The 66040-nt window shown below is 35.4% G+C and overlaps 16 protein-coding genes and 1 pseudogene across 16 annotated transcripts in view; 10 read left to right on the top strand and 7 right to left on the bottom strand.

The window, feature by feature from the left end:
* The window catches only part of LOC17885252 (receptor-like serine/threonine-protein kinase SD1-8), a 4321-nt gene extending 2647 nt beyond the window's left edge, over positions 1 to 1674 (top strand). Inside the window, exons 4-8 of the mRNA XM_023782294.1 lie at positions 163 to 373; positions 494 to 734; positions 825 to 975; positions 1091 to 1451; positions 1547 to 1674. Coding sequence (XP_023638062.1) covers positions 163 to 373; positions 494 to 734; positions 825 to 975; positions 1091 to 1435 — 948 coding nt within the window. The 3' untranslated portion in view covers positions 1436 to 1451; positions 1547 to 1674. The remainder of the gene's footprint in view (positions 1 to 162; positions 374 to 493; positions 735 to 824; positions 976 to 1090; positions 1452 to 1546) is intronic.
* A 139-nt stretch (positions 1675 to 1813) lies between these two features.
* Positions 1814 to 3325, bottom strand: LOC17885117 (prohibitin-4, mitochondrial). Its single transcript, XM_006291579.2, has 3 exons — positions 2947 to 3325; positions 2128 to 2666; positions 1814 to 1981 (listed from the first exon to the last, which is right to left on the bottom strand). The coding sequence occupies exons 1-2, from the start codon at positions 3256 to 3258 to the stop codon at positions 2139 to 2141; spliced, it is 840 nt and encodes a 279-aa protein (XP_006291641.1). The 5' UTR covers positions 3259 to 3325; the 3' UTR covers positions 1814 to 1981; positions 2128 to 2138.
* Positions 3326 to 6163: 2838 nt separating this feature from the next.
* LOC17886602 (lysine histidine transporter 1) lies at positions 6164 to 9401 on the top strand. Its single transcript, XM_006292412.2, has 8 exons — positions 6164 to 6244; positions 6458 to 6615; positions 7269 to 7652; positions 8090 to 8483; positions 8555 to 8660; positions 8745 to 8836; positions 8945 to 9013; positions 9142 to 9401. Exons 1-8 carry the CDS (start codon positions 6203 to 6205, stop codon positions 9238 to 9240), a joined length of 1344 nt encoding a protein of 447 aa, XP_006292474.2. The 5' UTR covers positions 6164 to 6202; the 3' UTR covers positions 9241 to 9401.
* A 1460-nt stretch (positions 9402 to 10861) lies between these two features.
* Positions 10862 to 11841, bottom strand: LOC17886357 (TLC domain-containing protein At5g14285). Its single transcript, XM_006291676.2, has one exon. The coding sequence runs from the start codon at positions 11729 to 11731 to the stop codon at positions 10982 to 10984; it is 750 nt and encodes a 249-aa protein (XP_006291738.1). The 5' UTR covers positions 11732 to 11841; the 3' UTR covers positions 10862 to 10981.
* A 752-nt stretch (positions 11842 to 12593) lies between these two features.
* LOC17886835 (transcription factor GTE8) lies at positions 12594 to 18011 on the bottom strand. Its single transcript, XM_006290539.2, has 11 exons — positions 17610 to 18011; positions 15976 to 17271; positions 15859 to 15901; positions 15687 to 15749; positions 15166 to 15236; positions 15022 to 15088; positions 14662 to 14742; positions 14463 to 14572; positions 14028 to 14097; positions 13763 to 13905; positions 12594 to 13563 (listed from the first exon to the last, which is right to left on the bottom strand). Exons 2-11 carry the CDS (start codon positions 17206 to 17208, stop codon positions 12967 to 12969), a joined length of 2478 nt encoding a protein of 825 aa, XP_006290601.1. The 5' UTR covers positions 17209 to 17271; positions 17610 to 18011; the 3' UTR covers positions 12594 to 12966.
* A 517-nt stretch (positions 18012 to 18528) lies between these two features.
* LOC111830447 lies at positions 18529 to 19265 on the top strand (annotated as a pseudogene).
* Positions 19266 to 22639: 3374 nt separating this feature from the next.
* LOC17886996 lies at positions 22640 to 24144 on the bottom strand. Its single transcript, XM_023783021.1, has 2 exons — positions 22917 to 24144; positions 22640 to 22844 (listed from the first exon to the last, which is right to left on the bottom strand). Exon 1 carries the CDS (start codon positions 23791 to 23793, stop codon positions 22942 to 22944), a length of 852 nt encoding a protein of 283 aa, XP_023638789.1. The 5' UTR covers positions 23794 to 24144; the 3' UTR covers positions 22640 to 22844; positions 22917 to 22941.
* Positions 24145 to 25579: 1435 nt separating this feature from the next.
* On the top strand, positions 25580 to 28200 carry LOC17886520 (cytochrome c1 1, heme protein, mitochondrial). The gene is made up of 8 exons (XM_023782098.1): positions 25580 to 25671; positions 25886 to 25974; positions 26371 to 26582; positions 26770 to 27049; positions 27140 to 27211; positions 27295 to 27411; positions 27503 to 27568; positions 27752 to 28200. Exons 2-8 carry the CDS (start codon positions 25915 to 25917, stop codon positions 27866 to 27868), a joined length of 924 nt encoding a protein of 307 aa, XP_023637866.1. The 5' UTR covers positions 25580 to 25671; positions 25886 to 25914; the 3' UTR covers positions 27869 to 28200.
* Positions 28201 to 28287: 87 nt separating this feature from the next.
* LOC17885469 lies at positions 28288 to 30151 on the bottom strand. The gene is made up of 2 exons (XM_006291160.2): positions 30063 to 30151; positions 28288 to 29874 (listed from the first exon to the last, which is right to left on the bottom strand). The coding sequence occupies exon 2, from the start codon at positions 29772 to 29774 to the stop codon at positions 28542 to 28544; it is 1233 nt and encodes a 410-aa protein (XP_006291222.1). The 5' UTR covers positions 29775 to 29874; positions 30063 to 30151; the 3' UTR covers positions 28288 to 28541.
* Positions 30152 to 31830: 1679 nt separating this feature from the next.
* LOC111830446 lies at positions 31831 to 32733 on the bottom strand. The gene has a single exon (XM_023782293.1). The coding sequence runs from the start codon at positions 32731 to 32733 to the stop codon at positions 31831 to 31833; it is 903 nt and encodes a 300-aa protein (XP_023638061.1).
* Positions 32734 to 33170: 437 nt separating this feature from the next.
* Positions 33171 to 35515, top strand: LOC17887241 (kelch repeat-containing protein At3g27220). Its single transcript, XM_006293003.2, has 7 exons — positions 33171 to 33490; positions 33733 to 33927; positions 34007 to 34236; positions 34320 to 34487; positions 34572 to 34677; positions 34849 to 35055; positions 35177 to 35515. Exons 1-7 carry the CDS (start codon positions 33284 to 33286, stop codon positions 35339 to 35341), a joined length of 1278 nt encoding a protein of 425 aa, XP_006293065.1. The 5' UTR covers positions 33171 to 33283; the 3' UTR covers positions 35342 to 35515.
* A 446-nt stretch (positions 35516 to 35961) lies between these two features.
* LOC17885131 (uncharacterized RNA methyltransferase pc1998) lies at positions 35962 to 39272 on the top strand. The gene is made up of 15 exons (XM_023783485.1): positions 35962 to 36283; positions 36364 to 36478; positions 36570 to 36681; positions 36767 to 36811; positions 36914 to 36981; positions 37068 to 37122; positions 37210 to 37289; positions 37378 to 37461; positions 37627 to 37740; positions 37877 to 37995; positions 38103 to 38220; positions 38321 to 38454; positions 38558 to 38711; positions 38807 to 38886; positions 38968 to 39272. The coding sequence occupies exons 1-15, from the start codon at positions 36123 to 36125 to the stop codon at positions 39068 to 39070; spliced, it is 1542 nt and encodes a 513-aa protein (XP_023639253.1). The 5' UTR covers positions 35962 to 36122; the 3' UTR covers positions 39071 to 39272.
* Positions 39273 to 43524: 4252 nt separating this feature from the next.
* On the top strand, positions 43525 to 45791 carry LOC17886394 (uncharacterized protein At3g27210). The gene is made up of 4 exons (XM_006291713.2): positions 43525 to 43753; positions 43902 to 44018; positions 44960 to 45040; positions 45134 to 45791. The coding sequence occupies exons 1-4, from the start codon at positions 43624 to 43626 to the stop codon at positions 45526 to 45528; spliced, it is 723 nt and encodes a 240-aa protein (XP_006291775.1). The 5' UTR covers positions 43525 to 43623; the 3' UTR covers positions 45529 to 45791.
* A 1382-nt stretch (positions 45792 to 47173) lies between these two features.
* LOC17886647 (mavicyanin) lies at positions 47174 to 48104 on the top strand. The gene is made up of 2 exons (XM_006291877.2): positions 47174 to 47452; positions 47556 to 48104. Exons 1-2 carry the CDS (start codon positions 47287 to 47289, stop codon positions 47903 to 47905), a joined length of 516 nt encoding a protein of 171 aa, XP_006291939.1. The 5' UTR covers positions 47174 to 47286; the 3' UTR covers positions 47906 to 48104.
* Positions 48105 to 48493: 389 nt separating this feature from the next.
* Positions 48494 to 52386, top strand: LOC17887391 (uridine kinase-like protein 2, chloroplastic). The gene is made up of 14 exons (XM_006290945.2): positions 48494 to 48850; positions 49118 to 49209; positions 49294 to 49363; positions 49455 to 49573; positions 49730 to 49826; positions 50125 to 50204; positions 50455 to 50649; positions 50736 to 50819; positions 50905 to 50965; positions 51204 to 51264; positions 51487 to 51580; positions 51666 to 51738; positions 51824 to 51906; positions 51991 to 52386. The coding sequence occupies exons 1-14, from the start codon at positions 48655 to 48657 to the stop codon at positions 52135 to 52137; spliced, it is 1452 nt and encodes a 483-aa protein (XP_006291007.1). The 5' UTR covers positions 48494 to 48654; the 3' UTR covers positions 52138 to 52386.
* Positions 52387 to 52900: 514 nt separating this feature from the next.
* Positions 52901 to 56005, top strand: LOC17886803 (receptor-like protein 12). The gene is made up of 2 exons (XM_023782292.1): positions 52901 to 53303; positions 53748 to 56005. Exons 1-2 carry the CDS (start codon positions 52964 to 52966, stop codon positions 56003 to 56005), a joined length of 2598 nt encoding a protein of 865 aa, XP_023638060.1. The 5' UTR covers positions 52901 to 52963.
* A 622-nt stretch (positions 56006 to 56627) lies between these two features.
* LOC17886332 (chloride channel protein CLC-b) lies at positions 56628 to 59625 on the bottom strand. Its single transcript, XM_006290559.2, has 6 exons — positions 59342 to 59625; positions 59045 to 59245; positions 58779 to 58956; positions 58156 to 58688; positions 56923 to 58072; positions 56628 to 56828 (listed from the first exon to the last, which is right to left on the bottom strand). The coding sequence occupies exons 1-6, from the start codon at positions 59512 to 59514 to the stop codon at positions 56724 to 56726; spliced, it is 2340 nt and encodes a 779-aa protein (XP_006290621.1). The 5' UTR covers positions 59515 to 59625; the 3' UTR covers positions 56628 to 56723.
* Positions 59626 to 66040: the final 6415 nt, after the last annotated feature.

Here is a 66040-nt window from a genome sequence, read left to right as displayed (position 1 = left end):
ACAATTAAAAAGGAAAAAAAGAGTGTGCCATTAATATTAACTATGTAAATTATACATCACTAATCCATATATCTTTTTTTTTGTTTTTGACATCCACTAATCCATATATCGAACTAGGCGATAGTCACAATGATAGTAACTTTATGAAATTTGTGATGGTAGGGGACACTACAAGATGGCACTTTAGTAGCAGTTAAACGACTTTCAGATATGTCAGTTCAAGGGACAACGGAGTTCAAGACCGAGGTGGAGTTGATTGCGAAGCTTCAACATATCAACTTAGTCCGCCTTCTCGGGTTTTGTGATGACAACGGCGAAAAGATTTTAATATATGAATATTTAGAAAATCAAAGCCTTGATGTCTACATATTCGGTTAGTACTGTCCACTAGCTTGTTTATTTCAAGTTTAGTTCTTACAGTTAATTTGCATTTTTTTTTTCAAATATATATTTGGGACAAGTAAGCTAAAAAAGCAATCTCAAATTTTTTTAGGCAATACTACTGAGAGCCGTAAGCTAAATTGGCAGCAACGATTTGCGATTGCTAAAGGGATTGCTCAAGGTATCCAATACATTCACCAAGAATCACGCTTTAGGATCATCCACAGAGACATCAAAGCGAGCAATGTTTTGCTTGACAGAGATATGATTCCGAAAATCTCCGATTTCGGGCTGGCTAGGATCACTCGAAATGAGACTGATCAAGATAACACACGGAGGGTAGTTGGAAGTTTGTAAGTACTTATACATGCATCAATGCTCATTAGCAAAAAAAATGTTTTAATTCCTAACTTTAAAGTTTGATTGTTGTGGTTACCTTCTAGTGGCTACATGGCCCCGGAATATCAAACAAACGGATCATTTTCAGTAAAGTCGGATGTGTTCAGTTTTGGTGTATTACTCCTTGAGATTATATGTGGCAAAAGGAATAGGGGGTTTAGTAACTTAGAAGGTGACACCAGTCTTCTCAGCTGCGTAAGTAAATTAATTACGTGAAAAAAAAAACTTTGATTTAATTAACGTGCTTATGATTTCATTTTCAAGCTTGCTTAATAATAACAAAACTTAAAATTCGTTTTTGTGTGAATAGGTATGGAGAAACTGGGAAGAAGAAGATTGGTTAAAAACGGTTGATCCGCTTGTTGTAGATCAATTATCATCATCATCATCACCATCAACGTCACAAGAAGTTCATAGATGCCTTCAAATAGGTCTCTTGTGCGTTCAAGAACATGCAGCGGACAGACCATTGATGTCATACGTCGTGATGATGCTCGGAAGCGAAGCACCGGTTCCTCAGCCTAAACCGTCCGGTTATTGTTTTCACTGCGTTGGCAAAAGGTCACTTGAGAGTGGTTCTTCGTCAAGTACACAGCCAACCCAAGATTCTTGGACAGTGAACCAGATTACCGCTTCGGTCATAGACCCTCGGTAATGCAAGTACCAAAGAAGTAAGTTAATCCGTAAATAAATGCCTTTCTGAAACTATTCCATAAAATTTGGATTACTGTTTCTATTCTAATCCATAACTTATACTGTAATGCAGCGGAGGTGATCGATCGTATGCGATGGCAGTACAATTGGAGATAGCCGAAACAAAGAGTTGCAAAAGACATACCAAACACTAAACGTTTAATTAAACTATTAGTTCGCGACCAAGTTGTGTGTTGGTTGCTACCTATAATTATGTCTGTTTTTAATCGTCATCATGCATGATAGATATAAACTTCCCTAGTTCGCGACGTGGCAGCTAAAACTGGAATTGTTTTGAATAAGATAAAGAGATTTACTCTTGTTGGTAGGAGTTTACTCATGTTGCAAAGCGATAAAATGTTTTCTAAGAAAATCTAACGGCTCAATAGAGCACAAAGTAACAATTATGTTTTCACATTGTTCATCAAAAACAAAAGAGCAACAATATTAATCAACTTCACATAACTCCATCGTTTTTGTCACTTAAGCTCCCCTTAGCCATTCCCACCTGCAAATACAACGAGGCCAAACAAGTAAAAGAGACGAAACCCTGGAATAACATTAATGACTCTTAGTCCACACCTCTTAAGTTCATGGGACTCCAAATCCATTTTTTTTCAGGTTTCAGAGAAGTAAAGAGCTGAAAGAGCATACCAAATGTTAGCTCAACGACCAGCATTAAGAGAGAAGAGCATGCTTTGTCCACCAGGTAAGTAAGCCACATTCGGAGACCTAGACAGTGTAGCTGCAACCTCCCTTGAAGCCTCAATCCTCCTAAGCTCGATTAGTCCCATTCCTGCTTTAGCTGTTGCATCTGAAATCAACTGAGCAGCTTCACTCTCACCTTCCGCTCTTATAACCGCAGCTCTCCTTTCTTGATCAGACTTCATCACCACAAACTTCGACCTCTCTGCTTCCTGTTGAGCCACTTGCTTCGCCTCAACTGCCCTCGAGAAGTCTGCACCGTACGATAAGTGTGTGATGGCAACGTCGTCGAGCTCAATGTTAAAATCCCTGGCACGCTTGACAAGAGCATCACGAACAAGTGCTGATACTTGAGGACGGTCAGTGAGAAGCTGATCAGCATTGAAAGTAGCGACCACAGCTTTCAAGATCTCATTTCCAATCGACGGAAGAACCTTCTCATCATATTCTAGACCCAATGTTTGGTAAATGGTCGGCAGACGTGAAACCTGAATTCAAAATGTCCATCACCAAAAGCTTCTATACATGAGTAACACCATCCAGGAAAACCAAATTATGCATACGGATTACCCCTATAACCCTATAACCCTAAATCTTGTATACAAGTTGAAATCATCCACAAGCAATCTCCACGGAATCAAACACAGTATCGAGAAACGATTACTAAATCGAATCCGATCATACCTTGATGATTAAACTAAACCCTAAATTTTGAAATCATCCAGAAATTGGACAAAGAATCGAGAGATTGAGTGCTCAAAAATGTACCTCAGGGCGAAAGAGAACACGAAGGGTGAGATTAACCATCTGAAGATCCTTGGTACCAGATTTGGAAGAGAAAGTGTGAGGTTTCGTGCGGATATCGTAGATGAAAGGCTTCTGAAGCCACGGGATCAAGAAATGAGTCCCTTCACCAACAGTCTGATCCAGCACTCCCCTGAACCTATCGAACAACACTGCTCTCTCGCCACCATCAACCGTGTAGAGCGACTCGTTCAGTGTCGTCGCCGCCGCACCTAAACCGAACGCCGCCTTCGCCAAGTTCGTCAGGAACGAAATTGCTTTTTGTTGACTTCCCATTTTTTTTCTTCACCCCAACAAAAAAAAAAGAAAGAAGAAAGCTTCGAATTGAGGAAGAAGAAGATCTTGGGGGTTTGTTAGGGTTTATGAAATTATTTGGAACTTGGGAGAGAGGATTATTTTCATTTTGAACCGACAATTATAGTACATGGGCCTTTTTAAAGCCCATTTTCATTAACTGCTGAGGCCCAAATATTAATATTTCAATAATAGAAAAGTAAAATAAATAATAATAGAAAACAATGGAAATTTTCAAACAAAAAAAAAAAAAACCTAAAAGGAATGAGCAAAGTAACAACTTATTTTAATTTTACTGTGAATGTGAAGATCAATTCTGCACATTCTAATTAAATTCTACACAAACATTATGATAAAAAATATTGATGAATAATTTTAGTCAATAGCATAACATGCCTAGGTTTGGTAAGAGATAACAAACTGTAAAATGATAAGCACGATAATTATTGAATTAGTGTCCACTGATTTTGCTAGTGAACATAGTCATAAAATGTGGCTATGATATTTTGTTATTTGGTTCTTTTTTCTATTGATGGTTTGTGTAATGATAAAACACAAACCTTTCTCACAGAAAATAATAATTGAAAGTTTTTGTTTATATTCTTATTATCACCACATTTTAGCATAACCTTAATAAAACACAAATTACTATATCAAAGGGAATTATTGTCTAAAGGGAATTATTGTTACCATATCAAAGGAATCATTTTGATAAATTCAGTGGAATCATTTTGATAAATTCAGTGGAATCATTTTGATAAATTGTTACCATATCAAAGGGAATTATTGTCTAAAGTGCCATTTTTGCCCAACCATTTTTTAAACTGCCATTTTCTCAATTTTCTTACATCTTTGCCATTTTCAACTTTTAAAAACTAAAAATGTGAGATAATTTTTCATAAAACACATATTTTATAAAAAAAATCTATACCCTACAAAAATTTGGAACCTAATCAACCCAAATATCATGTTATATTTGAGTTTTTGTATATAAGAAAATAGCAATTGTAAAAGTTTTTCTAGAAAAGTGACTAGATCCGCCCCTGGGTCTTGATTACACATCAATTTTTTGTCTTTGTTAGAGAAAACAATGATAACTTATTAATACTTTCTTGATTAATAAACACACACTAATATAGTGGACTTGGAATCTTGGATATATAGTTTGGTGTTGATGTGCTTGCTTAGAAAAAAAATTTCTCTTATTTTTTTCTAGAAAATCAGAAAACGTTATGCGCGCAAACGTATAGATGTAGAAGTCTTAGAAGATCAAACATATTTAATATTTGCTAGTAAAAAAAAATCACGTACGAGACGTTATAGACTTAGAATAAAAAATTGTTAAATTTGTAAACAATGTTCCATACGATTGGCTCATTTGAGTTGATCTTTTAGTATGAGGTTGACAAAAAAAAAAAAAGACTTAGAATAAAAATTATACAATTAATGATGTTTTGAAGTTTGAATGATGAATTAGTTTGACACTATTGTGAATTGAGATTTGAGGACTACGTACCATCTTTAACCGGATATATCCGACTAAAATTTGCAACTAATTATGGAGGAGTCTAGTAGTTTTGGGCACAATACTCATAAACACAAAAAACAAATCCGAAAAAAATGAAATAAACCAAAAACCGATAAAATAATCAAATAGATTTTAAACTCAGAACCGAAAGAACCGAACATGAACAGAAAAAAAAAAACCAAATGGGTATCGAAATACTCAACATATAGGTTATTTATTATATATTCAAATATATGAATTATTTTTAGATTTAGTGTAATTTGATTAGCAAAATTATGATTAAAAATCCGTAAATTTAAAATATGTATAGACTAAAATAACCAAAATATCTGCAAGTTCTAAAACATAGTAATCCAAACCTAACTAAATTTTATCTAATTTAGTTATAAAAATAAATTATATTATTTTAGGTATCCGGAATTGAATCCAATAGATTTTAAACATCTTTTCTCAAAATATCCAAAACTGAATGTATCTACCTGAAACAAATCGAATAACCAAACACCTAGAATCTACAGGCAAAAACATTGTTGCGACACTTAATTAAAAAATAATATTTGGTGATTACGATTTACCATTCATTTTGTAATAATTTTTACAATTTACAACATTAATTATCCTCAACAAATTTCCGTAAAAATTACCTAAATGAAGACTTTTAAATATTTTATACTCTATTATGTATATTGTATTCATATATGTACAAATATTGTAATGAAAATGTTGATTTCGCATTTCTAACAGTTGACTGGTCGTTCCCTGAAAAGTCTTCTTTCGTTTGTGCCATTTATACATTTTTATGAAACCTCCCAAACTCAAAACACTAAATTGTTTATTCACTCAAGTTTTGTTAAAGATCATCCGTATCAAAATAAACAATATATACAAAGCTTGAGTGATACAAATCTTGTTAAAATTGTTTTTTATTTTTTTTTAAATCATTTATCGGATACCATAATTAAAGAACTTTTCTTGGATATGATTGTGTTACTTGTTTAGCTAATCACGTTATCGTCTCTATCAATGATATTTTATTAATTTGATTCAAATACAATTACTTATGTAGTTAAATTTCTTTTTTTAAATCTTTTTTTTTAATGTATATACAATATGTGTGTGTAACGACAACTAAGAATGTTTATAATATGAAATCGTGGTGTGAACAAACACATTTTAAATTTCTAATCATTAATCATTTTTATTTTTTCTTCCTTTAAGGCGGGTGCATGTAAATTACTTTAACATCAATATAGTTTATTGGAACATAAAATTTTCATACAAGTATATATATAACTAAGGTTGCCTCAGTTTTGTGAAGACTCGTTAAGCTAATATATAAGCTCTTTTGTATATCTTCTCTCTTTCTTCATCTTTGAATCTTTCAAGTTCTGTGTCACCATGGGAATGCAAGCTCCTGATGAAGATTCATACACTAACAATGTTAGTTTTCTAGCTCTTACGTTTCTGTTTTTGGGACTATATAATAATAAAAATTACTCCTTCAAATATTTCATGAAACCCAAAATAATGAGCGTGTTAATAATTAGAAGTTTTGCTTGATATAACTTTTTATTTTATTTTTTCCAAATGATTAGACATAGAAAAATAATAACAAATATACAGATGTAATTGATGTTTTGTTCATATAAACAGATGGATGAGAAAACAGCAAGAGAAAAAGAAATCGACGCATGGCTTCCGATAACGTCATCAAGAAATGCAAAGTGGTGGTACTCTGCGTTCCACAATGTCACGGCCATGGTCGGAGCTGGTGTTCTCAGCCTCCCTTACGCCATGGCTCAGCTCGGCTGGTATTGTAATCTAAAAACTTTAACTCATGATGCATTGAATCAAAAGTTAACCTCACAACAAAATAAACTTTGACTGATGTATATATCATGATATGGTTTTCTAATTATGATGGACATTTGAACCAAATCGAATTTAATCCAAACTAAATCAAATTAAAATCACTTTGCTTAGACTAAAATGAAATATTTTTTTGTGAACAGAGAAAAATACAAAAAAAAAAGTAAGAAGAACCGACTTTTAACCAAAACGAACCGATATACACCAAACCAAACAAAATCCAAAACTTATGGTGTGAATGGTTACAACGGTAGGGATGGACAAATCTGTCAGCGGTTTACTCTACTCTATTTTTAGGATGGAAAACAAAGCACAACGGTCCAACTCTATTTGTACATAAAAATAGTCCGCAGTGGTTTTTTTTTTGTTTTCTTTGAAACTGCACCACTACAGACACAATTGGTGAATAGTAAATAAAAAGTTGTTTGGTACATAGATGGTTTTGTCCGCTCGAACCATTGTAGTTATTCACAATCTTAATGGTCCAACCCTTATATATTCTAACGATATAAACTTAAAAGTCTTAACCGATAAAAACCGACTAAGATAACATTGAGTATTCGGTTTGAAGCTAAATAAATTTACCGGTTTACAGGGGACCGGGTGTGGTGATCCTGGTATTGTCATGGATCATAACACTATACACACTATGGCAAATGGTGGAGATGCACGAGATGGTTCCAGGGAAGCGTTTTGACCGCTACCACGAACTTGGACAACATGCGTTTGGAGAAAAGCTTGGACTCTACATAGTCGTGCCGCAACAGCTGATCGTTGAAGTTGGCGTTTGCATCGTTTATATGGTCACAGGAGGCAAATCTCTCAAGAAATTTCATGAACTCGCGTGCGAAGATTGTAAACCAATCAAACTCACTTACTTCATTATGATTTTTGCATCCGTACACTTCGTCCTTTCTCATCTCCCTAACTTCAACTCCATATCCGGCGTTTCTCTCGCTGCCGCGGTTATGTCTCTCAGGTACTTAAACCGGTTTCCAATTGAAAATTTTAGTTGGTTTAAATTACTCTTCCAAAACCAAAACATTTCACGGAAAATAATTAGGAGATGGACACGGTTAACAGATTAAACCACGGTAACATTGGTTTAGTTCATATCGAGGGATTTGTGTATGGTTTATTTCGGTATTTCACTCAATTTTTGGATTGTACCGGGTTGAGAAATGGTATACGGTTCAACAAATTGGTTTCATTTTAACGAGATTGGTAAAAGGGTTTCAAAACCCGGTTTTATTAGGTTCGGTTTGTTTTTTTAAACAAAATCAGCATACAACTCTACCATAAAATTTGTTTGAGAACCGGTATTTTCAAACCGATATCATGAATTAACAACGAACCGAATCCAATTTGTGTTTTTTTTGTGTGTTTTGGTTACTATTTTCATATTGGTGTTTTTAGCTACTCCACGATTGCATGGTCAGCCTCAGTTGCAAAAGGCGTTCAAGAAAATGTTGAATACGGTTACAAGGCAAAATCAGCAGCAGGAACAGTGTTTAATTTCTTCAGTGCGTTAGGGGAAGTAGCGTTTGCTTATGCAGGCCATAACGTTGTCTTAGAAATCCAAGCCACGATACCTTCGACGACTGATAAGCCTTCGAAAGGACCAATGTGGAAAGGAGTCGTGGTTGCTTACATTGTCGTCGCACTCTGTTATTTCCCTGTCGCACTTGTCGGTTATTGGATGTTTGGTAATACCGTTGACGACAACATTCTTGTAACACTCAAGAAACCGGTTTGGTTAATCGCAACCGCAAACCTTTTTGTTGTGATTCATGTCATTGGTAGCTACCAGGTAATTAAAATTGGTTTGTGCTAAACCCTATGGGAACCAAAATTAAACCAAAATAAACCGCTAATTTTCAGATATATGCGATGCCGGTTTTCGATATGATGGAGACGTTATTGGTTAAGAAAATGAATTTCAGACCGAATTGGTTCCTCCGGTTCGTTGTCCGCAATTTCTACGTTGGTAAGAAGATATATATTATGGTGTGTCTTGTTGATACATAAGCTATATACATTTAATCAAAATGTTATTATTATGATTTTGCAGCCGCTACAATGTTCGTTGGTATGACGTTTCCGTTTTTTGGCGGCCTATTGGCGTTTTTTGGTGGGTTTGCGTTTGCTCCAACAACATACTTCGTAAGCCTGCCATTACTTAAGAAATATTTATCATTTTTTTAAGGTTTTCTATATGTTTGAATTTTTAAGAAATTCAAGACTAATTAGTCTTTTTCTTTTGACGAAAAGCTACCTTGCGTAATATGGCTTAAAATATACAAACCAAGAAGATACAGCTTGTCTTGGTGGACTAACTGGGTAAGTGTACCAAAAAACGAAGCAATTGATAACATTTTCTTGTATTTGTGTTTTGGCTAATTGAAGCTAGTAGTAGTTGAGTTTCTAAGGATATAACTATTGTTTTTTTTTTGTCTTTGTTGTTTTAGATATGCATTGTATTTGGCATTTTCTTGATGGTGCTATCGCCGATCGGTGGGTTGAGGACGATCATTATTCAAGCTAAGGACTACAAGTTTTACTCGTAGAGTACAACAACACAAAGAAAGATTTGGATCATTCCTTTTTAAAACTGATGTAAAAGTATTTGATATGATCTCTCAGATTTAAAGCTTAAGTTTGTTTTTACAAGTCAAATCTACACCTATAAATAAACGTTTGCTACAGTGTTTGATAATACTGAAGATTTTGAATATATATATATGAATATGATAGATATTGATTTTTGTGGTAGAGAATGAATATGATAGATATTGATTTGGATCTTTCTAGAGAGCAAGACGATGGTAATGTTCTTTCTCCACCTCCTCCTTCACCTTAGAAAATTCTTATGAGAAAAAAACCATTATATATGTCTTTACTTCTTTTAGGAATTTGTAAACCCAAATTATCACATCTTTCTATTTTAACTTGTTTGTAATGTTTTAGAAGAATTGAATAGTTACAAGATCAACTATATATGTATAATACTTTTTTGCCTCTGATCAAAATGTTACAATTATCGTCCGTTTTACAAAACATTTCACCAACAAATTGTCTAGTAGCTGTGGCCTTGTAACTAGCTAAGGGAGTCCTAATTACAGTTGGCCTTTGTATATTGCGGAAGCTATTTATAAAATAACCCAAAATTTTCATTTTTCTAATCATCAGTCTCTTGGTTCCTTCTTTGGATTTTGAGGATATATGAGCCCTTTAATGGAAGAACCTCTCTAAAAGTGCCTCACACAAAACTCGTGATTCGTGAAAATACAACACACCATTAACTTAATCCGATCTGATCCACTTGGTTTGGCTTCATTCAATTCTACAATCCTCTATCTCTTATCTTAGATGATCTTTGTATAATCTTTAAGCATGCTTCTCTTGTTGCTGTTCAAGTTTTATTTAGATTACTCTTAAACTAAACTTTGCTCAAACGTTATCTCTCAAAATAAGGAAAAGCAAAAGATAAATTAGTCTTAGTTGGTTTGAAAAACTTGTATAAACTTATAGAGGGAATGAATTCAACTCCTAATTATTTTATATAGCATTCATTATAATATTACAAAACCCGATAATGTGGACAATGCATTTGTACATATGTTGTGTATGCCATCGACACTTGTACTTTTCTGGAATTTATTGTCGTCCAAGGCAATGATCTCTCTATATATATATTTAATTTTTAATTTATATAGTGAATTAGTGCTTGATCCGGGGATTTGTAATTTGTAATTTCTACTAATATTTTATTTAGTTGCTGTATTAATATATATAAAAAACGAAATTGTATGATTATGTCTTGTCTTGAGCCACACACACTTTAAAACAAGTTGGATATCTTCTAAGTTTTTAATTTAACCACATAGATATGTGATAGAGTCACCCAAGAGTTTTTTATGCTTATTAGACTTTTAGTAGTTGTAAATTGTGACAAACTTTCTTATAACTTTCGTCTCAACTTTGGACCGACTCAATACATAATTAAAATGTATATTTTTCTATATTTAGTTGATAAAAAACCTTTGACTATCTTTAATAATTTTGTCTTTTTAATATAATACTTTGGACCTTGAGCTATTATTTTTCTTTTCTCGGATTTTCAAAATGCACAATTTAAATTAAGGGGCTGATTGGTATGCATGCACTTTTAAATTATAAGCTTTAGAATATTGCATTAAAAATAATTCTTGAATTAGTGTTGATCATATATCTCCAAATACATGAACATAATTGATTCAGAGATAATATTTTACGCTCAAATTAGATAACAAAATCTAAAATTCTATTTTATTTAACCTTTTTAGTAAATTTGGAATATCTTTCCTGAAAAAACAGTACCCATAGATTCCAAATCCAAAGGATACTAACGGTAACGGCAACGACAATAACGACGGTCCACGAGACCCAAACCCATCTTGGTATGACGTCATCGGCGCCTCCGCTGACGTAAAACCACGTCATCTTGACGATAAGCAACGGCGCAAGGACGCACCTGCATACGCTGTACGACGCGTAAAACGGCAGCGTCACGAAACGGCGCAAACCCACCGCGAAAGGCGCGTCTGAACCACGCGCAGCCGCGAGCGTCCACGTGTTCTGGCAAGCGCTAGTGGCCTCGGCGACAACGAGCAGCGCGAGGAGAGCGCAGGCGCCGTGGGAGACCATGTAACGGCAGGTGAGGAAAACGAAAAGCACGGCGGCGTGATGAGCGGCGAAGAGCGAGTCACCGCCGGCGGGGGAAGGGAAGACGGCGAGGTGGAGGAGATCGGCGAGGAAATAAGCGGAGCTGAAATCGAGAACGGAGTTTTGGGATTGGGTGTTGGCGGAGGAGAATCCGCGGTTAGGATCGGAGATTAAGGCGTTACCGGCGAGAAATACGGCGGAGACGCCGTGGAGGAGGGAGATTAAACAGCTGGAAGCTAGAGGACGAGACTCCGGAGTCCATTTATTGAAAATGAACAAGTAACCGAGAAGATAGACGAAGATGAAGATGGAGAAGAACAATGGAAGATCTCTGGTGTATGTGATTGGTTCCATTAATTAGTGGTAAAATAAATAAGTTGAAGCTTTTTAAAGTCGGCGATACATATATATATATATAGAGAGAATAGAGAAGATGATGATGAGGGAGATGGTTGAGGTTTGTTAAGATAAAACGAGAGGAGAAGGGTTTGGTGAGGGGAACACCCAAAGCGACGGCGTTTCCAAGGATTTTGTAAAAGGCTTGTGACTGTGCAGTGGTGTCATTTTTCTAATTTCAATTTTTTTTTTTTTTTAAGTTCCACACTAATTTTTAAAATTAGGGTGGTTTAGTTGCCATCCTAATTTATTATTTCTAATTTAAATTTTTTGAAGAAACAATATATGAGTTAATTTTATTGAACAATATGCTTAAGATCGGAATATATGAGTATAGATTCGAGTTTTTCAGATTTTTAAAATCGCCTCCAAATGGAATTGAATTTATTTTGGTTTGGTTTTATTCAATACTAAAATAGATTTTAGATTAATTAAACATATTTTGTTTAATAAATTCTGTTAAATGCTCAAATTATAGTGAATTTCTTTAATTCTGTTTGCTAAAAAAATTTATACAGTTCAGATAATTAGATGTATGAATGTTGCATACCTGCTTAGATTTTTTTTTTTGCCACCATGAAGAACAATACAATTTGGAAAAAAAAAATGCAATTCAAAATGCTTATAAGAAAACAATAAAAATGTGATGATTACTAATCATATTTGCATTATTCAACTTTTTTATTCTGACATCACAATTCACATTGTTCTATCAGTTGACTCAGTTCTGTTGTTGCACTAAATCTTTATTTTGTTGTAATTAAAGATAGAAACCTCACTAAGAACAAGTGTAAAAGGTGGCTGTCCAAATCGGGTAGAGTTGGAAAAAAGGCAGAATCAGTACTACTACAGAGAATCATTAAGAACAAATGTAAAGATAAGAAGATTCTTACACAAACAAACAATGGTCTTTGACTTTGTTCTTTTTGTTGTTGTTTTTTTTTTTTTTTTTTTAATGAAGTCTCGTGGCAAAAAGCTACTAAGCGTTTGCTTACTCTTTTACATATTAAACACCACACTGGCTTAAGAGAAAGATCCAGTCCATTACTCATTTAAACAATGAGCAAAAAGATTGGACCTTCTCTTAAGAAGGGCTAAATGGCTAATGCCTTTCTTCTTGTGTACCTGCCCCGCCCTGGCTATTGTTTTATATATAGTACATGTATATGTTATATACACTTCTTCGCTTTTTTTCAATCGATTTCACCTTCTTCCACGTCGTTGGCTATTTTTGGAACAGCGGGAGCCTGAGCCTCGGGTTCTTCTTCATCATCGTCTCGTTTCATGTACAGTCCAAGTTGCTCAAGGGCGTTATTTCCTTTCAGGTTGAAACCTCCAAGTGCGTCTAAAGGTCTCTCGGGGCTGGTTTCATCGGGATTTGGAACCGCAGGAGCCTCGGTTTCTTCTTCATCATCGTCTTGTTTCATGTACAGTCCGAGTTGCTCAAGAGGGTTACTTCCTCCTAGGTTGAAACTTCCAAGAGCGTCCAACGGTCTCTCCGGGCTGGTTTCATCAGGTTTTGGTATCGCACGAGCCTCGGGTTCTTCTTCATCATCATCTTGCTTCATGTACAGTCCGAGTTGCTCAAGTGGGTTACTCCCTCTGAGGCTGAAACTTCCAAGTGCATCTAAAGGTCTTCCTCTGAGGTTGAAACTTCCAAGTGCATCTAAAGGTCTCTCCGGACTGGTTTCATCAGCTGAGCTTGGTAATTGCTCAGGTGCACTTGAACTCAACATCTCTAGGTCCTCCAGAAACCGCGAGTTCTCATTGATTTCTACAGTTTTCTCCATCTGCAGGGAAGTCAACAACATATATGAAAATTATAAGAGATCTCCAACATGTGGATCCAAGAAACAAACAACACATAACTTACATTGGTGGAACATATTCATCTGCGAACGTTCTTCATATTCTAAACATGATCATATTTATCGAGTGTTTTTGTAGGGTTTGTGATCCTGTAAGGTAAGTCATGTGTTTGCTAATTACCTTTAATAAAGCTTGGCGAGCGGCTTCTCTTTCGAGTTCTCTCTTCCGCTTAGCCTCAGCAGCAGCTTCTGCAGCGGCCTCTGCTTCAGCTTGGCGACGAGCATCTTCAGCAGCCTTTGCTTCAGCTTGTAGCCGCGCTTTCTCTGACAACAGAAGTAGATGGTTTTTAATTAAAAGAACAAAGTTAAAAAAGATGTTCTTGTATAGGAAGGATCCAGAGAAACAACAACGAATTAACAAATTCGGTTGTTAATATATAAACAACCTTTCTTCTTTTGGAGTTCAAGTTCTTCTCTTTCTTTGCGCAGCCTTTCTGGATCACCTTTAATACCATTCTGCTCCATGAGAAATCAAATTGAAACCAAATTAATTCCCAAATGATCAAGAGGATACTGTAGAACATGTGATACACGCATTTAACTCAGGATCAAATAATGCAAATGCGATCGTCTATCGTGTGTGAAAACAAGTCCGCGAAATAGTATCTAGGTCTGTTCCACCACTATGCTGTTCGATTTTTAGAGGTTTAGAAAAAGCAAACCTCAGGTAAGTAAAACAACTCTAATACTTTTACTTTATAAACAAACTGAAATAAAAATTCTTATAAACCTACAATTACACCAAGAGTTCTGGCCAGAAGCATAATCTACTCACCACTTAAGAATAATAAAGATACGCTAAATTGAGGATAATTACAGACCTGTGGAAGTGGTTTCTCGCGTGCTTTTAGAATGATATCTGCAAACCGATTCTTCAACAGTGCAGCTCTATAGCGCTTCTCAGATGAAACTGGAGTCTCTAAAATATTTCCTGAAGCATTAAGAGTTGACAAAATGTAAGATTACTCACTTCATGGCTCAAATAGAGAAAAACGGAAACTCCTTTTCTCCACATCTCACCCTCATGTTGGCCATCTGATTCATCAGAACCAGGCTTTTGCTGAGAACAAATATCCATCTGCTCCAGCGCACCAGTAGACTCTGTAATGAAAACACCAGCGATACAAACTGTAAATACGTATGCACAGAAAATTCTTAGACAGTAATTTTGCATTCCAGCAACGATAACTACCTCTACTTAGATTTTCCTATTGTGACCAACTAACTACAGATATGGCAACAGAGTAGATATTTGGATAAAACTATCCAGGAAACTGAGAGTAGTACAGAGAAATATGGGTGGAGAAGTAAGCACAAATCCCCAAGCTTATGAATAATCGTACAACCATAATAATGAATTTAAAGGAGATAAGTACTCACGACTTCCTTCAAAATCAATTCTTGTAATTTCATCTCTTTGCGCTTCAGAATTTGCAGTTTCAGGAATCTGAGAAGTTACCAACTGCATGGTTTAGATTCATACCAAATTGCATACCTCGAAAAGCTGACATTATAGATTTATACCTTGGAAGAATCCTCTTGAACCATGGGTTTAGCGTCATTAGATAGATCTTCCGAGCTAGCAGACTCCGAATCTGAAAAGCAACACTCTATTCAGTAACACACAGAATCTGTTACAATGACATTACATAAATCTACTAAAACCCTCTATATCATGAAACCATTAGATTCCAGATTCTGCAAGATTTGTTAGCTACGCTGTAGATTGTTTGACCAAAAAAAAAAGCTAAGCTGTAGGCTTTTATCCCACTGTTTTTCATGATACCCGGAACAGGTTCCCCTCAAAGAACTCGCCAGAATCATATTTGAAAAACTTCCAACAATGATTACATAAATAAATGAAATTTCGAAGAACTCCACCACCACCATATAATTAGGTAAGATTTAACTAAATTATCAAATTCAACAGTGAAACATATAAGCTTCTGATATATACATGAGTCAGTGAAAATATTAACATCCATATAAGACCTACGACAAGAAAATGTTAAGGAGTTGACAAATATATATGGGTTGCAACTAACCACTGGAGCTCCTTGAGATAGGAGGTTCATTTCCACCGACATACTCATCAGCCAATTCGTTTCCTAGAAAAGGAACAACGAAGCAGAGCAAATGTAAGACAATTGGTGAACACAGAGACCACTGACCAGTATAATCCTGGAACACAATTTGCAAACAGAATTTGAGTTTCACCTCGTTGAAGCGACGAACTGCTCGGTCCTGATCCATTAATAAGCTGCAACAAAAGAAATCCGCTGTGTCTCCGTAAAAATTTCTACTAAAATATATTCCGGCAGGTCAGATGATTACCTCTATTTCACACGGTTCAACATTCGCCTGCTTTGCTTCTTTATTTTGTATATATTCATCAAGAAGGTTTCGAAGAGTCACCAGTACTTCATCACTGAGAACATCAATGTCTATCTCAATTTCATCTTCTGCAATTTCTCCTCCATTCGAACTGTGCTTCTTTAAAAAGTCAATTATATGTGCAGGAAGTTCGTCGAGTAGTGATTCGAGTTGTGTGCCCAATCTATGTCTCTCCTCTGCTGTCATAAGTGGCTTCACGGATTCGGGAACACTTTCTCTAACAGGTGAAGCCATCTTTCTCTTCTTCGCCGGAGGGACAGCTATAGCAGCTTTCCCTTCTTCCTTGGGCTCCAGTGATATTGCAGGCAACGTTTGCATGCTACACCCTGGTAGTTTTTTTTCTATAGTTTTCCACCGTGCTTCAAATAATTTACTAAGTATATCTCCCATGATGTGAACATCATGTCCTGGAGGATTATATGTCATTGCATTGGTAAATGTAAGCCTTACATCAGCAGCAAACTCATGTGGGCTTGAATATACACCAGAAGCTAAGTTCTTCTTCACTGTCCCTAAGTCCATGGGATGTTTGATGATGGTGAGATAGTCAGGTATGTTCAGTTTTACCACATCAACTGGCGCCTGAAAAATCCAAGAATGTGGATGGGACCACAATTTTTTCAGCAGCGTGTCACATTGCTTCATCAGTGTGATGTTAGGAATGCTAGTCATAGACTCTTTCGAAGACTCAAACTTCCCTGAGGTTCCACGATTCCATCCACGAGAAGTCCCAGTCTGATGCCGAACTTTCTTTCCTGATCCCATTGCAAAATCAGATGGCTTCTTTATATTGCTGACTCGGGATGATAGCTTTTGACCAGTGCTAAAACCCACCCTATCACTAGTAGATGACATAGCAGCTGGATTAATTCTCTGCAACTCAGCATTTCTAAGAACTATTTTTGTCTGCTCCAGCTCCAGTTTGAGCCGATATATCAAATCCCTCCTCTCAGACTGGGTCATATTATATAGGGAAATGACTTGCCTCTGGACACCATAAGGATCTTCATCATTAGAATTCAACATAATACACTTTCGTGCAGGAGTACTTGAATTCTCAGATGCAGTGACCTCAGTATCAATCTGTGCAGAGCTCCCAGAGCCCTCTGATTCATTAGGCGCTTCAAAAGTATTCCGATAATACCCTCCCGGGAACGCAGCACTTTCAACCATCGTTAAGCAAAGATATTCCACAGATATAATCTCACCAGCTTCTACAACTCATTTACAAAAGACCTGCATCATATATATATCTAGTCACTTAATCCATAGAAAACTAATATTTCCCCATTCTAAAAATTTGCAACATTTTCGCAAAACTTCCACAGGGGCAAGAAACTTGATAGGACACAACAAGCCAGATCTAATCAAAGTGAAATAAGAACCTTGGATTCTCAAAAAACTGGAATATAACCGTAAAAATTAAACATTTGCCAGCCCAATTCCAATTTCTTTAGCTTTTGGAGTCCAAAACTCAAACCCTAGCCTGATGCCAAATTCAATTGAAAACCCTGTACTCCTAAAACTAATCATTCGAATTGAGAAAACCCCACAATGAGAAAAGATCGAATTACCATTTGAAGCACCAACAGCTGAATCCTCACAGGTTGTTTCACAAACCAAATCTCAAACCTCCTCCACAGAAATTAACTTCAAATCAGATAACACGGAGCTTGAAAATCTCGACCTCAGAGGAACTCACCAGAGAAGAAGCGATCTACAGAAGAATTATCGCAGATAACATTTCACCGAAACCCTAGAATAAAAATCGCCCCCAATTTCGGAAGATCCGTGAACCATTCACAACACAACACGGCACAAAGTAGAAGATCAAACAACCAAAACCCTTGAATCTGGAAATTGACTACGAATCCAAATCCTGAAACTCTCGTGATCAAATCGAAGATAACCCTTAAAGATCAGAGCTTTCGCGTGAGAGAAAAAAAAAAAAGAAGAAGCTGGAGACAAAAACGAAGTCGAAGACTCAGAGAAAGGGAGAGAGAGGAAAAAATTCTAACACTAATTTTATTTATTTATTTTAAAAGAAAATACACCGACAAACAAAAGCCTACCTCCAATTTAATGATCGGACGGTCCATATTAATTGAAGAAGTAGCCGCCAGATCCATATCTAACGGTTAATTTGATCTTTGTCTGCGCGGATTTAACGACTTTAATTAACGTGCGTTTCCTACACGTGTCCTACGTGGCAATAATTAAACGGTGGAAACTTACGAGTGACGTTTATTTCGACAGTGATCGTTGACTATGTAATAGTAGTATTCATTATTTATCATGGAGCGAAACTACAGGCCCAAATAAATAAGAACGGCCCAAAGTTGAGTTATATTTATACGCAGGCGGATCTTGGTCGTTCTTCCTTCTCCGCTTCTTCACGAAGGTTATCACGGCGGGGCTGTTTTTTACCGGTGAAAAAAAGAAGTCAAGTTAAGCTATTGCCAAGACATTGGCACGTACTTTTGCCGAAAGGGGATGAAGTATGAGAAGAGGTATGCGAACTACAACTCTAATGATGCAAGAGTCAACTTCCTGAGGAGCTCAGAAGATCCCTTACACGGATATTACAACCAGAAGCTTAGTGACTATCTCTCTCAGATTCAAACAAATGGAGCTATTGATGATGATGATGATGATGATGAGGACGATGATGTAGTAACAACAGACACTAGTAGTCCCCAAGCCATTGAGCCACCTCCATGTCTCATCAGCAATGATATCGAGTAGGTTTGGTCTTTGAGAAGATCTGAAGCGGTCTCGCGTAAATGACCCAAGATACAGCTTTATGTGGAGGTTCGATCCCTTTTACCTGTTTTACCAGCAAAGGCTTACGGAATACAGTTCTCAGTCTCAGAATCAACAAGATGGAGCTAGTCTGCATGGTGATGTTGCTGGCCAGTAGATGCCTAATGATCAACAAGAGGGAGCTAATCATCATGTTGATGGTTCTACTTTTGCTGCTCTACGCCATCTTGCTCACCCTCAACCCATTCATCTACCATATGATCTAGAGTTTAGATGTCCCAAGAGGATGAATGGCAAGGATTTTAAAACTATGAAGCTCACATCGTAGTTTGACGCTTGGTATGGTAACGATTTTTGGCTTGGGTTCAAGAACATAGTTGGGTTTGAGTTCGAATCCAACTCATAGCAATTTCCCACGTTTCACTCGGTTTATTATCTCAAGTATTAACCTCCCCTCAAAGATTTGAAAGAAAAGGTGAGCACGCTTATTTGCCGTCTTCTTGAGTGTGATTCTTTTCAAGAGATGGAATGTCTCCTTTAGAACTAGAGCAAAAGTCACAAAAGATTGAAGAGCATGCAGGACTTGTTCCAAAAGACCAGTTGCTTGCTTAACACCCGGTAGTGTTTTCTTGGAGCAGGAGAGATCCTAACTTTATCCTTGTGTGCGTGTGGGAGACAGGGAGATATGAAAAATTGCTAGGCTTGTCGATGCATGGAAATGCTCGCCGAAGCGTTTATGTTGTCGGTGCAGAAATATGCGCTCCAAAACTATAAATGTCTTTTAATTCTAGTTTAAATTGATGCTTGCTTGGTTTGTTCGTTTTGTTTCTAAAAGACTTCGTTACTTAACTTAATTATGTGTGATAGTGATGGTCATTTATAGTTTGTCCTCTATGTAAGCTACTTTACTAAATTATCTTCACTTTGATTGGTTTCTTTTTTATATTCTATGGCTCTATGCAACAACTAGTGTACTGTCAAGTTTTAATAAATAAACAATTTAACAGGACTCGGCAAAGTTCAAAGTAGATGTCAACTAACTTACCAAATCATATAAATCTAGTTTAGTTCATGTAGTGAATTAGTGGTAAGTGGCGTCTTTGATCGTTATAACAGCAATTACATGCCACATTTCTAGAAGAACAAGCTGAATCATTAAATCAATTTCCCCCAAAAAATGCTATGTTAGCGTATCTCTATGGTGATAGGAACGTCGAGATTTTGGTCCAACCTTTCAGTGCTGTACCAATGAAAGGCCTCCATCTAAATATACCACTAACGAAAAGGACAGTACACGTGTAGCCTCTTAACGCCAATGGAACCCTACTTCAACCACACAAAACAGTCACTACAAGTTTTATTCAATGGTGATCAATATCTTAAATTATATAAATAAATATTTTATCCTATACCAAAAATCTTTGATTCGTCGTCTCTACTCTAATCTATGGAGATGCTATCATTCGTTTAATTAGTTTTGTTGGTTTATCTTTATATTTTAAATCTTCCGTACGCTGTAGTCTATAATTTTATCTCATAGAATTAAGCTCAAATACTAATAAAATTATGATGAAATGTGTAAATTAAGCCATAAAATGCCAAGTAGGTTGGAAATAAGAAGACAACACAACATGCTATGATAGTCTGTAACAAAAACATTGATTTTATCGTTTACGACAAACAAATTTAATCTTTTATGCCCGCACAGCTGTGGTCCAGTGGTAAGGGAGAATTGGGGAAATGTTGGAAGGAACTAACCCAGCTTCGATCCACCCTGTAAACAAAAATCATGTTTGTGTGTGAAGTCTGTCAATTGGGTCAAAACCTAGTTGATTTACCTGGTAGTCAGAAATGCAGGCGGCCTGACTACCCCCTGGCATTAGTCGGAAAGCATTCCAAACTCGGGATAGACAGTGTGGTGGCCTTTCGGGGAGAAGTACACTCTGAAACACTTCGGTGCGTTTCTACCGGGGCTGACCGGATCAGCCGATAGGGTTTATCAAAAAAAAAAAAAATTAATCTTTTATAACATGATATTTAACAACAAATATTTCATAGATGATTCTATAATGAATAATCTATCAACATTTTTTGGAACGAGTAATATTTTATCATAGAAATAGCAAAGACCATTTCAAAAAATTATGTCAATGTTTATGTCTATTTTAATTTTTTTTTTTTTGAAAGCAAAGTTAAGTTCAAATCTATATCCTACGTAAAAAACACTTCAGATTTGCTAGTTTTTTAATTTTATTTATGTGGTATTTAAAGCCAAAAGTTCTATTATGAAAAAAAAACATAGTTCAAAGTAAAAGACCGTGGCGGCATGAAGAGGAGGAGGACTAAAACTTGTTGAATTTATTGGTAAGGAAGGAAGAAAAATAAATAAATTGAGTGGTCTCAGATCACAGAACAACACAGACACGTGAAAGGCTCTCATTCGTTTCCTATGCTACCAAAAATTACATCGCACTCAAGAAAGGACTACTACTATTCTCACTACACGCGAGAGAGAAGAGAGCACAAAAGACTTGACATCGAACGTACGGCCAGATTTTAAGCTTACTAAGACACGTGAACGACCGAACCGAACTGAACCAATCAAACGGATCCTAGATAGTGATGACATCAGCTTGTCGGAAAAGGAGATCGAAGGTTTTAAAAAAAGAAATGTAGAGTACCTGATTGGTTTGCTGTTGTGTTCTCTTATCAGTTGCCACGTACATGATTAATCTGTGTGAGTGTTACAACTTTATTTTATTCTCTTCCCCTTCCTCATTAGAAAACTTTTGGCTTTTTCTTTCTTTATTTGTCAACCTTTTTGTCAACCAATGAGACTTCTCCAGATGCATAAATAAGCAGATCCCACGAAACACATTGCTTTATTCATCGGTTTATTGTATAACTTATGATTCCGTTCAACCAGGTCTTAAACATTGCGTAAATCTTGCTCATATATTTTGTATATATATAATCTGAACAATTCGACCATCTAATTTTAATCGTACGATCCAAATTCTTGTATAGTAATTGTATATAAATGAAGCTCAGGCTATAAACGAGATGATGTACTTAGTGTATATATAAAAATTGTAACGTGTTCAAATAGACTAGCACTTTTGTTAAGTACATCAATGATGGATATGTGTGAACGTATTATATATAAGTAGCTAGCTACAAGGTCATTATGATGCTAAATAGTAAACGTCATTAATAAACAGATGTTTAAGAGCATGATTAATGGTGGTATCTAAGAGTTTTTCTTAACAAAATCTTAGTGTAAGAGATCACCAAGCAAAACCGTGAATATATACTTATTGAAAGGTTTGTTCAAAAAAAAAAAACTTATCGAAAGAAAAAAATGGAGATATATGTGGCAAGTGTTCGATGTTCCAATAACGAAGAGACAAGTATACACATTATAAGGGCAAGAGATAGATAGACTATAGAGAGCATATGCTGTGCTTAAGTTGCTTACATCTAAAATGATATATGTTACATATGTATATATATACAAGTGTACATAAGGTGTGTTTGTACGTATGTATGTAATGTGGGGAATACAAAAGGCTTATTGTGAAGAAATTTAATACTTAGTATAAGACACTCAATAGGGTCCCCATGTAGTTCATGTGTTTTTGTCTCTCAATCAATTTGTTTTAGTGTTTATATATCAGATCTAAAATTATGACATATTCTATAGCTTAGGATACAATTAATTTTCTTACAATATGTCTTACGTTATATGATTTAAATGTATTTTTTTGATATATTCAACTGTTAGTCGAAATCTATGAAATTATAGGCGATCTCATAAAACACAGATTTCTGTTGTATGTTTAAACAGATTTATCGATCTAAACAATATAAAGAAGCCAAGATTGGTACGAAACCATACAATGGCATCTTTTTATTTAGTCTTTGCCAATAAATATATGACATTATTACGATATGTTCTATATATTTAAGCTTTTGGAGCTTCTCCACACTTTCTTCCAACAATAGCTAGCATCATTTGTTTCCTTCTTACTCATCTTATATTAAGCCTAATCAAAGTTACCGAAGTGATTATATTAGTCATCACACTCTCTAAAATCGCATAGCTTAAATAATCTTACCCTTTGTTTCAGGCAGCAATCACCATCAAAGCCAGAGAGTCAGAGCAGCTGTTGTGTCTAGCCTCCATGCAAAGCCACCAAACTCCATTTTCCACACTTCACACGGCACCGTTTTGGTATACTTTGTTCCCTTCCACGTGTATTGCATCCTCACCCTACACGTGAAAGCTCGGTAGTTACAATACATCGCTGCCGACGCCTCCTCCGCCTCCAACAACACCGCAACATCCAACGACGACGATGAATCCTCACCGGAAACATTCCTCCGGTAAGCCTCGTTGACCCACACGACACGGTTCGAACCATCCGAAACGAACGCTGGACACGTGTCCTTACCAAGATTATCAACGATCTCCACGTCCGTAAACCCCACCGCATGGGAACTCAAACTACCGTCGGAAACCCCCGTGACGGACTCCACCGTCACCCAAGTCTCCACCTCCGCCATGACACCGCCGTTAAACGTACCCCACGTGTTGGTTTCTTGTGTCTCATCTCCGACTATCGTTTTCACGGTCGGATCGAGACTATCCTGATCCAACGGCGAGTATTCACCGGAAAGATCTGATTTTTCCGGCAAGAGTTGCAACGTAACGACCCCGGTCTGTTCCCGATCATCAGACAAGTCAGATCTGCTCTTCCCTCGACACGTGGTTTTATTATTCTTGGAAACCCTAACGTACTTGCGTTTGGTTCGTTTGCTCATACCGTATGAGCCACTACTGTTGTTGTTGTTGATATCTCCCACGCCACATGGCTGACCACTCGTTGGCTTAGGAGCTATAGGACGGTACCGGAGCATCAGAGCGTCGACGGAAACTTTATCCTGCGCCTTACCGGCGTATCTTAGCGTTCCCAACCACTCATCTTGATCCATTATTTATCTTTCTCTCTCTTCTCACACTCTTTTCTTTATTTCCTCTTCTCTCTCTCTCTCTCTATAGTCTTTCTGAGTGTCTCTCTCCGGTGAGCCGAAAAGATTATCATTCGAGGCAAAATGAGAAGGAATTGTAATTCGCCACGTGGCTTTAGGGTTAGCGTAAGATACAGTTATATCATTGGATGGTCTCTGTGCATCTCCTATGTCATCATCTTTTGCACCATAATTTATGTTATTTTTTCTTTCTTTTTTTTCTTTTGCAAATTAAGATAAGAGTTAAGAAATTTTTTTTTTTTGTTCTGTATCATTTCTATTCAAAAACAACGCCTAAGTTTCACCTAATCAAAGTTCCATATACGTACTGTTTGTTACCTCTCTTGTAATCAATCAATCTATTATTGATTTTATACTTAGAAGATGATATATATACATACTGTATGCTAATCAATCGTACATATCGTACGATTTAACGCCACATATACACATCAATATATATATTTGTACATTAACTCTCTATATATGGCTATAAGAGTATAAGTGTAGGTGTGTATATATGCCATATATACATAAGTTACGGTTTGATCTGGATTTATAATACAATGGCCAAGTACTAGCTATTATTTTAGATAACCATTAAGAGTGTATAAAAATCTGGTCACTTAATTAACTTCTATAGTTCTATATATTCTTTGTTGTTGTTGATATAGCAAAACGTATGGACCAACACATAGTAGTATTAAATTATGACGGGCCACTACAGACGCAGAGAGACACACGTTGTTGAATAGAAGCAAGCAATCGATGTGAATAATATATATATGATCTCTTCTCTTTACCCACATAGATGCATACACATAGGTCCATATATGATAAAATTAAAATTGTATGGTGATCCAAGGCATCCAATAATTTTTGGTTATAAATATTCTTTCTTTTTATATGAGATCGATTTGTATACATGCGTGGGGTCCTATGTAAAACACAATATGCTGTTCTACCTTATTTGAAGGCTCTGATTGGTCCTCGTTATCTCCGACCAATCAAATTGCAGTATGTGTCTTCCATTCCTCACTTGAGAAAAGCTGTTAATGTCAATGACTCACCGCTCATTTGGAAATATATACATATTTATATGCTTTCTATGTACTACTTACATGTATATGTATATGCCTGTCTCGTTGAGGTAAATATAAAAGAAAAAGACACTCATGGCAACGACATCATATTGACATGGCATGGCATGCCTATGTGAGTAAACGAATATGAAAAGTTTGACTAAGGTCATCATTATTGGGGGATCTTACACCCCTTTTCCTTAAGAAAATCTTATGCAAGATCTTTTTTTAAGGAAAAGGAGGTGTAAGATCCCCCATATAATATTGCTCTAAGTAATACAATTCTAAATTACACCTTTTTGCGGTGAAATAATGTACGAAAAAACTTGAAATTGACATTTTTTAGTAACATTTTTGATATAGATTTTGGGATTAGTAATTATTAAATCTTTTTAATAACATTCTATACGAAGTTACCAATAAAAACCGAATATTAGTGATAACGATATTTGAAAACATGTAACAAGTTTGTAAAACATATTTAGCTTTTTTTTTTTTTTGGAATGAATTAGAAAGAAAAACAAAAGTTGATTGATGGAGACATGGAGTTATGGGGTTCTATCTATTTGGGAATGAATTGGGCACATAAAATTTAACGTTGGCCCATTAAGGCCCAAATTAGTAAAAACTGTCGTGTGTTTAGCAGCCGCTGTGTCATCGTGGAACTCCCATTTTCTCTCGTCTCTCTTTTACTTCTTCGTTCCAAAACTGTTCTCTCCATCGATCGTCTCCGTCGCCGATCTCGTTGCTTCATTTTCCGGTGAGATTCTATCTATCTTCGTATATCTCGTATTCGAAATCCTTCGATGTTATCTTCGGCATTTGATTGATTAGAGCTATCTATGTTTGTCGGATCTGTATACGGAATCAGATATCTAGGGCTTGTTCGCTTTTGTTTTATTCGTATATGTGTCGTGGAATCGCATTATCACTGATTCAGTATTCTGTGTGGATTTAATTTATTTGTTCTTCAGCGAGTTGATTGGTACAAAGCGTTGATCAAATGGTTGGAGGAGGAGTTATCCAGCAAATTCTTAGGAGAAAGCTTCACTCACAATCAGTTGTGAGTTTTTTATTTTGTTTCCCACTCTTAATATATTCTGCAATTATAATTTTGATTTACGTTTTCAGCTTTTGGATCTGTTTCAAGAGATTTCTTTGTTATTTTGTTTGGGTTCTTTGGTTAAGGATTTGTGTTTTGGGAGACTGATGCTTATTAGCTAATTAGTGATAGAGTATTAGCTCTTGAATTCTATGTGAAATATGTCATTTTCTGGAACATAAGACAGGAGACAGTGATTGTCTTCCTGTTAAAAAAAAATTGTAACTTTTAACCATGACAGGGTCTTTTAATTTATGTTTAGCTACTGATCCAATGTGAAACTTTAGTAGAATGCAGAAATCTTTTGACAGTTCATTAAAAGTTTTGTCTGAGGATTGGTTTTATGTTATTCTGCAGGCAACTCCAGTCTTGTCTTGGTTTTCTTTGAAGAAAGCTCATGAGGATGCTGGCTCTTCTGGTGTAAGAGCACTTGCCCTCTTGGGTGCTGGTGTTACAGGTCTGTTGAGTTTTTCTACAGTTGCATCTGCTGATGAAGCTGAGCATGGATTGGAGAGTCCAAATTACCCTTGGCCTCATGATGGCATTCTCAGCTCATATGACCATGCTTCGTGAGTGTTTATCTACATATTGTCACCACTCTCTTTTCGTCTTGTCTGTTTTTCATAGGTTTTTGTTTTTGTAACTTTTAAAAGTGAAAGAGTGTAACTCCTGTTAAGTTATAAAGATAGGCTGTGCAATATCAGCTAAAAGTTTGATATTGTATTAACTTATGAAGATTTGTTGTTGTGTGAGCAGGATCCGTCGTGGGCATCAAGTTTATCAGCAAGTCTGTGCGTCTTGCCATTCAATGTCTCTGGTCTCATACCGAGATTTGGTGGGTGTCGCCTACACAGAGGAAGAAGCAAAGGCTATGGCAGCTGAAATCGAGGTAGTAGATGGACCTAATGATGAGGGTGAGATGTTCACCCGTCCTGGTAAACTCAGTGACCGATTCCCTCAGCCATATGCGAATGAATCAGCTGCAAGGTTTGCTAATGGTGGAGCCTATCCTCCTGATCTAAGTCTTATAACTAAGGTCTGCTGCTGCTGCTACTTCACTTAAACTGAATATCTGTAGAACCTCGTGTTCTGTCTTCTAAAATAATTTTATTGTTCTGCCTGCCAGGCACGTCACAATGGTCCAAATTATGTCTTTGCTCTTTTGACTGGTTACCGTGATCCTCCTGCTGGCATTTCGGTAAGTTTCTCTCTCATTTTTCACATGAAACTTCTTCAAATTCAAACTGCTGGTTATTAAAATATCAAAGGATAATTGTACAGATAAGAGAGGGGTTACACTACAATCCTTACTTCCCTGGTGGAGCAATTGCTATGCCGAAAATGCTCAATGATGAAGCTGTTGAGTATGAGGATGGTGTCCCCGCCACAGAGGCACAGGTTAGTTTAAATACATGAATCTCTAGGCCTTATGGATCTGTCCTTTCTCAGTGTCATAATATTACTCTTTGCTCTTTCATTTATGGTGCAGATGGGTAAAGATATTGTATCATTCTTGGCCTGGGCAGCTGAACCAGAAATGGAAGAGAGGAAATTGGTAGGTTTATCTTTCTCTGTTCTCTGTTGAACATTGCATTTTCTTCCTTAGACTTTGCAGTTAATGAGACAAAGTTTCACTCTAAGTTACTAAATTTAGTTAATCACCGAAGTAGGCGAGTTAAGAGAACTAATTGTTGTACCAAGTGTACATGACGCATAATATTGGTTGCACTCTTTTCAGATGGGTTTCAAATGGATATTCCTACTCTCTCTCGCTTTGCTCCAAGCTGCGTACTACAGGCGACTGAAATGGTCGGTTCTCAAGTCCCGCAAGCTGGTTCTCGACGTGGTTAACTAAAAGAGCCGCTGAAAAACTTTTGCATTTGGCCACACACAGTCGTATTTTTCAACAATGGATGTTAAAATAGAGAAGAGCCTTTCTCTGGGTAATAACGTGTCTCCATTTTTATGTGTCATAAAAATCTTTGATGAGACCAGTTCTCACCTGATGGTGATAAGACCTCATCCTTTCTTCATTTCCTTCGATTATTACTAGAGAGTTCTATGAGGATAATCACGAAAATTAGTCTTTTTTCGCCTCATAATAATCACACATGATTTTGAGATTATATCATTTGTTATGTTTTTTTACATTTTCTTGTCTCAATAAAGAATAATTTTGTACTCTGATTTTTTTGTCTAATTTGGGCATTTTCTTTGCATTCTTTGAAGCCAAAAGTAGTAAACCAAAAATAAATGCCAAATGCAACAGTCTACTCTTCTTTATTTGTATGCTATATAATTTATATAGATAAAGTCGCATAAACGTAGTAATAATAAACAAAATTACAACACATAATACTGAAAAACTTATACAAATGATTTTCTCCAATTGCCCTTGTAAATATTGCTTATTCCATCTCTCGAATAAATATTACCTAATGAACTCCAATTTTATAACCTATGATCCAATGTAAACTATAATAAGAGTATTACTCTTACCATTACGATCTTCCTTTTTGCCTATCCGATCAAGCTCTCACTGGCTTTTGCAATACAGCTGAGAGATACACCTGTGCATCAGCTTTCTCTCCAATAACCCATTTTAGCTTCTTATACCCAAACCTCTCGATCAAACGTGTAAGATCTTTCTTCTTCTCGTCGTTAGCGCAGTAGAAGTTATCCAACCAGAACAATCCACCAGGTTTCAAAACCCGATCAAGATCGAACATCAAGAACTCAAACTTCTCGGGTTTACCCTCAACATCTAATCCGCTAGAAGCATGGATGAGATCGAACACATTGTCAAGGAAAGGGAATCTATGGTCTAAACTTAAGAACAGCGGAAAAAGCCCTCTCGCAGCTATGAATTCACTAAACGGAGCACCATTGTTCAACGAGTTAGTGATTATAGTCACGTTCTTCTCAGCCATTCTCGCTGCGAAAGTCCCTGATCCACCACTAATATCAAACCCGATCCTGATTTTCCCACTTCCTAAACCCAACACATCATCAATCAAGAAATCGTTCTTCCCCTTAACCTTCACAAACCTATCTTTCTCATTACCCAAATCAAAGCAACCAACGCATTCCCGGCTAAGTTTCTTACCTTTCAAGCAATCAAAACTCTTGCAACCAAGTCCACTCCAGTTAACACTCTTGTTACTAACAGATCTCCACAACGAATCAGGAGACCGACTCAGATCTTGCTTCTGCACCGTTTTCGCCAAGCACCGCCTCCTAGGCAACGGCTCACATGCGCGGAGAATCAACTTTTGGCCAAGGCTCCAATCATCAGGACATCTATCAAACACTTTGTATGACATATACTGAGAAAGCAAATCCGCAGATTTCTCGCAAGAATGTCCAACAGAGGACACCATCTCAGTGATCCCGGTGCGCGAATCTTTCCCCAAAGGAAGCTGATGACGCTGGAGGAACAATTTGAGCTCAGGAACAATGTTTGGTCGAGAGAGATCAATAGATTCGTAACCAAGCATCTGTTTCTCCATCTGAGCAAGCTTGCGCTGAGACGAATCGATCTCTCGGAGGATCAAAGAGAGATGCTGAGAAACGAGTGAGATATTGTTGGATTGGTGGACGAGTGGCGAATTAGCTTGGGAATGAGAGGAGAAAGCGTATAAGGCGAAGAGATTCGTGGTAACGACGGAGAAGAGCATGAGGAGGTTTACGGCGGAGGAACAAACCGACGTTCGTCGGAATCTAGCTGTTCCATCGCCGATCTTCAAAGACACAGATCCCATCTTAGCCTCTCTTCGTCGGTGAGAGGATGAGAGAGAGAGAGTTATATAGAGAAGAGCTCAACTTAAAGTCTCATTATAGCTTGAATCTTCATTGTTGAATCTGCAGAGAGAAAATTTCAAAAAAAATCACATTGCTGCTTCGGTTACTCCGATTTGAATCATTCAGATCTACCGGAAAATTCAACACAAGAAATTGCGAAGTACATGAACAAATCAAAGTTGGTGAATGAACGAACTGTGAGACATTGAAGAAGCTTAAAGAGAAGATTGAGAGAGAGAGAGCATTACCGTGATTTCAGCAGAAGAGACTTGGTGAAGAATACTGAAGAGTGAATGAAATCGCCGACATGACTCAAAAGAGAGTCAACACGTGAGTGACAACACGTAGCTGAATAATGATTCTCATTTCATGGGTTTTTATTAAACTTGGGCCTTATTGTATGGACTTTTATTAAAATTGGGCCTTAATGTATGGGCTTTTAGTGAATATAGTTATTAAACTTGGGCTTTATTGTATGGGCTTTTTTTTGAACAAAAGATATTTTCAAAATTTTTGGTTCAGTTATTTGGCTAGTTCTTTTTGTTATACATGTATTTTTAGTTACTAGGTATAAACATAGAAGATGCACCTCACTTGGTCAAGCGGGAAGAGGTACTAATATTTTGGGAATATAATTGTATTTTGGATATTCATTCGGTTCTGTTCATGCATCTTAATAATACTTATATATGATATAGTTTTAGATACTTAATAATTTCTGACAATTTGGTTTTTTTCAAGCAGTGCACTTTGGAAGGCTTTGGAGAGTAGAGTAATATGTACATGCATTATTTAGCTTATTAGTTTTTCAGATTTAACAAACTTTCATTATAATACGCTTCATTAAAGTGTAAATATGATACAAGATTAAGCTTAAATACCAAGGGGTACACAATATAGATAACCAGAACTAAACCAATTCTATATATACTAACTGAAACTAAACCAATTCTATATACACTCTAATAGAGTAGTGATGCTTTATTTTGTACCTTTTATTTTGTAGTGATGCTTTACAATTAGTATCGGAGTTGATAATTTATACTCTCTAAGTCTCTACCACCATATCTTTCAGAGGACATGCATCATGGAATGGCTTATGGAGCACCACAGTTCATGCCCAAACTGTCGGACCTATTTTCCAACGTAGTTCAAATTTTAAATGTGTGTATTAGGTTTTGTTTATTGCATTGTAAATTTGTAATAGGAGTAATAATATAATACAAGTAACAATGATTAAATAGATACAACAAAGGCATTCCCTAAAATTTCTCTTATACCGATTGTATTAAAAGACCAAACTACCTTATCTGTCTGTATCTCTAAACGTGTTAATTGGCGAAGAAGAAAACTCCATGTACTCTTCTTCACTCTTGCACCTTTTGTATTGAAATCTCTCTTCCTGACTCATGTTTGATTTTACGGCTCAATCGATTTAACACTCAATTAACGATTCATAGTTTCTCTGACAGATGCGATTTGGGGTTTTGATTTACTCTTATTGGGTTTTTTTGTACATTTTGATTTAGCTAGCATTCACTAAGCGAATCTTAGGTTTCTATTGTTCTCTCTTTCTCCAGCCTCAATGCCAAATTGTTTCGGACGAGTTAGCCGAAAGAACTTTTTTGGGTATGAGATGATATTTTCTTTTACTTTACTTCTCTTTCGATTAGTGATTTAGTGTTTAGAAATTTAGTACATCGATTGATAAGCGATTTAGGGTTTTGATTTACTTTTATTGGTTTATCTGTGTGTGTAAAGGCTTTTGCGTTTTGGGAGACTCGCATTAGTTAACGAGTGATTGAGAATATCTATCTCTTGACTTGTTTGTGAAAATTTTCATTTTTTTTTTGGGCATAAGGGTTGGAGACAGTGACTTTTTTTTTTTTTTCTTAAAATTTCTGTTGTTATATTAAGATAACGATACCGATTACATTGATATAGTAGAGGTGCCATAGCAACTATGAAATCCGGGATGAACAAACCCGGTACAAAAATAATACATAATTATAATAATTAGGAAGTAGAAAAAGGAGAAGAATTACGAAACCACAGCTGAAGCAGGCCTTGGAGCTTTGCGATGCTGTTCCTTGCCGAGCAAATGTTACGAATACGCTTATCAAGCTGGAGACACAGTCTTTCAACAGGGGTGCGGGTTCCGGTGTACAAATGTGCATTCCTCTCATGCCACAGAGAGTATATCAGAGTCTGAGCTGCTAAAAGCTTTAACGTCCCCAACTTCACTTCATTAGTAGGGGATTTCAGCCAAAGAAGGAAATTATCCCAAGTAGTGAAACCTGTGAAAGGCAGATGCAACTTTGCAAAGCACCATCGCCACAGGTCATAACTATATGGACATCTCAAGAAAAGATGATGCCTTGTTTTGAAATATATTTCACAAAGATAGCAAGAGTCATCCTCCACAATTCCCCAGTTTCTGAGCCTCGAGAGATTAGGTAGTCTGTCAAGGCAGCACATCCACATGGTGAATGAGTACTTGGGAATAGCGCCTGAAAACCATACCTGCTTATGCCAAGGTACCTCCTGACCCACAGGCTTGTAAAGCTGCCAAGTTCCAGAGAAACTGAACCGCTCTTGTGGCTCACCATTCGGTCTTGCCCAAAGAAAAACGTCTTTCTCGTCTTCATTAAATACAGTGCCTACGAGATGGCTGAGAAGGAGCTCTTCATTAAGATTACGGGCGCCTCTGAAATTCCATCCATCCCGGGAACGAGCTTTTGCCACAGTAGAGTCTAGAGGGAGTCCCATTCTCTGATGAGCTCCAGGCCCAAGGAATGTGATTAAATCCCCAAAGGGAGTCCAATTATCAAACCAAAAGGAGCAAGAGTTACCATCACCAATTTTGCAGGAGAGGAATGATTTTGCTATGGTTCTTAGATTGAGCATCTGTTTCCACATAGAGGAGCCTTTACTTTTTGATGGAAGTCTCCAAAAACATTTCCTACGCAGCTTGTATGATTTGTATGATTTGTTAAAAACAATAGCTTTATTAACCATAACAGGGCTTTTGATTTATGTTTAGATTCTATCTCAATGTGTAACCCCTACATTCTTTCGAGAGAGCATTTTTCCAGAATATATAACTGATTTGGTTTGTCCTGCATGCAAACTCTGCTCCTGTCGTGGTTTTCTTCGAAGAAAGCTAATGAAGTCGCTGCTTCTTCTGGTGGATATCACTTTATTCCGCAACCACTCTCTTCTTCCGTTATTATATACACGTTGCTCTTTATTGGGCTTCTTTTAAAATGGGCTTAGTTTTAGTCCAGCCCATATGATCAAAACAAACCTTCTTGTTCGTTAAGAGGTGTTAAAAAAACAGAAACACAAAACTGGAGAAGAAAACCACCGGCGCACATGTTTTACCGGTAATCAGAGATTCTTCACCGCCGTGAGAAAAACATCTCTATATGGACGACATGTCTCTCTCACGAGCTCTTCGTAAACAAGAATGGCGAGTAAACCTGATCATCTCCATCATCATCACCTATCTTCAAGGAGATTGATGCTTGTGTTGTATTTCACCAGTGTTCTTGGGATTGGATTCGTCGCAGCTTTTCTGTGTCTGTCTTCTTCGAATCTCTCGTTCTCCGCCGTTTCTTCAATCTGGGTTCCCTTAAACCGGCCGGAGATTCAGATCCCCAACATTGTTCAAAAGGTACCTTTACTTAAATCTTGTCAATTGATATGATTAGCTATATTCTTAGGATTGAGAAACCGTTAATTTATCATCTTTTAGATCTCACAGTTGCAGAGAAGAGGACTGATGAATTATGTTTTTAGGGTTTATCAGCTATTCGGAGTTTGAATTGATTGCGTTTTTAGGGTTTTAGCTATTCTGAGTATGGGTGGAAGAAAAGATGAACTTTATTCTTAGATTTCAACATTCTTCACTTGCAGAGAAGCAAGCAATCGAATCATTCTAATGATACAAAAGATCATGTCCGGTTTTTATCGGCAACATTCGCAGATATACCGGCGCCGGAGTTACATTGGGAGCAAATGCAATCAGCTCCAGTTGCACGGCTTGACGGATACTCAGTTCAAATCAAAAACCTTTTGTATGTCTTCTCGGGTTATGGCAGTCTTGACTATGTAAGAACCTGTTTATTGTAAGCTCAATTGTAAAGTTCTCTGAAACTGTGTTGAATGATCACTTGATTATTTTCCTCAGGTTCATTCTCATGTGGATGTGTTCAATTTCACAGACAATACGTGGTGCGATAAATTCGACACTCCTAAAGAGATGGCGAATTCGCACCTCGGTATTGTTACGGATGGACGGTATGTGTATGTTATATCAGGGCAGTATGGTCCACAATGTAGAGGACCTACTTCTCGTTCCTTTGTTTTAGACTCAGTTACAAAGACATGGCTCGAGTTTCCTTCACTACCAGCTCCAAGGTAAATACTTAGATCAGAAGATTTACTATGTTGTTTCTGCATAGTCATATAAGATTATCGAGCTCTGTTTTTCTTGGATTTAGGTATGCTCCTGCAACTCAGATATGGAGAGGGAGGCTTCATGTGATAGGTGGAAGCAAAGAGAATCGTAATGCAGTTGCTTTTGACAATTGGAGCATCGCTGTAAAAGATGGCAAAGCACTCGACGAATGGCGAGAAGAGGTTCCAATCCCTCGAGGTGGACCACACAGGTTTTGTTTTGTCTTTAGTCACTGCCTGTTTTGCCTTTTTCGTTTGAGTCCCTTAGGTTGCTAATGTTGTGGTTTACGGTGTAGGGCTTGTGTAGTTGCTAACGATAAACTACTTGTGATTGGTGGCCAAGAAGGTGACTTCATGGCCAAACCTAACTCGCCCATCTTCAAGTGCTCACGGAGACGCGAGGTTTACCTTCCTCTTTAATCTGTAGTTCCTGATTTCCAATGATTCATTTTCGACGTTTACTGATAAGATTGGCTGTTGAGCCTATCAACCAAACCAAATTTTCTGGCTTTAGTCAAAACTGTAAAAAACTAAGGGCACACTTCTAGTTTCTAATGTTTAGTCGCACTTCAGATCTTTAATGGTGAGGTGTACATGATGGACGAGGAGATGAAGTGGAAAATGCTGCCACCAATACCAAAGAACAATTCCCACATCGAATCTGCATGGATCATTGTCAATAACTCAATAGTCATCGTTGGTGGTACCACTGATTGGCATCCAGTGACAAAAAGACTTGTTCTTGTTGGAGAGATTTTCCGGTTCCAGTTAGATACTTTGGTCAGTGATACTATCCTCAGCATCTCAATCTTATCTCGGTGGTCTTTTTCTTTCATCAAACTCCGGTCAATCTTGTCTCTTTTCTTTTCTTTTCTAAAACTGAATATGAAATATTTTGCAGACTTGGTCTGTGATTGGAAGGTTACCATTCCGTGTTAAAACAGCGATGGCCGGATTCTGGAACGGTTACTTGTACTTCACGTCGGGGCAGCGCGATAGAGGACCGGATAATCCGCAGCCTGGAAAAGTTATTGGAGAAATGTGGAGAACCAAGTTGAAGTTCTGATTCTTACATATGCCACTTTTTAATAGAAAAAACCATTGTTTTGTTCTAGACACAGAACAAACTTTTTGTTAGTCATGAAAAATTGATATGAAGAAGACAAAGGTAAAATTGATAACTGTAAAAACTGGTCAGACAATGAAAAGGTATAATACTCCAATGCTGAGAAAGACATTACTTAAAAGAGTTTGAAACTTGTAATAAACACAACGTGAGAAATAAAAAAAAGATAAAATAGTAAACAAGTCCCACATCGATACTTATAAAAATTTTAAGCTAATATATATAAGGTAGAAATCGTTCATTGTATTGTCGATTGATAATGAGATAAAAGCTCTCAGTTCTTGAAATGACAATGGGTCTTGGGAGTTCTTCCTCGGATTGAAGAACCATTCAGAAGAACCATTCCTCGGATTGAAGAACCATTGAAGAACCATTCCTCGGATTGAAGAACCATTTCATTAATAGATACATGAGAATCTCTCTACTTGTTATCAATTGACATTTTTATGATACTCACCAAAACGACACCGTTTCGAATACGAAATCCTGAGTGGGCACTGTGTACGTGTGCGACCACACTTATCTTCTTCTCCGACGTTACACAAAACAAAAAAGAAAACAAGTATAGTCTCTCTCTCTCGATACGGGCGGTGTCTCCGACGACGAATAATAATAATAATAATAATCAAACTCCGGTCAAATCTCGGTGGTCTTTTTCTTTCATCTAAGAAAAAGCTTTGGTAATATTTTCGCTGGCGACACTGAAGCAGTAGCAGCGACGATGCATTCGTCGAGCCTTTTCTCGTTCGGCGGTCGTTATCCAATCATAACCTGCCGCGTGTCGTCTCCTCCTTCGCCTCCCGTCGTAGCTTCTCTTCCTCTCCCGCCGTCAAGCTCCTCCGACTCACTAGCCTGCTCCCTCCAATGTCCTCATTTCCAATCGTACGCTCCTCTTCGCCCATGAATCTCCATCTCTTAGTTTCCGTGGTAATTGATTCGATTTCGTCTCTGGATTGTTTCAGGTGCTCTGGTTGTACGCAGGAGTTCAATCTCCACCGTCCAGATGTAGTGGACGAAGCTTCAGGCTTCTTCAAGCGTTACGGCGTCGAAGATTTCACTTTCGATAGTTGTCGACTGGTTAATTTCATCTCTTCTTCTTCTTCTTCCTATTTTTGATTTCTCGTGGGTTTTGGTTTCTGGTGATAAATTTTTGGATCTTTGTGGTCAGTGGGGATGGAGATGCCGAGCAAAATTGGCCGTTCGTGGTTCATCAGATAATGCATTGATTGGATTGTACCAAGAGGGAACTCATACCGTTGTTGATATTCCTGAATGCAAATGTAATTTTGATTAAGCTGGTCCGCCTAAGTTCTTCACATAGATTTTGTGGTTGTGATTGAGGTTGAATTGTAAATTTTGTTGCAGCTCATCATCCTAATATTAATGCTGCCATTGAGTTATTAAGAGAAGGTAGTAGTAGTAGTAAGAGTTATTATGTGTTTTGTGATTGAAAGATAGAGATTTTGATTGTGTTTATACTCAGTTGATGGATTTTTTTCTTTCTATAATAAGGTATTAAGGTATTCGATGTCGTGCCATTTGACGAGGATCAGGGGACCGGGGACTTACGATATGTTCAGGTGATTAGTATTTGAGTATTTATGGCTATTTTGAATCCAATCTAGTGCAGTGTGGTGATGAGTTTTTGTTTTATTTTTATCAATAGATGGCTGTTACAACGCACAGTACAAATCTTCGTGCTCCAGAGCGATACAAAAATGGTTGAAATTTTTTTCTTTGGTTTTGTATTTTTGCACAGTGATATGCTGCAGTAAGTGTAGTTTCTGATTTCATAATATTGGTTTCAGGAAAAGTGCAGGTGTCCTTGGTTTGGAACTCGAGAAATGAGAGATCTCATAATGCAGATAAGTTGCAAGCATTGTCCAGCGTGAGTTTTTTGGAAGTCGTGGTTCCTTTTGCATGTTTCACACGGTGTTTTTTCCTGCATTTATCACTTGTGTATCTTTCATTTGCAGTACTTGTGGAGAAAGGGTGGACCCAACAGCAAGTTTCACTTGATCCATTCTGTGTGGGCTAACTTTCAGACATCAACCAACAATGTGAGTCAGAGAACAAGAACTTTCATATGCTATGGCTTAATATTCAGGGAATATCAGACTTTGTTCTGGCAACATTTTGTGTACTAATATTTTTCTGCCTGAAAGTGTTCCTTTCTCTATTGTTCAGTTGCTTAACATCAGACGTAATTATTCCCTTTGTCTTAGATAATCTTTGGAAACAGATGGAGGCATCTTTTAGGTGAGAGAGATTTCTGGGAACATGTAGGAGGAATTGACATATCCTTGGATCCTTCCAGTTTTGGCCAGGCAAATACACGGGTGAGCATGCAGATAATGAATTAAAGTTTATGAGGCTGGAGTCAATCAGCACCATTGATTTACTGGTTTGAGTGAATTTTCTTATTGGCTGTAGTCATGCTCTATGATTCCTAATTTATCAAATGTTTTGTGTCAGGCTTTTGATAGCTTGCTTTGGAAACTGCATAAGTATGTTCCTGGTGGATCATCTGTTGCTGATCTGTATGCAGGAGCCGGAGTGATAGGATTATCGTTAGCTACATCGAGAAAATGCAGGCAAGAACATGGATTGTTCACATCTGTCCTTTATCTAAGAAGATTATGTACTAATTCATTTTGATGGAAAATTCTGACCCCAACTTTATACTTCAACCTGATTTCAGTTCTGTCAAATGCATTGAGGTTAACAAAGAAGCAAGGCTATCTTTTGAGAAAACAATCCAGCGGTTACCTAACTCATTGAATTGCAGTATCAGTTGGCACCATGCAGATGCTTCAGTTGTAAGTTGTTTTTGCATTTAGCAAACAAATTTTCAATTCTCTAGAATTTTACTAAACGTTTTCTTGATGTGTTTTACTGTGTGTATTTGAAATTCTACAGAACCCCCTTTCATGGATTATAGGGTCAGATGTAGTCGTGGTGGATCCTCCTAGGAGAGGTTTGGATGCTTCTCTTCGTCAGATGTTGGAGTCTGTCCCCTCCATTGAGAAAAGAATGAGGTCGAAATCACCGAGGTTGATAAAATTTCTTACGAATGAAGTTTTCTACCCTGTCATCAAAACTCCAGAGTACAAATGTAGATCTTTATGAGACTGTAAAGTTTTTCTCTTGTTTCAGTTCAAGCTCTAATGAAAAAGAGGAGAAGAGGCCGTGGATTTTAAGAGCAAAGGAACTTTCAATTCAAGCTGGCAACAAGCTGACCCCTGAGGAGAATAATACACTACCGCAAAGACTCATATATATAAGCTGTGGTTGGGAAAGCTTCAAGGAGGTACCAGAGACACAGTGATATCACCTCTATACTAACGGCAAATAAGTAACAAATTGTGCTGGTTAAATTATTCTAACTTCTAAACAAATGATTAGGACTGCAAGTCGTTATTATCTAGCAGAGCGTGGGAGTTGGAAAAAGCTCATGGTTTCAACTTCTTTCCCGGAACCGATAGGTATCAGTTCATAGAAACATTTACTTGCATTTTATACTGCAAAAATATTATCCACGCTTATTTTACAATTGGGGTTTTCAGCATTGAAGTTTTGGCTGTGTTCAAAAGAAGGGTTCCTATGAAGAAAAAGAAGAAATCGGGAATAAGAAAAGTGGGAATAAAGAAAGTGCGTGCTCCTAAGTAGAATCACAGGACTCTTTATTAGTTAATATCTGTAACTTTAGAACTTCAAAAGTTTAGAAGACCATCTAATGGATGAGAAAACAGTTTTGCTCTGTTCCTATTGATAAAGAGATATGGTTCTCTCGTTCTTTATGTCATTGCAAGTAGAAAAAGAGATGTGTGTAATATTTATCTTATCAACTTGTGTTGGATATGAAGAAAAAGTGCAAAACTGGACAGATACATCTTCAAGAATGGGAACAAAAAAACACAAGGCTGCAAGTCATTTTTTACAACACAAGTAAACAAAGTTCTTTTGTCTTAGATTCAGTTACAAAGACTTGGCTCGAGTTCCCTTCACTACCAGCTACAAGGTAAAGACTTAGATCAGAAGATGTACTATGTGGTTTCTGTACAGTCAAGTAAGATTACCTAGCTCTGTTTTGTTGGATTTAGATATGCTCCTGCACGATAGAGGACCGGATAATCCGCAGCCTGGAAAAGTTATGTTGGAGAAATGTGGAGAACCAAGTTGAAGTTCTGATTCTTACATATGCTACTTTTTAATAGAAAAAGTGAAAAACCATTGTTTTGTTCTAGACACAGAACAAGCTTTTCTTAGTCTATAACATCATAGCACAACATGAAAAATTGCTATGAAGAAGACAAAGGTAAATTGATAACTGTAAAAACTGGTCAGACTGTGAAAAAAGTAAAATATTCCGATGCTGACAAAGCTGAGAAAGACAAAGTAAATTAGATTTACTGAAGAGTTTGTAACTTGTAATAAACACAACGTGGGAAATAGAAAAGATGAAATAGTAAACAAGTCCCACATCGATAGTTATAAAACTTGTAAGCTAATATATATAAGTTAGAAATCGTTCTTTCTATCGTCAGTTGATAATGAGATAGACGTACTCGGTTCTTAAAATGATTATGGGGCTAGGGAGATCTTATGATTGAAGAAAGATTGCATTCATAGATACATGAGAAACTCTCTACTTGTTATCAATTGACTTTTTGGTTAATGCTCATAAGAACTATTCAATTTTACAGGACTTCCCGGTCAATTTCCACCGTTGGAGCCATTTTCCGGTTTGATATTAAATTAGAATAGTAAACCAGCAACTCAAAATCGGTTTATGGTTTACTCGCTATCAATTTATTTGGACTTTAGAAAACAATTTTCGGTTTGATGTTTCTTATACGTACCAGCTTTAATTTTCATTTAAAATTGATAATTCGGTTTTGGTTTAGCTTAAATCAGCTAAATCCGGTCTAGGTTCAACTTCCGGTTTAGTTTAGTTTGATTAGTCTACGAGTCAAAATCAATAAATAAAGCCTAATCAAATGGTAAGTTTACCAAACACAGCCAAATCTCTCCGCTAAGTCCCAATCAGACTCTATAATCTTTTACCAAAAGAAAATATTAATTATGTATATATCGTTAGACTTAAGTGTTCATTTTTGTCCGCGCATATATATGATGTAACCATTTTTAAGAACAAAGACAAAATCTAAGAAAGAGACTTCAAATTGTTATCGTGGTCGGTCCAACGAGAATAGGCATGTCATATATATGTTCTTCTTAGTACAATGTGTATGTTTGTATATATGAGAGATTAATTGGTAACTTCCACCATAACCATATAATTTGGTTTAGCCAAACCAAATTAGATACCTTGATAATAATACAATTATAATAAAGTGGGCATTACACATCAGACATGACACAACTTCCACTGTTACTCTTTCTTTGTTTGTTTTGAGTCCATTTCTTTGGATCTTTGTGTATTGTCTTGAGACTCTTGAACCAAAAAAACAAACATAACCCATGCCATCATTGTTTTTTCTCTAAAGATTCCATTTGTTATTTGTTATTAGATTTGATATTTGATATAATATGGTTACAACTTATATTGTATGTATATATAATGGAAAGTTGAGAATTCCATAAAGATGACTACTCCTGAAAAGATTATTATATATATTGCGTTACTCATTACTCACTTCATTTTGTTTTAGTGCTGACGGAAAGAGAAATTTCGATGGCAATATATATTATTGGATTCATAAACATCATAAAAGCTTTTTTAATCAATATAATTACAAAGTTTTGCTTAACGCAAGAGTCGGCAAAACAAAACAAAAACTAATATTTTGGCGTATCTATGCATCAATCAATCTTAATATGTATTGTCAATCGTCCAAAATCATTTTTTTATGTGCTAAACATTTTGAATTATTAAATAAGACTTAACAAAATTTGGCATTCAGTAATCATACAAATTAAAACTCCAATGATAAATCCCAATACCATCATCAAATATGGTGAACCGAATAGATATTTAATCAATTGGAAAAATCAGTGAAAATACTTTTGACTGTTAACCAGATTTAGTTCCTTGCAAGTTCCAACGTAGAACTTTACAAGTTTTTGCATATTGTTTAGTATATTCACAACTATCAAATGTAATTCACAACTTTCTCTGATACAAATGAAATATATACAAGGTAAAATAACCAAGCTATATACATTTATGGCTATCCAATAGATATCCTAAAGAGACATATGTCCTTTTGGAGATTAAAATGATTAAATTAGCCAGTAGTCGTGATTAACGTTTTAAAACGGTGAATAGTCAAAAAGTAGTTTTGTTTTTGGTCACCTAATCATGCCAATCTTAATTTCATTGAAACAAATAGAGAAAAAGAAGAAGTATTGTTTATACATATCTAGTAAGAAATTATATATTCATGTCACTATATCTTAATCATTTTTACAATAACTTTTTACAATAATTACATGATTAAATTTTTAAGCAAGCAATAATATTCCATAGATAAAAAAAAACCTACACACAACAGTAAAAGTGTAGAAGTATAGAACTATAAGGTATGCTGATATGTGGTGTTAAAATCAAAAGTGTAGAACTATAAGATATACTGATCGGTGGTGTTAAAATCAAATGATTTGAAATGATTTTCACTTTTCTTTGAAAAATCTCCCAACTATACAAACATTTGATATTTTGTGGTAACAAAAATTTATAATATATCTTAATTTGATGATTTCGATATCCTCTTCCTTCACATCACATTCATTGATTAGTGAGGATCGTTTAATATTCTTCAATGATATTTAATTAGTGAAGGATATTTAATTAGTGAAGAGTTGTAACCACCTCAAAATATATGACGTTTAATAATTTTGTACAAAAATATTACATTCAAAGTTAGAGTACGAATTACATCAAATAAACACGTATCATTAACCATTGAATACTGATATTAACAGATTAATTACATAAGCCTTTCCATATCAGGTTGACCTTTAATCACCGATAAAAAAAAAACTCTTATCATATACTATATCTACATTCATAACAATTTTTTTTTCTCTAGATTTACTATTTATGAGGTCATAAAAATTTGGATTCCATATATATATTTTTTTGTATTTTTCTTAATATATAAATACAATTAGGAATTTATAAATATGGTAGCGGTTGTTGTATTCTTTCAGATTCCATTATTTTCAGTGAAATATGATTATTTACCGTATAATATATTTATACTATTTTTTAGAGCTTGGTAAATACAACAAAATAATCATATTTTATGAAATTCCATCATGTTGTCGACCTTGGTTTGGAAATGATATACAAGACTTTCTATAAAAAATTTTAGAAAAGAGATTCAACCCCCTCGAAAGTAAGAAGAAACCACGAAAGTAAAAGATTAATATATAATGATTTCAAAACTCTATCTTAAGAAAGAAAATGATGATACAATGTAAATAAATTCAATTATTTTAGTTCTAAATTATTTTTTTAGAAGTTATAATTAATCATTCTTACGCATAATTTTATGATGAAAATAAAAGTAAATAAATAATAGGTTTTAGAAGAAAGAAAAAACAATTATAATTATCTTTAATTTATAGTAAGACAACTATCAGTAACTATCCAAAATGATTCTAAAATCTGATTTGTGTACAAAGATAGTAAAATAAAATGTATACGGGATGTTGTTGTATCCTTGAATTTCATCTAATCCAAAAATCGATTTCATTATACCGGATAACATCTAAATATCCGGTTTAACCAACAAAAACGGTCCACGAATATATATATACACTATATATTTTTCTATTCTCACAAGAACTTTAATACTAATCACACACTAATCAAAGATATTTACAATAGTGTGCCACGTGGCGACTCCTAACAAACAAATAAAAAAAGTCACTCATTTGTCCCCACCATGATCTATAGCACGATAACTACGTGGCGAGATTATTTTACTCATTCTAAAACGACACCGTTCGAACACGAAAACCTGAGTGGGCACCGTGTACGCGTAGGACCCATTTCCCTTCTTCTCCGACGAAAGACACAAAACAAAACAAAACAAAAATAAGTATTCTCTCTATGTATACCTTCTCTCTTTGTCTTTTGATCATAGCAATAATAATTTCTCAATCAAAAACTCTCTCTCTCTCTTTCTCTGTGTATCTGTAATTATTTATTTGAATTAATATAATATAGTAAAAAGTATATATGCTTATGAATGGGTTCGTCTCCTTCATCGCTTAACAAGTCTCCGATTAGAGCTGACTGTATGGTTACCCCTGCATCTCCTATTACCAACAACGACACCGTTTCAATGATCGTCTCTCCTTCTCCCATGAAAACTTTTGGTATTTTTTTTCATATTTTCAAACTTTACTTTTATTTTTATTTTTTGGGTAATCGTTAACGATTAGTTCGTCTGAGAATTGAGAATTGTGGGGTTATTTTTTTTTCACTTTATGATTTTTAAAAAAAAAAACTAAATTCAACTCTCAGAATCGCCGAGGAAGAGTGGTTCGATACCGGCGGTTTCTCCGACGATGAAGACGGCGAATAACAATCAAACTCCGGTCAAATCTCGGTGGTCTTTCTCTTCATCTAAGAAAAGCTTTGGTAATTTTATTTTCTTTTATTCCATAAAGTTTATCACTTTTCCTTTTTAATTTCCTTCCTCATTTGGGTTTTTTTTTTTAAAAAAAAATCTTTTTGGATGGATGATTGGTTCCTTTTCTCTGTTATTTTAATTTAAGTTATTGGGTTTTGATCTTATTTGCATAAATAAATGTTTCTTCAATATACTTTGCTCTGTTTTTTTGGTTTGAATAAATAATTTGGCATGTGAAGATTCGGTGACTTTAAAAAAAAAATATGTTATTCCCATTATTGGTTTCTTTCTTCTAAAAATCAATTTTGATTTGCTTCCTTGTCAACATAGTTAGATGAGACTTTTAGGTTCGTTTCTTATCTGATAAGATCAGATAATAAAACTTGATTTTCTTCCATTTATAGATTTTATTCAGTGAGTTGACATAAACAACCCATCAAAAAAGATTTTATGCTAACACTGTAAACTTTTCCGTGATCATATAGATATTTTTTTTTGTATTCCATTTCACAACAGGAAAAAAGGTAATTTGTAAAAGTGAAAGAGAGCTGTTTTGGTGAATTGTGAATTTATATAAAAAGCTGTCTACTTTAACAGTGACCCAGATCTGAAAAAGTGTTCTGCTAATCAGTAGTCTTCTTGATTTGAGCGGTTTTTATTGTTTTTCTCGCTTTAATTTGAAGGCGTTTTTCGAAATTATCAAAAAAATTTACCCGGGAACTCTGGAGTAGCCAAATTTTAAACTTTCAAGTTACTCTCTTTTTAGGCATTGCTTGCTTTGTAAAGTTTCCTCATATTACATCTCCTCCTCTTTTGAGTACCCTTCATCAGTTTTGGTCTTATTGTAGTACTATCTTATGATGATTGAATCAAAAGGTTTTGAAATACACTTGCTGAGCAATTTACATACCATTCTTGTTCTGAACGTATGCTTTGATTTGTTCCACAGGAAGTAAAGATGAAACCTTTTTCGATTCGCAGCCATGGCTACAATCTGACTCAGACGATGATTTCCACAGCGTTAATGCCGGTAAACTAATCTATCTATCTTTCTTAGTTACTTGTATGAATAGATTCAAAATCTTGATTTTCTTGTTTTTGGTATATACTTTGAACTACTCAGATTTCACTCCATCCCGTGGAAACACTCCTAAAGGCAGCTTCTCGGATAGGCCACCACGTTTCCACAACCTTATATTCCACGAGAGGAAGTCTTCTCTAGGCTCATCTTCTCCAGCGCCACTTCCGAGGAGGAAGAAGCTTGGTGAGCTTTTCAGAGACAGTATTAGAGAAGAAAGAGAGGAAAGCTCTGAAGGAGGCGGTTCATCGTCAGCTATAAGCACTCCTTATCTCTCAGGTGCTAACTCTGGCGAATTCAACAACGATACAAAGGAAGAGAAGAAGAAGTCTAACTGGCAGCATCATCGTTGCCTTCCTGGTTTCTCTTCTTGTGGTGGAAGTTTCATGGAGAGGAGGAAGAAGATGAGCTCTGAAACTCCAGCTGTTGCTGTTGAATGAGAGATGTAGAGGATCTTGAAAATTTGGATTATGTTTTTGTATATGAAAGAATGATAAAAAGAGAGAGAGATACAGAAGAACTCTCAGAGTATAAACAGAAGCTCTGGTGAAGTTTAAAGAGTACTCTACAACTTTGCTATGATGATGATGATGATAAGAGAATGAATCAATAGGTTGAAGAGATAATGTAAAAAAAAAAGATGAAAATGAGGTGCTTATGTGTTGATGAATTTTTTATGTTGGCTTTTGAAAATTTTGTCATTCTTGAATAGTGTTCCACCACTAAACATGTATTTAGTTGTTTAATCATGCATTAAAATAGCTCATAATTGTTTATTTTTTCTCATTACGTGTATAGACGAGAAATTTTATTCATGTACTACTAAAAAGCATGTTTAAGTCTCAAACCCTCAAGAGTCACACAATACTTAATACAATTTATTATTCCTTTTTATCATATTAAATGATGTATTAGGAGATACACTTCTATGTGCAATGAAGAGCTTGGTTGCATTGGATATGGTAGAGTTCTAATAGTGACGAATTGTTTGGATATTCTAGCAATGATTGTAAACAAAGAAGACATATTTGCTTCAGATGAGAGATTTTACCTTTTTAGATATCGTTTAGAGGGGTTAAAGCATCTCAAACGCCAAAAGTCTCTCATAAATAGATTTCTAATTTTTTCACCTGATTTTCCATTATTTTTAACTATTTTAATACTAAGAAACCTATTTACAATATCTAGTTGGAGAAAGTCTTAGTATTAGACATATCTCTAGAGAGATTAATAAATGTTTCGATAAACTTGCGCAATGTGTAATGGCACGAAATTTTGTTTTTTTTCATATAAGTCTGTTGATAATTAATTGAAAACATAAAGAAAATTTTGGTTATTTTGTATAGTTATGGAGTATATTCTAAGATTATAGTTTAAAAATATAACATGAATATTATTTATAGAGATGAGGTTTAGGAGAAAAATTCATTTTTACAAAAAAAAAGGTAAAAACATATTTCAACATATATAATTATATATATAAGATATTTTATATATATATATATATATATATATAGTGATTATTAATTTATGATATTATTGGAACTATATTTTACATAGAGATGTCAAAAAATTATTATCTTATTATTTTATCGAATTTAGTTAATTTTTTATAAAAATTGTTATGTGAGTATAAAAAATACGTTAAAATTAAGATAGTACAAAATAATACAAAATTTATCCAACCACCAAAAAGAAGTTTATATCCACTAAACAATTGTATAATTCCGCAGTTACCCATTCAAATCCCCAATCAAAGCCCGGGCCCCAATCAAATTGACGAATAAAGAAAACAAGAGAAGAAGTAGAAGTTTTAGGTGAGAGTTGAGAAAGCTGGTTCAAATAAAAATGCTTTCTTACCCAAACCATATGGTCTTTAATCCTTGCTTGTTGTAGGCTGCTTGTCTTCTTAACTTATTCGGCAATTCTGATGCAAACATGTTACTTGAACACACACACACACACACAACAATACAACATTAACAAAAACAGAACATATTGCTTATTTAAAGATTTGACAACCACCAAAGATCTTTAGCTTCGATTCAACTCCAAGCTTGTTTTCCTTTGTCTCTTTTGTTCCTAACTTTGATCTCTTTACGCAACTAAAGTCCATGCATTCCCCTATATATACACGACTTAGCAGCAAAGCTTAATTCAAGTATATCTAAACCAAGTTTAAAATCCACTAAAAACCAATGAAAATGCAAGCAGTTCTTGTGATCTTGGTTTTCTCCGGTTTAATCTCGGTTAAGACAACGTTAGCAGCACAACATGTGATCGGTGGTAGCCAAGGCTGGGAACAATCCGTTGATTTTGATTCTTGGTCTTCCGATCAATCTTTCAAAGTCGGCGACCAACTAGGTACATACATACGTTTCTGTCTAGTAATCTCAATTTCTAAATCAAACCGAACCGGTTTAATGCTAACTGAACCGTTCTTTTTTTTTTTGGGTGTATCTTGTAGTTTTTAAGTATTCAGGACTACACAGCGTTGTTGAGCTGGGAAGTGAAACGGCATACAAGAGTTGTGACCTGGGAACACCTGTCAATTCGTTGAGCTCTGGAAACGACGTCGTGAAGCTATCCAAAACCGGTACTCGTTATTTCGCCTGTGGAACCGTTGGACACTGTGAACAAGGCATGAAGATCAAAGTCAACGTTGTCTCTTCTGACTCCAAATCCGCTTCCTCTCCGGGTTCCGGTTCGGATTCAGGTTCGGGTTCGGAATCTAGTTCGGGTCATGGGTTACGGGCTTCTATTGGATACATTTTCGTTGTTGGATCATTGGTTATTGGTCTCATTTGGGCTTACTGAGAATTTTAGGCTTTTGTAATGTACCGAGGATTTATATATTCGTTGGGGAGAGAATAAAATATTTTGGGAATGATTGATTCATTCGTATTTGTTGTTGTTGTTGTTGTTTGTTGAATATACTGTATTTGTTATTTTGTGAATCGTTATGTAGTTCGGTATTATTGCGTTTCTGATCTTATTCTATATACCTTGTTTATCATGTTCTCTCTCCCTCTTGATTGGTCCGGTTGGAATATTCATTAATATGCCTTCTCTTATATCACACAATCATTTTTTAAAATGTCATTATCCACATTATTAATTTCAATTAATTCGCATATATTTTTTCTTAATTTTTTTTACTTATATTAATTTAAACATTTTAGCTTAGCAATAAAAAAAAAGCACACATGCAATAACTGAATAACATGTCAGCTAACGTCAAATAAATTTAATAACTGCAACTAAAATTTTATTTTTAAATAATTTTTGCAACAGTAATACGACTTTGCAAGTCTTTGTTAAACCCTATTTTAAAAATCGAAAACATATTTTAAATTTAGTATTTAATCGAGTTTCTTCCAAAAACAAATATTTTAAAAAGACGGAGGGAGCGAGAGAGAGGACAAGTGGGATTGCTGCTGAATTGTGCAGAGATCGTCGTCGTCACTGATCACTTACGAATCCTTCTTCTTATATTTTCCCTAAATCGTCTTCTTCTTCTCCGGAGACCAAATCGGGATTTTTATTCGCCGTGGAATTAAAAAAAAATGCCGGAAGATTCAACGTCGATTGACTATGTCATGGAGAAGGCATCGGGGCCTCACTTCTCCGGTCTTCGCCTCGACGGTCTTCTCTCTTCTCCGTCGAAATCATCCGTCTCTTCTCCTTCTCACTTCCGTTTGAGTAATTCATCTTTTTCGGCTACCGACGATCCCGCCGCTCCTAATCAGCCCTTCGTTATCGGTGATTTCTCGATTCTCCTCCCGCGCTTTGATTCTTCCTTGTTGAACTGTTGAAGTTTCTCAAATTCCGATCATCGTGTATTATATCTCAGTTTCTTGAAATTTGGCGGGTTTTAATCTTAGGGTTTTAGCTGTACGAACATTTGTGCTTACAAGATTAGAGATGTCTGGATCAGAGCCAGTTTCTAGGGATTAGTCTTATTTTCCTTTGATTCAATTGAATAATCAGTTCCTAGGGCTTAATCTTGGTATCGTTTGACCTCTGTAGGAGTTACTGGTGGTACTGCTTCTGGTAAGACGACGGTATGTGACATGATTATACAGCAACTTCATGATCATCGCATTGTTCTAGTTAACCAGGTTAGATTTTGTAGCTAGTCCCTTGTTCTCAGTTCTTCTGAGATTGCCTCTTTGGTTGCTCGCTGATGCTGTTTGGTTGATTAGGATTCCTTTTACCGTGGTCTGACATCTGAAGAACAGGAGCATGCACAAGAATACAATTTCGATCATCCTGGTAATTTGTTCTTTTGATTTGGGTACATTGATGCTTAGCTGAGGAAATTTTGGTGACATTTTTTAAGTTTGTTGTTTTTCGTTTTCTCTAGATGCCTTTGATACTGAGCAGCTTTTGCATTGCATTAACACACTCAAGAGTGGGCAACCTTATCAAATTCCAATTTACGACTTCAAGACCCATCAACGTAAATTAGATGCGTTCCGTCAGGTGCATAATCTTCTGTGCTATTTGCTAATATGTGTCTTTATTTGTTTGACCTCCTTATTTGGTTCCTTTCTGCAGTTTTTGTGGGTTTAGTTTCTTACTTCATGTGGCTGAGTCTTATTGTCGTTTGTTAAATCAGTCAGTTGGGACCTATTTCAGGTCAATGCTTGTGATGTCATTATTTTGGAAGGGATTCTGGTTTTCCATGACTCACGAGTTCGGGACCTGATGAATATGAAGATCTTCGTTGACACAGGTTAACTAGCGGCAGTATACTTTTATCTTGATTTGACCTTTTTGTTCTGCACAATTATAAATGATATAATGACAATCTTATATTGTGATGGAAGTTGTCCACCTCTTGCTCTGCAGATAATGGTGCCCTTGATTGATTGACTCACTTTCGCCGTTTTATTACTTGTTGACCATTAAATACTGAATAAATGCCTTTGAAGCTATATAGTTGGGAAACTTTGAATCTATTTGTAAATTGTAATGTTAACAATCCTATTTTAAGTTAAACACTCCTCATCCTAACTACTTATTGATTCCAGATGCTGATGTGAGGCTTGCTCGCAGAATCAGGCGTGACACAGTTGAGAGGGGTAGGGATGTTGATTCTGTGCTTGAACAGGTTAGTCTTCGTTTCAAGTTTTCGTGTAAAAAAATTCATTAAGGTTCACCTATCTAAGTTAGTGCCCTAATGTCTGAATACAACACCAGAGATTAGGAACCTATGGTTTTCGTGCAAAACTGAACAGCTCAATGTCCCTCCTATTATTTGGGTGACTCTGGCTTAATTCCGCTCTTTAAACAGTGTTGTTTTTTGAGCTTCCTTTATTTTTCAACTTTTCTTGATTTGAGGGCTTTATGTTCATTTGCAGTATGCAAAGTTTGTGAAGCCTGCGTTTGATGATTTTGTGCTCCCCTCAAAGAAATATGCTGATGTGATCATTCCCAGAGGAGGTGACAATCACGTTGCAGTTGATTTGATTGTGCAACATATTCACACAAAACTTGGGCAACATGATCTCTGCAAAATCTACCCAAATGTTTTTGTTATCGAATCAACATTTCAGGTAATTTCCACCTTTTCGAGCGGTTTGATGCTTGATTCAGACGGTAAGGCTTAAAACCATCTTCGCACCCTTGATCATAATTGCAGATAAGAGGCATGCATACACTTATTCGAGAGAAGGACATATCAAAACATGACTTTGTTTTTTACTCTGATCGCCTCATTCGTTTGGTACTCCTTTTAACTTGAGTCATCCTTTTCAACATGAATCAGCTTCCAGGCCTTGTCATTTCAGTTGTTGATGGCTTTATTTCAGGTTGTGGAGCATGGTCTTGGCCATTTGCCATTTACTGAGAAACAAGTAGTTACTCCAACAGGTATAAGCGGAGAATCGCTTGAGCTGTAATGATACTTTATAATTTTTATTTATGGCTAAAATCTGGACGAACTAGTTCTCTAGATGCTTTACAACTACAATCTGAACAACACAAAAACCTTATCGATCTAGAAATGTTGTTTGTGCCCTGTGGACAATCAAAGTGTAAACCTTCTGCTATGGCATTTACTGATTGATTGCATCCTCACAATTATAATTTCTAATCTTTTACAAATCAGGATCTGTGTATAGCGGTGTTGATTTCTGCAAGAAACTCTGTGGGGTCTCAGTCATTCGAAGGTGAGCGTTAAAAGGTATTACGTATTTTAGAGTTCTTAATAGATAAGATGGAGACTTGAGCTGTTTGAGTTTGACCATCCAATTTGTTTTCATGTTGGAAAAACGGAGCTTGTGTAACATTGGAAACACACATTCTTTGTTTGCTCATGTATTGAGTGAGTGCCTTTTCTTAATTATGTTCTCTCTTGCCTAAGATCGTGTATGTTTTGTACGCTTTTTTAGTGGTGAAAGCATGGAAAACGCATTACGCGCATGTTGCAAAGGTATTAAGATAGGGAAGATTCTCATCCATCGTGACGGCGACAATGGAATGCAGGTTTGTTTTTTTTACTCATTACAAAGATGATGTCTCACTTTCAAAACTCGGAAACTTAAAAAAAGTTTTCTTGTATACGAATCAGCTTATATATGAGAAGCTTCCAAGTGATATTTCTGAGCGTCATGTCCTGCTTCTAGATCCCGTTTTAGGCACAGGTAACTTCAAACTCTTCTTTTTCATTCTCTTCTGCTTTGAATTGTATTCACTCTGAAACTTTTTTATTGGGATGATATCTTGAAGGTAACTCTGCAAATCAGGCTATAGAACTACTCATACAGAAAGGAGTACCTGAAGCCCACATTATATTCCTCAACCTCATCTCGGTGAGTCATAAAACCGACCATAACTTGTTCCCTCTCTCTGTTTCTCTGAGTCCCAACTCACATTTAGATTCTGGCACCGTGCAGGCGCCAGAAGGAATCCATTGCGTTTGCAAACGGTTTCCAAAGTTGAAGATAGTGACGTCAGAAATAGATCAGTGTCTGAACGAAGAGTTCCGGGTTATACCAGGCTTGGGTGAGTTTGGTGATCGCTACTTTGGTACTGACGAGTAGAAGAAGTACCAAAGTGTGTTTGTCAAATGGTTATTGTGTGTGTGAATGGGAAGTGTTGATCTTTGTCCAAAGATTCTTCACGGACTTCGTTTTCTATTTTTTTTTTGTTTCCTCTGCTGGGAAGCTTCTCGGTTACTTAGTTCATATCCGACGCTATTTCACTAACAACATTAGCATAGCTTTTGTTAAGAACCATTTGTGTTTCCACAAGAAACCTTCGAAATTTCATAAAATGTTCATTTTTACACTTGCTCAAACGATTCAGTAACATTCCTAATTCTCTAGCAATATGGGATGAGTAACAAAGGAAACTTCAGTAGGACGAAATATTATAAAACATCATCAAATAATTCCTAGACTGAACATTATATCAAACATGTACTACAATGCATTTGTTATATAGAAACGACAAGAAGTTGATTTATCACTACAGGATTCAAATAAAACTCATGGAAAACGTGTTTGATGAACAAACGACAAGAAGTTGATTAATCACTACAGGATTCATACCTTAATAATAGACACATTTGACATTTCACATTTCCAGTTTTGATTATTTTGTAGTGTGTTCAAAATGAGATAGACCCTGTGCATATGGAAATCTCATATAGAGCCACTACTAGATAAATGGAAACACACCATCAATGGAAACAAAATCAATTATTTCGGTGAAACAGTCAAACAAAGGACTTTTCATATGGTGTCGATGTGGAGCTCATGTCATGGAAAACGTTTAGGTTTGTATATATATACACATACGCAAATATTAAAGATCCACAACACTGAATTATACATCAGTAGATTTTGTTCTCAAACATTCAGAAAAATGAGCTTTCTTCTTCGTTCAATCAGTTTCCTTTTCTTCCTTTCAAACTTTCTAATTACGTTCGCTTCTCCTACACGGCACTTATGCCGCCCTGACCAAAGGGATGCCCTTCTTGAATTCGAGAGCGAGTTTACTATTCGGAATCTTTATACTGATTACTTTTCGAGTATTTCTTATCCGAAAACAAAATCATGGGCAAACGAAAGTGATTGTTGTTCATGGGACGGTATCACTTGTGATGTCAAGTCTGGCGAAGTGATCGAGCTAGACCTTAGTTGCAGCTGCTTCCATGGGAAAATCAAGTCCAATAGTAGTCTTTTCAAGCTACAAAAGCTTCGTGACCTCAACCTTGCTAACAACTATTTCGAGTCTTCTATGATACCAACTCAATTCAATAAACTCACGGAATTAAGACGACTCAATCTTTCTGATTCTTGGTTGTCAGGTCTAGTTCCAACAGAGCTTCTTCATCTAACCAAGTTAGTGTCTCTCGATCTTTATTCTATTTCTCTATCAGCTGAAAAGTCATTTCTTAACAAACTTGTCCAAAATTTGACAAACCTAGAGGAGCTTTACCTAGGTCTTGTTAACATTTCTTCAGAAATTCCTCAAAATATCTCAAACCTATCCTCTCTTAAATCACTATCTCTTCATGATTGCAACTTGATTGGTAAATTTCCAAGCAGTCTTCTTTTGATTCCTACTATACAAATCATTAACTTGAACGGCAATCAAGATATGCAAGGCTCTCTTCCAGAGTTTAATGTAAACAACTCTCTTGTTTCATTAGACCTCACTCGGATAACTCTTTTAGGTGAAATACCTTACTCCATTAAGAACCTCAAACATTTGAATACTTTGAAACTTCAGTTTTGCAAATTCCATGGAAAGATTCCATCTTCATTTGGAAACCTTACTAATCTATCCGCTCTTGACCTTTCAAATAATCATTTTCGTGGTCCGATTCCTTCTTCGATTGGAAACCTTACTAATCTGTCCCTTCTCGACCTTTCAATTAATCATTTTAGTGCTCCGATCCCTTCTTCGATTGGAAACCTTACTAATCTGTCCCTTCTCGACCTTTCAAATAATCATTTTAGTGGTCCGATCCCTTCTTCGATTGGAAACCTTTTCCATCTCACAGATCTTAACCTTTATTTAAATAGATTCGATGGCCAAATTCCATCTTCACTTGCCAATCTTAAGCAACTTACTAGCTTACATGTTGGTTCTAATATGCTTAGTGGTAGCTTTCCTCTTCCACTTCTCAATCTTACGAAATTGTCAGAGTTATCACTCACTGAAAATCATTTCACAGGTCCACTCCCTCCAAATATGAGTTTACTCTCTAACTTGGAGACTTTTCATGCGAGTGACAACACTTTCAATGGAACCCTCCCTTGTTCTCTCTTCAACATTCCTTATTTGGCTTCTATTGATTTAAATAACAATCAACTCAACGATATTCTTGAATTTGGGAATAGCTCTTCATCATCTAGTCTATTTAGCTTATCACTCAGCCATAACCATTTCAGAGGGTCAATCCCAAAATCCATTTCAAGATTAGTCAATCTCAACCAGCTTGATCTCTCCCATTTTAACACGGGGATGGAAGTAGACTTTGGTATCTTCTCGCAACTCAAAGGGCTCACAGAACTGGACATAAGCTATTTAAACACCACCAACACTGTTGATTTGAATACCATATTCTCAAATCTCAGTGACCTATCTACATTGCATATATCCGGGGTACAAGTTTCAACAACAAATATGCGTTCAGTTTCCAAGCTACCATCAGATTTACATAGGCTGCTCATGTCAGGTTGTGGTATCACAGAATTCCCAAATTTCTTAAGAAGAAACCTACAACTACAAGATTTGTTAACCTTAGACCTCTCCAACAACAACTTCACGGGAAATATCCCGCGATCCATCTGTCAGCAAAGCCTTCTACAAGTCCTTGATTTATCGAACAACAACTTCACCGGCTCAATCCCTCCATGTTTAAGGAATCTGAATACCTATCTTTCAGTACTTAACCTCCGCAATAATCAACTGAGTGGAAATATTCCAGAAATATTTGCCAATGCTACCAATTTATATTCAGTTGACGTTAGCCACAACAAATTGGTGGGAACACTTCCAAGGTCTCTAAAGAGCTGCTCTAGCTTGGAAGTCTTTGACGTGGGAAGTAACACAATCAACGACACTTTTCCATTCTGGTTAAATACTTTGCCTAATCTACAAGTACTTGTACTGCGCAACAACCAATTCACCGGTTTCTTGTACCGTCTTCATCATTCTTTCGGGTTTCCAAAGATGCAAATCATCGACATAGCCAACAATCACTTCACCGGGAGCTTGCCCTCATACTACTTTGCAGATTGGAACATGATAACGCGTGAAGATGTTTCGCGATTTAAATACATTGCATCTCAGGAAGAATATTACCACTATTCCATGGTCTTGATGAGTAAAGGACTAGAGCAGAAACTCGAATGGGTTTTCACTCTCCTAGCAGCCATTGATTTTTCTGGAAATAAACTAGAAGGAAAGATCCCTCAATCTATCGGTATGCTCAAGGATCTTATAGTGCTCAATATGTCAAGTAACAGTTTCAATGGCAACATCCCTTCTTCTTTGGCTAATCTTACTCAACTGGAGTCACTAGACTTATCACATAACAAGCTTTCAGGCCAAATCCCACCTTCTCTTGGAGACCTCAGTAGCCTGTCTAACATCACTGTTTCTCACAACCAGCTGGTCGGTCCAATACCACAAGGCACACAGTTTCAAACGCAAGATGCTTCGTCTTTCGAAGGAAACCTTGGGCTTTGTGGTCGTCCTCTTAGTCTAAGCTGCGGAGACGTTGACATGGAGCCGCCATCACCAGAGATAGAAGAAGAAGAAGAACAAGTTATAAGTTGGGTCGCAGCTGTCATTGCCTTAGCACCTGGAGTCATCTTTGGATTCACAATGGGTAACATTTTCATTCCTCAAAACCCTCAGTGGTTCATCAACAGACGTCGACGATCACGTTAGGTCATTTTAATTGCAAGGTATTCAATCTAACTAAAGAAACCCTAATCGGGTCGGTTTGGTCCGGGTCGGGTCTAACTAATTTTTTTTTTTTTTGTTGGATACGAACCGGGCAGAGATATTTATGGACTCCTTTATCCATTCCCGCCACGGAGTAAAATCCTTCGCCGGCGACAGTGAAGCAGCAGCGACGATGCATTCGTCAAAGATTCTGGGAATGTTAGTGTTCGCTTACAGACTTTGTTCAGGAGAAATTTGCTGTACTAGAAATATTTACTTGCATTTTATACTGCAAATATATCATCCATGCTTATTTTACAATTGGGGTTTTCAGCATTGAAGTTTTGGCTGTGTTCAAAAGAAGGGTTCCTATCAAGAAAAAGAAGAAATCGGGGAATAAAGAAAGTGTGTGCTCCTAAGTAGAACCACAGGACTCTTATTAGTTAATATCTGTAACTTTAGAACTTCAAAAGTTTAGAAGACCATCTAATGGATGAGAAAACAGCTTTGCTCTGCTTCTGTTGATAAAGAGATATGGTTCTTTCGTTCTTTGTGTCATTGCAAGTAGTAAAAGAGATGTGTGTAATATTTATCTTATCAACTTCTGTTGGATATGAAGAGAATGTGCAAAACTGGACAGATACATCTTCAAGAATGGGAACAAAAAACACAAGGCTGCAAGTCATTTTTTACAACACAGGTAAACAAAGTATGTAAATCTTCATTGGGCTTTTCTACCTTTGGATTTTTCCAAGTGAGGAAAGGCTTGTAGAATGTTGTGTGCCCTTAGATCCTGCCTGGTTAAGATCCCTACCACAGGACACATCTGCAAAAGAAATTGAATAGCAACAGAAGTATTAGATTTGTTTATAGGTTTTAGTAAGCAGGAAAGTAAAAGAGAGTTGAAGGCATAAACTCACTCCTGAGGCTTGAATCTTGGGAACAATTAGCAAATGGCGGAGTCCCACTTGCCGGAATAGTACTAAAGCCTTGGCCACAGACATGTTCTCCATGACTGTGTAAGGGGTTGTGTTGGTAAGAGGATGAAGATCAACAAACATTTCCATTTCAGAGCTTGTGATGGCTACGTCGTCGAAGTTGTCTTCTCTTTCAGCCAATTCATCCCATGGAAACTTTTCCCTGACCTCCCACTCCTCTGTTCTTCTTTTCTCTGTCAAGAACCATCTCTTTTTCAGAACTTTAACGAGGTGTGCTCTCAGGATTAGCCCGTGGAGTTCTGTTGCCCCGGTTGCTAAACCCACTTGAGGTACTTCTGCTTCATCTAAAACAGGGAATGCATTATGCGTCGTGTTCCTTAGCACATCAACTATTTTAGAAACCCTTTCTACGCCTTGCAGGGTTACAACTGGGGGTTTAGCATCACCAAGCTCACCAACGCTGAGGTTCCTCATCCATGGCTCTGGATTTGCTTCTAAGAAAGGTAAGCCCTTTAGATGCAATATGATGTCATAGATACTTGGGTTGAAGCTGTCTCCCACAGTTTTGGCAATCAGAAGCACAATCATTGTAATGGGAAGCAAAAGAAGGTTGTTGGTAAGTTCAAGGAATATAACACAGAGTGACACAGTCATTCTCATCGATCCAGCCATGAGTGCAGCTGCACCAAGTACAGCATAAAGCCCTTGGTCAATACTTGTGTAGGAACCCATTGCAGCACCAAGCATACGGCCATATGCAGCACCCATAAGGATGATGGGGAGGAAAAGACCAGATGGTGTTGCAATACCAAATGTGAAAAGCCCCAAGATGCAGTAGAGGACAAAGAATATCCACAGGGAGCCCATCCCATACTCATTAGGAGTGTTGGAAGAGAAAAGGTTTCTGACAGCATCATCGTTGGTGGTGAGAAGCAGAGTAGCCAGATCGTTGTAGTAACCTTTTGGACAATGGAACTGTTTGAAGTTGCCCGATCTTCCATTCGTCGGGCATATCTCATCTATCGAGGGATCACACGGCTTGCATTTAGCCAGGAAAGGAAGGCCATAAAGGCAAACTGATGTGAAGAGTGATACTGTAAGACTGAGAAGCACCTTGTGGATCTTACCCTTCCTGCAATGTGACCAAACAAGGTAAGTAACTAGCTAATAAGGTTTTAATCAAAAGTGTTTCACTATGTTTTTCTTGGAACTTACTCGTTGATCAGATTGTAAAGCCGGAGAACTTTATGCAGAAAGTGATTGTAGAGGCTCCCAAGAATTCCACCAATTACACCAATCAACATGACAGGGATGATGTCAGTTACATGGTAAGTATAAGTTACATGACTCACATCAAACATGATAAGCCCTCCTCTTCCAAATAAGCCACACTTCCCTGAATTGCAGATCTCTATGAACTCTCTCAGAATAACCACAACCACTGCTGTGCTGAAGAAAGTCCTCCACAGTAAGGCACTTCTCCACCAAGTGGCAACTTCCTCAAGGGCAAAAAGCACACCTCCAACAGGTGACCTGAAGGCTGCACATACTCCAGCAGCTGAGCCACATGTAATCAGATCCCTGCGGTCTCTATCATTGTTGAAGTAACGAAGCCATCGCCACTTGATTCGGTGGTTGTCTGTTCCACCTTGTCCAAGCAAAGAAGCTATGCAGCTTCCAATGTGAACCAGAGGACCTTCTTTACCAAGATCAAGTCCAGCTGCAACCGCTCCTATGCTTCCAATGATCTATGAAACCCCGCAAAAACCCGTGAGTCAAAAATCAAACTCATTCATATTATATCTTCTGAAAAATTCTTCACAAATTCAGAAACAAACCTTAACGATCATAGTGGTAGCACCAAACATGTTGGGAGTATCAACACCATTAAGATAAGCTTTGATCTCAGGAATTCCAGGACCAGCCGCCGTGGGAGCAAAACACACACAAAGCACAGACGCCACCAAGGTAAGTCCCAAATTTGCTCCAGCAAGCACCATGAGACCTGTAACATATCTGTTTCCCCCACACAAGACATTATAATCCAATCATACACTAAAGAAACTGAATGTTTTGAATTCATAGATAAAGCTTTGTTTTTTACCTTTCTTGGGTGAGGAAGTGGCCGACGGCAAGAAGCTTGTAGCCAGCTATGTTTTCGACAGCTAAGTTTATGAGAGTGGCGATTAGACCAGTGAAAAGACCAACAAGACAAGCTAATGTCCATTTCAAGAACACGTATTGAAGTACTTGTGCCTTTGATCTTTTTCTCCAATCATGCTTAAACAGATCATTCTCGTTTATTCTGTCAAAAATTTTATCAAAACAATAAGAACAGAGACCCTAAATTCAAGATTATGCAGAGAAGAAGAGGAAGAAGAAGAAGAAGAAGAAGACATACTCATAGTCCAAGCTCTCGATATGGGAAACCTTGGCACCGACCAAAGCAAGTGGAGTTGAAGAAAGAGTTCGATTAGCCTTAACCAGAGGTTGGTTGAGTGTGTTGTTCTCTGGGTCTCTTTCTCCATTGTAATTACTATTACCACCAATCTGGTTTAAATCTTCTCCCACCATATCTTTCTGTCTCTGATCACATAAAGATGAAACTGGCTTTTGGTCGGAACCTCTGCAACAGAACCTTTTTAAGGTTCTTGATGAGCTTTCTTTGTTATCAAACCACTCTGTGGTGGGTTTTTTTTTTTTTTTTTAATGGTTATTATTTCATGCTAATTGGTTTGCCGACTTTTGTCTTTTTCTTTGTTTTTATAGTTTTAAATGTCTACGTATAAATATACGTATATGTACGTTTGTGTATGAATAATTGAATAGTGTCTAAGTTTGGGCGAGACGACGCTTATGCTTGTGAGAGGGTAACCAAATAGAACTATGTAATCCATACATATGCTAAACTACAAGACGGAGACAATGATTGACCATTTAAATATTATGTCTATGTCTACTACAATAGATAACAACGAAAGTTATATAATCAAATTTGTGAATTTTTGTATGTATAACGACGTAGCTAGGGATAAGATTTTGCTATATGTGGCTTACAGTTTTATATATCCAAGAGGGTCTTTGATTAGATGAAAATATATAATTGTAATTCATTTGTCATTCTAACGTATAGTTTTAAGCCAACCAAGAAATTTAAAAAGGCTGTATAAATCAAGTCTTTGGGGTATATAGTTTATGAGTCTAGTCCGGTGCTCTCTAGTGATAAGACTTTAGAAGGCTGCTTCTGGTGGTTGCGATGTGATGAGAGTAGCTGTATCTTGGTACGAGTGCATTAACAGGTTTACTGATTTGTTGTGCCATAATAAGTGGTTCTCCGATCCAAAGTCCATTATTAAGACCCATTTGGTTTAAGTTTAAGTAGGAGGCCAACTAAAATATTGCATGTCATTATGACAAAATGTGGCCACATGTTATGATTGGATATTACTGGTAGTAAAACAAAAAATCACACTAAAGTGACTATATGTGTATTTCATTAGATATTCGAGCAAATGTTGTCATTGGTCTAAGACTTTTCTAGTTTGGATTGAGAGACTTCAAAAATTTCACGTCTCGTACATCTATCTATATTAACATTTTTGCAATAGTTTTTGAGAAAAAAAACTTATTTACAATGGTATGCCATTAACATTAATTATTTATTCAAAATATGGATTTAATCACATTTAACAAAATTTCTAAAATCTCTCAATGAGAAATACAAAATCTTCATTTTACCATTTTTAACAAACAATAAAGGACATATATAATCAAAATGATTGAATAACTATAAATTATTTTTATATAAAATATTGGAATCGCTTATATATATATGTATAATTCTTTTTGTGAGCTCATATAGTTTTGAAAAAGAGATTTTTTGCAAATGCCTTTTTCTATTTTATTATTATTTTAAAATATTCCTTTTATTATCTATTTTCAAAACTACATTCTTTAGTGTACAAAATGACTAATTAGGATGGATCAAAATTCGGTCATTTCAACAAATCTCTTATTTATCTACCGGAATGGAACAACAATGTTTTTTTATCTTTGCATAGTCTCTTATTTATTTGACGGATAATAATTTATTAGTTAATAAAATTATATTTTCAATAATTAACTCTAATAAAAAAAATTTCCCAACAACTCTTATAGAACTGAAATACATATTATTGATTGTATACTTAATTTATATATATATATATACATGATGTCTTTCAGTAAATTTAGACAAACTAGATAGAAAGTTTGAATTAAAAATTAGTACTAAATTTATCATAATAATATTTCAACTTAAATTATATACTGGATATGAAATGCATTTCAAAATCATACAAATTCTTTCCTAAATTATTAAAAAGTATATTAAATCTTTCATTTCCTCTTTTGATCTCCTTTGCTTCTATTTCATCATTCATTTGCCTTTATCTCATTTTTGATGACTTACCTCATTCCTTAAAAAGATTTCTCAATTCTCAATTCTATTGTTTTGTCCCTCGAATCTTGTTGTTGTTGTTTTGTCTCTCAATCATAATTCTTATAAAGATTGTTTATGCTCCATCTATCAAGAAGGTAGCCGCTCCATCTAGCAAGGTCACTGCTGAAAAAGTCAGATGAGAACTTTCTTGCACACTAATGCCTACAAACATGTGAGAGTGGGAATGACCGATCGACATGCACAAATCACATGTAATCAATGATAAAATGATTATTCAATTCCCTACCTTTAAAATCGTTTATGCTCGGGATCACATGAGTGTGGCTAAAAAAACAGAAAATACATAGATATAACAACATCACATGTATGAAAGCTTTTAATGTATGTCTTCGAGATACTTATGTCATTAAGGCTGCTAATATGCCAATGGGTTTTCTTATGTCATCTATATATATAAAGTTAACTTTTTCTCTCTTCTCCTTAAGCCACATTATCATCCACCTCATTTTATTATTTAATTTTTAAAATTAATTATACCATTTTATCATTTAATTTTAATATTTAAACCTATGTAAATAAGTTTTTCCAAAATGAATATGAAAGGTCTTTTTAATATATTATACATTATAAAACTAAAAAAGATAACTGATTAAGAGTTAAAAAAACTTACTAATTATAGATTATACTAACAAATATATAAATAATAGATTATAGTTTTTAGTGAATGTTTAAAATATATATATGCTTATTTTTACACAATGTAAACCTAAATACAATGGGATTTAACGGGAATAAAACAAAAAGTAAGAAATTTTGAGAGTATAAATTAATCTAATTTATGTCTCAAAACATTTTCTAACATAAGTGAGATAGGTCGGACCGAAACATGAATTCTTATTTTTATAAACATATAAAAAGGTAAAAATAAAAATAATATTTCTTTAAAAGTTTCCAATATGAAATTTAACTATTTGTTTCCAATACAACACATATGTTAAGCTAATAAACAAAATAAAAAATTAACTATATTTCATAAAATTGAAAATTAAAATAAAACAGTATTAAATGAAATAAACTAAATATAAAGTAAATTATACTAATATATTAAATTTAAAAATTGTTCCATATGAAAAAACAAAAAAAAATATATAAAACATTAAATCAGAAAAATATAATAGTATATAAATGATCATTACGAGATATAAAGTACGACAAATCCAAAAAAAAACAAAAAACAAAAAATAATAAATTATGACCATATATAAAGAGATAATGCAAACAATTAAAATACAACAATCCGCCCGAAACCCACAAATCATGTTCAAATTTCATGTCAACATATAAAAGGGCCCAAAATATTAACATCTAGATCTATATTTGGTAAAAACCCTAATAGCACACGTTTATCAATGATTCTCAACCGCACTTCCATTTACGCTCACACTTCGACTTATACTATACACACTTAATTTCTTAACGACTAATGAAGTTAAAACTCAATAGTTTTTCTATACAAACACAATTTAAGTTTTAAAAAAGTAAAGTATGGTATAGTGAAAAAATAAGTAGGAAATAAAATACGAACCAATTACTCATAAACAATATAATAAACTCCCGCGCGTAGCGCGGGCAACCGACTAGTAAATTTATGTAATTAAGGTTGATACGCCACTATATCATGTTGCTAAAATTCCGCTTTTCAAATGTAATGACTGAGATTAAAATAAATTAAATATATTAAAATGAATTTTATATGCATACAATTACAAATGTTATAAATGATATCTTATTTGTCATATATAGTCCATTAAATTATTAAAATTTTAAAATTTATTCACATCCCTATATTAGTAAAAGAGAAGTACAAAAAATACTTCCGGGTCGGGTTATATTTAAAAAATGATCCGAAATTTAAAATTGGATACTTAGAAATCGGGTTAAAAATCGGGTATGGATATTATCCATTAATTATTAAACTGCGAGAGTATTAGTATTGACTATTAGCATCATTAGCTTACAAAAATCAGTTATTCTGCCGTTTAAATGCGATGCTAAATATTCCACTAATTTAGGTAACTATAATAATTATACAATCGTATTTTTAGAAAATAATTTTAAAGTTAAATATGAAACTTTTAAGGGTGATTAACAAAAGCGAATTGTTAGGAAATAGTTGTAATCATTAACTAAAAAAACGTCAATTCTAATATGTAAACTACTCCGTAATCTTTGCAATTATATTTGTTATTCATTTCAAAATTTTATTAAATGCTATCCAAAAATTAGTATTGTTTACATAATCTTAACGGGTTTTGTTTAATTATCTACTTAACTATGGAAATATGAACCATATTTAAAATATATAAAATTTATATACGACCAAATTTCCATGAATATTTATTTGAATATACTCTGAACCCTAAAATTCTTACAAAATGCTATATATATCATCATATTCATCATGAACTTAACTTCATTTGAACTCTTCAACGCAATTGCATCTTCGTTTGAAAAAAAACGCTTTCCCAGGATCTGATTTGAGTATAAATCATCTTGCTTCTTTGGTTTTAGAATAATAGAATTAAGAAGACAATGATTTAAAGATTGGAAGGTGTTAAATCGTTAAATCTTCAAGGAAACATGAAAGAAAGCGAATTTTAGTAAAAATTCTGGAATTTGTCGATTGAGTTTCTGATTTTTTCTGTCCATTATTGAACACAGCTTCCAAAAGAAAAAGGAAAAAAAAAAAATCAGATTTTGTGTAGGAAAATAAAGTATAAACGGGATTTACCATGAAGTCTTTAACCAAAAACAAAATAAAGTAACTACATTTATTTTCAGATTGAAATATTTTGAGCTAGAAATAATAAATCATTTAAGTTTAAATGAGTTAGTGAAATATTCGTAATCAATATTTAATTGGTTTTTATTTTCTTTTGCAACTACCAAAATATTACCATTAATATATAGGAATATTATTTTTATTTTTAATTAAAAAAAATAATAAACGAGGATCCGATTTGTGATTTTAGGTCGTAAGTTTAATTTTGTACCGATACAGAATACATATTTACGAAGTTAACCTTAATAACTTGGGATTAATAGTGTTTAAGACATTGAATTTTTGAAAATCGATTGCAAAAAAATGATTTTAACACAAAATGTACTTCAAAAATGTATATATAGATAGATATAAACCAATTTGAATACATTCTAAACTCCTTTTTTCTTTCATGATATATAATGTGTGTATATATCTATACACATTAAACAATATTTTAAATTTAATAAATACTGTTATGTTAATATTTTTTTTTTTAAATAACATAATAATATAGTAAAATTTGTACATTTTATATTCTAACAAAATTCCCCCGCGCTGTAGCGCGGGTCCGATTCTAGTTCTCTTATAAATATCATGTACAATGAACGCTCATTCAATTAACAAATATAAATAATCTATCAAAATAAAATAATAATAATAACTTCATTCATATATATATACACACATTTTGGTAAATATATATATATATATATATATATATATATTATATTTATATATATATATATTATATTTATATATGTATGTATTAATTATTTATTTTTATGAATATATGCATTATAGCTTATATAAAGATCATATGATCTAGAAGAAAAAATTGTTTTGATTTTTTAATTGTGTTAAGTACAATGAAGTTTAGAAATACTGTGATATTTTTTATAATAATCATGAAATACTTATACATATATATTATTGGTGTACATATATATATCTTATAAATATAAAACTATATGAAATTGTAGTTTAACATAAGATTCGGCTGTGTATGGCACATATTCTTACACAATTACATTGATTAATAAGTACATAACACACATAGAACTCGCCAAAACTCGGATTTGGTTACAAGAAGAAGAACTATCAAAATCTGGGGTTTAAATATTGTTGCGTCGTAATTGTCTATATCTTATACGGTTTAATTAAATCCCTACTATAGTAAAAGAGAAGTACAAATGCTTCTTGGGTCGGGTTTTAAAAAAAAAATTTAACCCGGAATTTTCAGTTGGATCTTACTAAAAATTTAAGGATATTAAATACCAGTTTCCATATATATTATTTCGAAATCTACCAAATTAAACCATCAATATCGGTTTGGGAAAGTACATTAATCTTAATTTGTTTAAGGAAAAATACATTAATGTATGATTTTGTATATTGGTTTAACAAATTAATCTAAAAATCAGAAATATAAATTAAATATAAAATAATCATTATCAAATTATCCATAATATTTCAAAACAAAATCTTCCTTAAATATACTATATTGATATTTGGATGTATAGTTTTCTCCTATATTAACTATGATTTTCACACCAGTTACGGTATATTTCATTTTCAACCATCTTTAATATATATTTTTTTCTCTATGACCATCTTTAATATTTATTTGGCAATAGTTTCGAATTTCTGGCTTGATTATAAAACTAATCTTTTTTCAATTTAACCCTAAGAAAATATGATCTATATAAATAAGTTTTTGCTACCAGAAAATTGTAACATCAACACAGATTTTACATTTAAACACGATAAGAAATAAGAAATCATTGGCTCTTTATTTGTTTATTCTAAAGATTTGCAACTTTACAAAACTGCATGAA

This window comes from Capsella rubella, unplaced genomic scaffold (assembly GCF_000375325.1).
Source record: "Capsella rubella cultivar Monte Gargano unplaced genomic scaffold, Caprub1_0 scaffold_5, whole genome shotgun sequence".
NCBI classification, from domain to species: Eukaryota; Viridiplantae; Streptophyta; class Magnoliopsida; order Brassicales; family Brassicaceae; genus Capsella; species Capsella rubella.
This window is presented reverse-complemented; position numbering and strand designations above follow the sequence as displayed.

What these genes read in the sequence shown, in the direction of transcription:
- LOC17885117 (XM_006291579.2), bottom strand. Translation starts at nt 3,258, where the DNA reads ATGGGAAGTCAACAAAAAGCAATTTCGTTCCTGACGAACTTGGCGAAG. An exon ending in GTGTTCTCTTTCGCCCTGAG is followed by an intron (nt 2,667 to 2,946) that starts GTACATTTTTGA and finishes TTTTGAATTCAG; the next exon opens with GTTTCACGTCTGCCGACCAT.
- LOC17886602 (XM_006292412.2), top strand. Translation starts at nt 6,203, where the DNA reads ATGGGAATGCAAGCTCCTGATGAAGATTCATACACTAACAAT. An exon ending in AAGATTCATACACTAACAAT is followed by an intron (nt 6,245 to 6,457) that starts GTTAGTTTTCTA and finishes TCATATAAACAG; the next exon opens with ATGGATGAGAAAACAGCAAG. An exon ending in GCCGCGGTTATGTCTCTCAG is followed by an intron (nt 7,653 to 8,089) that starts GTACTTAAACCG and finishes TGGTGTTTTTAG; the next exon opens with CTACTCCACGATTGCATGGT.
- LOC17886357 (XM_006291676.2), bottom strand. Translation starts at nt 11,731, where the DNA reads ATGGAACCAATCACATACACCAGAGATCTTCCATTGTTCTTCTCCATC.
- LOC17886835 (XM_006290539.2), bottom strand. Translation starts at nt 17,208, where the DNA reads ATGGTTGAAAGTGCTGCGTTCCCGGGAGGGTATTATCGGAATACTTTT. An exon ending in TTCAAGAGGATTCTTCCAAG is followed by an intron (nt 15,089 to 15,165) that starts GTATAAATCTAT and finishes GTAACTTCTCAG; the next exon opens with ATTCCTGAAACTGCAAATTC. An exon ending in AATTGATTTTGAAGGAAGTC is followed by an intron (nt 14,743 to 15,021) that starts GTGAGTACTTAT and finishes TTTTCATTACAG; the next exon opens with AGTCTACTGGTGCGCTGGAG.
- LOC17886996 (XM_023783021.1), bottom strand. Translation starts at nt 23,793, where the DNA reads ATGGATCAAGATGAGTGGTTGGGAACGCTAAGATACGCCGGTAAGGCG.
- LOC17886520 (XM_023782098.1), top strand. Translation starts at nt 25,915, where the DNA reads ATGGTTGGAGGAGGAGTTATCCAGCAAATTCTTAGGAGAAAGCTTCAC. An exon ending in AGCTTCACTCACAATCAGTT is followed by an intron (nt 25,975 to 26,370) that starts GTGAGTTTTTTA and finishes GTTATTCTGCAG; the next exon opens with GCAACTCCAGTCTTGTCTTG. An exon ending in TCCCCGCCACAGAGGCACAG is followed by an intron (nt 27,412 to 27,502) that starts GTTAGTTTAAAT and finishes TTTATGGTGCAG; the next exon opens with ATGGGTAAAGATATTGTATC.
- LOC17885469 (XM_006291160.2), bottom strand. Translation starts at nt 29,774, where the DNA reads ATGGGATCTGTGTCTTTGAAGATCGGCGATGGAACAGCTAGATTCCGA.
- LOC111830446 (XM_023782293.1), bottom strand. Translation starts at nt 32,733, where the DNA reads ATGTGGAAACAGATGCTCAATCTAAGAACCATAGCAAAATCATTCCTC.
- LOC17887241 (XM_006293003.2), top strand. Translation starts at nt 33,284, where the DNA reads ATGGCGAGTAAACCTGATCATCTCCATCATCATCACCTATCTTCAAGG. An exon ending in CCTCGAGGTGGACCACACAG is followed by an intron (nt 34,488 to 34,571) that starts GTTTTGTTTTGT and finishes TTTACGGTGTAG; the next exon opens with GGCTTGTGTAGTTGCTAACG. An exon ending in AGTGCTCACGGAGACGCGAG is followed by an intron (nt 34,678 to 34,848) that starts GTTTACCTTCCT and finishes GTCGCACTTCAG; the next exon opens with ATCTTTAATGGTGAGGTGTA.
- LOC17885131 (XM_023783485.1), top strand. Translation starts at nt 36,123, where the DNA reads ATGCATTCGTCGAGCCTTTTCTCGTTCGGCGGTCGTTATCCAATCATA. An exon ending in GTTGGGAAAGCTTCAAGGAG is followed by an intron (nt 38,712 to 38,806) that starts GTACCAGAGACA and finishes ACAAATGATTAG; the next exon opens with GACTGCAAGTCGTTATTATC. An exon ending in TTCTTTCCCGGAACCGATAG is followed by an intron (nt 38,887 to 38,967) that starts GTATCAGTTCAT and finishes TGGGGTTTTCAG; the next exon opens with CATTGAAGTTTTGGCTGTGT.
- LOC17886394 (XM_006291713.2), top strand. Translation starts at nt 43,624, where the DNA reads ATGGGTTCGTCTCCTTCATCGCTTAACAAGTCTCCGATTAGAGCTGAC. An exon ending in TTCTCCCATGAAAACTTTTG is followed by an intron (nt 43,754 to 43,901) that starts GTATTTTTTTTC and finishes TTCAACTCTCAG; the next exon opens with AATCGCCGAGGAAGAGTGGT. An exon ending in TTCATCTAAGAAAAGCTTTG is followed by an intron (nt 44,019 to 44,959) that starts GTAATTTTATTT and finishes TTTGTTCCACAG; the next exon opens with GAAGTAAAGATGAAACCTTT.
- LOC17886647 (XM_006291877.2), top strand. Translation starts at nt 47,287, where the DNA reads ATGAAAATGCAAGCAGTTCTTGTGATCTTGGTTTTCTCCGGTTTAATC. An exon ending in CAAAGTCGGCGACCAACTAG is followed by an intron (nt 47,453 to 47,555) that starts GTACATACATAC and finishes TGTATCTTGTAG; the next exon opens with TTTTTAAGTATTCAGGACTA.
- LOC17887391 (XM_006290945.2), top strand. Translation starts at nt 48,655, where the DNA reads ATGCCGGAAGATTCAACGTCGATTGACTATGTCATGGAGAAGGCATCG. An exon ending in CTGATCGCCTCATTCGTTTG is followed by an intron (nt 50,820 to 50,904) that starts GTACTCCTTTTA and finishes GCTTTATTTCAG; the next exon opens with GTTGTGGAGCATGGTCTTGG. An exon ending in ACAAGTAGTTACTCCAACAG is followed by an intron (nt 50,966 to 51,203) that starts GTATAAGCGGAG and finishes TTTACAAATCAG; the next exon opens with GATCTGTGTATAGCGGTGTT.
- LOC17886803 (XM_023782292.1), top strand. Translation starts at nt 52,964, where the DNA reads ATGAGCTTTCTTCTTCGTTCAATCAGTTTCCTTTTCTTCCTTTCAAAC. An exon ending in CAAGCTACAAAAGCTTCGTG is followed by an intron (nt 53,304 to 53,747) that starts ACCTCAACCTTG and finishes ACTCTCTTGTTT; the next exon opens with CATTAGACCTCACTCGGATA.
- LOC17886332 (XM_006290559.2), bottom strand. Translation starts at nt 59,514, where the DNA reads ATGGTGGGAGAAGATTTAAACCAGATTGGTGGTAATAGTAATTACAAT. An exon ending in ATCGAGAGCTTGGACTATGA is followed by an intron (nt 59,246 to 59,341) that starts GTATGTCTTCTT and finishes AATTTTTGACAG; the next exon opens with AATAAACGAGAATGATCTGT. An exon ending in CACTTCCTCACCCAAGAAAG is followed by an intron (nt 58,957 to 59,044) that starts GTAAAAAACAAA and finishes TGGGGGAAACAG; the next exon opens with ATATGTTACAGGTCTCATGG.